The 72,089-nt window shown below is 36.3% G+C and overlaps 2 protein-coding genes across 2 annotated transcripts; one reads left to right on the top strand and one right to left on the bottom strand.

Annotated features, from left to right (window-relative positions):
- Nucleotides 1-35,281: 35,281 nt before the first annotated feature.
- LOC148788106 (uncharacterized) lies at nt 35,282-36,660 on the top strand. The gene is made up of 2 exons (XM_088880356.1): nt 35,282-35,749; nt 36,652-36,660. The coding sequence occupies exons 1-2, from the start codon at nt 35,282-35,284 to the stop codon at nt 36,658-36,660; spliced, it is 477 nt and encodes a 158-aa protein (XP_088736482.1).
- A 1,626-nt stretch (nt 36,661-38,286) lies between these two features.
- On the bottom strand, nt 38,287-59,796 carry LOC148788105 (uncharacterized). The gene is made up of 2 exons (XM_088880355.1): nt 59,329-59,796; nt 38,287-38,313 (listed from the first exon to the last, which is right to left on the bottom strand). Exons 1-2 carry the CDS (start codon nt 59,794-59,796, stop codon nt 38,287-38,289), a joined length of 495 nt encoding a protein of 164 aa, XP_088736481.1.
- Between the last annotated feature and the right edge of the window lie 12,293 nt (nt 59,797-72,089).

Below are 72,089 nucleotides of genomic sequence, written 5' to 3'. Positions count from 1 at the left end.
TTCCTTTTATACTAACTTGTAGTTATTATTAAGCATAGCAAATATACAACACAAATGCTTGGATATGGACCAATGTTTGGGACAAGTTTCGTCGAATTCGTAGAACGTTCAAAAGTTAGCTGTTTTGCACAATTTTATTAGAAGCAAATTTGTTTTCCTTTTACACTAACTTGTAGGTATTATTAACCACACAAATTCTTGGTTCTAGATCTACGATTGGGTTAAGTTTCGCCGAATTTTAAGAATGTTCAAAATTTAGCTGTTTTGCACGGTTTTATTAAAGCAAGTTTGTTTTCCTTTTATACTAACTTGTAGGTATTATTACGCTTAGAAAACTTACCACACAAATACTTCGGTCTAGACCTACGGTTGGGTCATTCCTCGAATTCTGTGAACGTTCAAAATTTAGCTGTTTTGCACGGTTTTATTATAGAAAGTTTGTTTCCCTTTTATACTAACTTGTAGGTAATATTACGCTTAGCAAATTTACCCCACAAATTCTTGGGTCTAGACTAACGGTTGGGTCATGTTTCGTCGAATTCTGACAACGTTCAAAACTTTTGCACGATTTTATTAAAGCAAGTTTATTTCCTTTTTATACTAACTTGTAGTTATTATTACGCTTAGCCAATTTATCACACAAATTCGCAACTCTGGACCAACATTTGTGTCAAGTTTCGTCGAATTCTGTGAACGTTAAAATTTAGCTGTTTTGCACGATTTTATTAAAGCAAGTTTGTTTCCCTTTTGTACTAACTTGTAGTTGTTATTATGCTTTCCAAAATTACCACACAAATTCTTTGGCGTAGACCAACGTTTGTGTCAAGTTTCGTCGAATTTTGAGAACGCTCAAAATTTAGTTTTTTTGCACGGTTTTATAAAGCAAATTCATTTTCCTTTTATACTAACTTGTAGTTATTATTGAGCTTAGCAAATATACAACACAAATGCTTGGATATAGACCAATGTTTGGGACAAGGTTCGTCGAATTCGTAGAATGTTCAAAAGTTAGCTGTTTTGCACAATTTTATTAAATCAAATTTGTTTTCCTTTTGCACTAACTTGTAGGTATTATTAACAACACAAATTCTTAGTTCTAGACCTACGGTTGGGTCAAGTTTCCTCGAATTCTATGAACGTTCAAAATTTAGCTGTTTTGCACGGTTTATTAAAGCAAGTTTGTTTCCCTTTTATACTAACTTGTAGGTAATATTACGCTTAGCAAATTTACCCCACAAATTCTTGGGTCTAGACCAACGGTTGGGTCAGGTTTCGTCGAATTCTGACAACGTTCAAAAGTAAGCTCTTTTGCACGATTTTATTAAAGCAAGTTTATTTCCCTTTTATACTAACTTGTAGTTATTATTACGCTTAGACAATTTACCACACGAATTCGCAGCTCTAGACCAACGTTTGTGTCAAGTTTCGTTGAATATTGTGAACGTTAAAATTTAACTGTTTTGCACGATTTTATTAAAGCAAGTTTGTTTCGCTTTTGTACTAACTTGTAGTTGTTATTATGCTTTCCAAAATTACAACACAAATTCTTGGGCGTAGACCAACCTTTGTGTCAATTTTCGTCGAATTTTGAGAACGCTCAAAATTTAGCTGTTTTGCACGGTTTTATTAAAGCAAATTCATTTCCCTTTTATACTAACTTGTAGTTATTATTAAGCATAGCAAATATACAACACAAATGCTTGGATATGGACCAATGTTTGGGACAAGTTTCGTCGAATTCGTAGAACGTTCAAAAGTTAGCTGTTTTGCACAATTTTATTAGAAGCAAATTTGTTTTCCTTTTACACTAACTTGTAGGTATTATTAACCACACAAATTCTTGGTTCTAGATCTACGATTGGGTTAAGTTTCGTCGAATTCTAAGAATGTTCAAAATTTAGCTGTTTTGCACGGTTTTATTAAAGCAAGTTTGTTTTCCTTTTATACTAACTTGTAGGTATTATTACGCTTAGAAAACTTACCACACAAATACTTCGGTCTAGACCTACGGTTGGGTCTTTCCTCGAATTCTGTGAACGTTCAAAATTTAGCTGTTTTGCACGGTTTTATTATAGCAAGTTTGTTTCCCTTTTATACTAACTTGTAGGTAATATTACGCTTAGCAAATTTACCCCACAAATTCTTGGGTCTAGACTAACGGTTGGGTCATTTTCGTCGAATTCTGACAACGTTCAAAACTTTTGCACGATTTTATTAAAGCAAGTTTATTTCCTTTTTATACTAACTTGTAGTTATTATTACGCTTAGCCAATTTATCACACAAATTCGCAGCTCTGGACCAACATTTGTGTCAAGTTTCGTCGAATTCTGTGAACGTTAAAATTTAGCTGTTTTGCACGATTTTATTAAAGCAAGTTTGTTTCCCTTTTGTACTAACTTGTAGTTGTTATTATGCTTTCCAAAATTACCACACAAATTCTTTGGCGTAGACCAACGTTTGTGTCAAGTTTCGTCGAATTTTGAGAACGCTCAAAATTTAGTTTTTTTGCACGGTTTTATAAAGCAAATTCATTTTCCTTTTATACTAACTTGTAGTTATTATTGAGCTTAGCAAATATACAACACAAATGCTTGGATATAGACCAATGTTTGGGACAAGGTTCGTCGAATTCGTAGAATGTTCAAAAGTTAGCTGTTTTGCATAATTTTATTAAATCAAATTTGTTTTCCTTTTGCACTAACTTGTAGGTATTATTAACAACACAAATTCTTAGTTCTAGACCTACGGTTGGGTCAAGTTTCCTCGAATTCTATGAACGTTCAAAATTTAGCTGTTTTGCACGGTTTATTAAAGCAAGTTTGTTTCCCTTTTATACTAACTTGTAGGTAATATTACGCTTAGCAAATTTACCCCACAAATTCTTGGGTCTAGACCAACGGTTGGGTCAGGTTTCGTCGAATTCTGACAACGTTCAAAAGTAAGCTCTTTTGCACGATTTTATTAAAGCAAGTTTATTTTCCTTTTATACTAACTTGTAGTTATTATTACGCTTAGACAATTTACCACACGAATTCGCAGCTCTAGACCAACGTTTGTGTCAAGTTTCGTTGAATATTGTGAACGTTAAAATTTAACTGTTTTGCACGATTTTATTAAAGCAAGTTTGTTTCGCTTTTGTACTAACTTGTAGTTGTTATTATGCTTTCCAAAATTACAACACAAATTCTTGGGCGTAGACCAACCTTTGTGTCATTTTTCGTCGAATTTTGAGAACGTTCAAAAGTTAGCTGTTTTGCACAATTTTATTAAAGCAAATTTGTTTTCCTTTTACACTAACTTGTAGGTATTATTAACCACACAAATTCTTGGTTCTAGACCTACGGTTGGGTTATGTTTCATGGAATTCTGAGAACGTTCAAAATTTAGCTGTTTTGCACGGCTTTATTAAAGCAAGATTGTTTCCCTTTTATACTAACTTGTAGGTATTATTACTCTTAGAAAATTTACCACACAAATGCTTCGGTCTAGACCTACGGTTGGGTCAAGTTTCCTCGAATTCTGTGAACGTTCAAAATATAGCTGTTTTGCACGGATTTATTAAAGCAAGTTTGTTTTCCTTTTATACTAACTTGTAGGTAATATTACGCTTAGCAAATTTACCCCACAAATTCTTGGGTCTAGACCAACGGTTGGGTCATGTTTCGTCGAATTCTGACAACGTTCAAAACTTTTACACGATTTTATTAAAGCAAGTTTATTTCCCTTTTATACTAACTTGTAGTTATTATTACGCTTAGCCAATTTACCATACAAATTCGCAGCTCTAGACCAACGTTTGTGTCAAGTTTCGTCGAATTTTGTGAACGTTAAAATTTAGCTGTTTTGCACGATTTTATTAATGAAAATTTGTTTCCCTTTTGTACTAACTTGTAGTTGTTATTATGGTTTCCAAAATTACCACACAAATACTTGGGCGTAGAACAACGTTTGTGTCAAGTTTCGTCGAATTTTGAGAACGCTCAAAATTTAGTTTTTTCGCACGGTTTTATAAAGCAAATTCATTTTCCTTTTATACTAACTTGTAGTTATTATTAAGCTTAGCAAATAGACAACACAAATGCTTGGATATAGACCAATGTTTGGACAAGTTTCGTCGAATTCGTAGAACGTTCAAAAGTTAGCTGTTTTTCACAATTTTATTAAAGCAAATTTGTTTTCCTTTTACACTAACTTGTAGGTATTATTAACCACACAAATTCTTGGTTCTAGACCTACGGTTGGATTATGTTTCGTGGAATTCTGAGAACGTTCAAAATTTAGCTGTTTTGCACGGTTTTATTAAAGCAAGTTTGTTTTCCTTTTATACTAACTTGTAGGTATTATTACTCTTAGAAAATTTACCACACAAATGCTTCGGTCTAGACCTACGATTGGGTCAAGTTTCCTCGAATTCTGTGAACGTTCAAAATATAGCTGTTTTGCACGGTTTTATTAAAGCAAGTTTGTTTTCCTTTTATACTAACTTGTAGGTAATATTACGCTTAGCAAATTTACCCCACAAATTCTTGGGTCTAGACCAACGGTTGGTCATGTTTCGTCGAATTCTGGCAATGTTCAAAAGTAAGCTCTTTTGCACGATTTTATTAAAGCAAGTTTATTTCCCTTTTATACTAACTTGTAGTTATTATTACGCTTAGCCAATTTACCACACAAATTCGCAGCTCTGGACCAACGTTTGTGTCAAGTTTCGTCGAATTCTGTGAACGTTAAAATTTAGCTGTTTTGCACGAGTTTAATAAAGCATGTTTGTTTCGCTTTTGTACTAACTTGTAGCTGTTATTATGCTTTCCAAAATTACCACACAAATTCTTGGGCGTAGACCAACGTTTGTGTCAAGTTTCGTCGAATTTTGAGAACGCTCAAAATTTAGTTTTTTTGCACGGTTTTATAAAGCAAATTTATTTTCCTTTTATACTAACTTGTAGTTATTATTAAGCATAGCAAATATACAACACAAATGCTTGGATATGGACCAATGTTTGGGACAAGTTTCGTCGAATTCGTAGAACGTTCAAAAGTTAGCTGTTTTGCACAATTTTATTAGAAGCAAATTTGTTTTCCTTTTACACTAACTTGTAGGTATTATTAACCACACAAATTCTTGGTTCTAGATCTACGATTGGGTTAAGTTTCGTCGAATTCTAAGAATGTTCAAAATTTAGCTGTTTTGCACGGTTTTATTAAAGCAAGTTTGTTTTCCTTTTATACTAACTTGTAGGTATTATTACGCTTAGAAAACTTACCACACAAATACTTCGGTCTAGACCTACGGTTGGGTCTTTCCTCGAATTCTGTGAACGTTCAAAATTTAGCTGTTTTGCACGGTTTTATTATAGCAAGTTTGTTTCCCTTTTATACTAACTTGTAGGTAATATTACGCTTAGCAAATTTACCCCACAAATTCTTGGGTCTAGACTAACGGTTGGGTCATTTTCGTCGAATTCTGACAACGTTCAAAACTTTTGCACGATTTTATTAAAGCAAGTTTATTTCCTTTTTATACTAACTTGTAGTTATTATTACGCTTAGCCAATTTACCACACAAATTCGCAGCTCTGGACCAACATTTGTGTCAAGTTTCGTCGAATTCTGTGAACGTTAAAATTTAGCTGTTTTGCACGATTTTATTAAAGCAAGTTTGTTTCCCTTTTGTACTAACTTGTAGTTATTATTAAGCTTAGCAAATATACAACACAAATGGTTGGATATAGACCAATGTTTGGAACAAGTTTCGTCGAATTCGTAGAATGTTCAAATGTTAGCTGTTTTGCACAATTTTATTAAAGCAAATTTGTTTTCCTTTTACACTAACTTGTAGGTATTATTAACCAGACAAATTCTTGGTTCTAGACCTACGGTTGGGTTATGTTTCATGGAATTCTGAAAACGCACAAAATTTAGCTGTTTTGTACGGCTTTATTTTTGTTTCCCTTTTATACTAACTTGTAGGTATTATTACTCTTAGAAAATTTACCACACAAATGTTTCGGTCTAGACCTACTGTTGGGTCAAGTTTCCTCGAATTCTGTGAACGTTCAAAATATAGCTGTTTTGCACGGATTTATTAAAGCAAGTTTGTTTTCCTTTTATACTAACTTGTAGGTAATATTACGCTTAGCAAATTTACCCCACAAATTCTTGGGTCTAGACCAACAGTTGGGTCATGTTTCGTCGAATTCTGACAACGTTCAAAACTTTTACACGATTTTATTAAAGCAAGTTTATTTCCCTTTTATACTAACTTGTAGTTATTATTACGCTTAGCCAATTTACCATACAAATTCGCAGCTCTAGACCAACGTTTGTGTCAAGTTTCGTCGAATTCTGTGAACGTTAAAATTTAGCTGTTTTGCACGATTTTATTAATGAAAATTTGTTTCCCTTTTGTACTAACTTGTAGTTGTTATTATGGTTTCCATAATTACCACACAAATACTTGGGCGTAGAACAACGTTTGTGTCAAGTTTCGTCGAATTTTGAGAACGCTCAAAATTTAGTTTTTTTGCACGGTTTTATAAAGCAAATTCATTTTCCTTTTATACTAACTTGTAGTTATTATTAAGCTTAGCAAATAGACAACACAAATGCTTGGATATAGACCAATGTTTGGGGCAAGTTTCGTCGAATTCGTAGAACGTTCAAAAGTTAGCTGTTTTGCACAATTTTATTAAAGCAAATTTGTTTTCCTTTTACACTAACTTGTAGGTATTATTAACCACACAAATTCTTGGTTCTAGACCTACGGTTGGGTTATGTTTCGTGGAATTCTGAGAACGTTCAAAATTTAGCTGTTTTGCACGGTTTTATTAAAGCAAGTTTGTTTTCCTTTTATACTAACTTGTAGGTATTATTACTCTTAGAAAATTTACCACACAAATGCTTCGGTCTAGACCTACGGTTGGGTCAAGTTTCCTCGAATTCTGTGAACGTTCAAAATATAGCTGTTTTGCACGGTTTTATTAAAGCATGTTTGTTTTCCTTTTATACTAACTTGTAGGTAATATTACGCTTAGCAAATTTACCCCACAAATTCTTGGGTCTAGACGGTCATGTTTCGTCGAATTCTGACAATGTTCAAAAGTAAGCTCTTTTGCACGATTTTATTAAAGCAAGTTTATTTCCCTTTTACACTAACTTGTAGTTATTATTACGCTTAGCCAATTTACCACACAAATTCGCAGCTCTGGACCAACGTTTGTGTCAAGTTTCGTCGAATTCTGTGAACGTTAAAATTTAGCTGTTTTGCACGAGTTTATTAAAGCATGTTTGTTTCGCTTTTGTACTAACTTGTAGTTGTTATTATGCTTTCCAAAATTACCACACAAATTCTTGGGCGTAGACCAACGTTTGTGTCAAGTTTCGTCGAATTTTGAGAACGCTCAAAATTTAGTTTTTTTGCACGGTTTCATAAAGCAAATTCATTTTCCTTTTATACTAACTTGTAGTTATTATTAAGCATAGCAAATATACAACACAAATGCTTGGATATGGACCAATGTTTGGGACAAGTTTCGTCGAATTCGTAGAACGTTCAAAAGTTAGCTGTTTTGCACAATTTTATTAGAAGCAAATTTGTTTTCCTTTTACACTAACTTGTAGGTAATATTAACCACACAAATTCTTGGTTCTAGATCTACGATTGGGTTAAGTTTCGTCGAATTCTAAGAATGTTCAGAATTTAGCTGTTTTGCACGGTTTTATTAAAGCAAGTTTGTTTTCCTTTTATACTAACTTGTAGGTATTATTACGCTTAGAAAACTTACCACACAAATACTTCGGTCTAGACCTACGGTTGGGTCTTTCCTCGAATTCTGTGAACGTTCAAAATTTAGCTGTTTTGCACGGTTTTATTATAGCAAGTTTGTTTCCCTTTTATACTAACTTGTAGGTAATATTACGCTTAGCAAATTTACACCACAAATTCTTGGGTCTAGACTAACGGTTGGGTCATGTTTCGTCGAATTCTGACAACGTTCAAAACTTTTGCACGATTTTATTAAAGTAAGTTTATTTCCTTTTTATACTAACTTGTAGTTATTATTACGCTTAGCCAATTTACCACACAAATTCGCAGCTCTGGACCAACATTTGTGTCAAGTTTCGTCGAATTCTGTGAACGTTAAAATTTAGCTGTTTTGCACGATTTTATTAAAGCAAGTTTGTTTCCCTTTTGTACTAACTTGTAGTTATTATTAAGCTTAGCAAATATACAACACAAATGGTTGGATATAGACCAATGTTTGGGACAAGTTTCGTCGAATTCGTAGAACGTTCAAATGTTAGCTGTTTTGCACAATTTTATTAAAGCAAATTTGTTTTCCTTTTACACTAACTCGTAGGTATTATTAACCAGACAAATTCTTGGTTCTAGACCTACGGTTGGGTTATGTTTCGTGGAATTCTGAGAACGTCCAAAATTTAGCTGTTTTGTACGGCTTTATTTTTGTTTCCCTTTTATACTAACTTGTAGGCATTATTACTCTTAGAAAATTTACCACACAAATGCTTCGGTCTAGACCAACGGTTGGGTGAAGTTTCCTCGAATTCTGTGAACGTTCAAAATATAGCTGTTTTGCACGGATTTATTAAAGCAAGTTTGTTTTCCTTTTATACTAACTTGTAGGTAATATTACGCTTAGCAAATATACCCCACAAATTCTTGGGTCTAGACCAACGGTTGGGTCATGTTTCGTCGAATTCTGACAACGTTCAAAACTTTTACACGATTTTATTAAAGCAAGTTTATTTCCCTTTTATACTAACTTGTAGTTATTATTACGCTTAGCCAATTTACCATACAAATTCGCAGCTCTAGACCAACGTTTGTGTCAAGTTTCGTCGAATTCTGTGAACGTTAAAATTTAGCTGTGTTGCACGATTTTATTAATGAAAATTTGTTTCCCTTTTGTACTAACTTGTAGTTGTTATTATGGTTTCTAAAATTACCACACAAATACTTGGGCGTAGAACAACGTTTGTGTCAAGTTTCGTCGAATTTTGAGAACGCTCAAAATTTAGTTTTTTTGCACGGTTTTATAAAGCAAATTCATTTTCCTTTTATACTAACTTGTAGTTATTATTAAGCTTAGCAAATAGACAACACAAATGCTTGGATATAGACCAATGTTTGGACAAGTTTCGTCGAATTCGTAGAACGTTCAAAAGTTAGCTGTTTTTCACAATTTTATTAAAGCAAATTTGTTTTCCTTTTACACTAACTTGTAGGTATTATTAACCACACAAATTCTTGGTTCTAGACCTACGGTTGGATTATGTTTCGTGGAATTCTGAGAACGTTCAAAATTTAGCTGTTTTGCACGGTTTTATTAAAGCAAGTTTGTTTTCCTTTTATACTAACTTGTAGGTATTATTACTCTTAGAAAATTTACCACACAAATGCTTCGGTCTAGACCTACGATTGGGTCAAGTTTCCTCGAATTCTGTGAACGTTCAAAATATAGCTGTTTTGCACGGTTTTATTAAAGCAAGTTTGTTTTCCTTTTATACTAACTTGTAGTTATTATTACGCTTAGACAATTTACCACACGAATTCGCAGCTCTAGACCAACGTTTGTGTCAAGTTTCGTCGAATTTTGTGAACGTTAAAATTTAACTGTTTTGCACGATTTTATTAAAGCAAGTTTGTTTCGCTTTTGTACTAACTTGTAGTTGTTATTATGCTTTCCAAAATTACAACACAAATTCTTGGGCGTAGACCAACGTTTGTGTCAATTTTCGTCGAATTTTGAGAACGCTCAAAATTTAGTTTTTTTGCACGGTTTTATAAAGCAAATTTATTTTCCTTTTATACTAACTTGTAGTTATTATTAAGCATAGCAAATATACAACACAAATGCTTGGATATGGACCAATGTTTGGGACAAGTTTCGTCGAATTCGTAGAACGTTCAAAAGTTAGCTGTTTTGCACAATTTTATTAGAAGCAAATTTGTTTTCCTTTTACACTAACTTGTAGGTATTATTAACCACACAAATTCTTGGTTCTAGATCTACGATTGGGTTAAGTTTCGTCGAATTCTAAGAATGTTCAAAATTTAGCTGTTTTGCACGGTTTTATTAAAGCAAGTTTGTTTTCCTTTTATACTAACTTGTAGGTATTATTACGCTTAGAAAACTTACCACACAAATACTTCGGTCTAGACCTACGGTTGGGTCTTTCCTCGAATTCTGTGAACGTTCAAAATTTAGCTGTTTTGCACGGTTTTATTATAGCAAGTTTGTTTCCCTTTTATACTAACTTGTAGGTAATATTACGCTTAGCAAATTTACCCCACAAATTCTTGGGTCTAGACTAACGGTTGGGTCATTTTCGTCGAATTCTGACAACGTTCAAAACTTTTGCACGATTTTATTAAAGCAAGTTTATTTCCTTTTTATACTAACTTGTAGTTATTATTACGCTTAGCCAATTTACCACACAAATTCGCAGCTCTGGACCAACATTTGTGTCAAGTTTCGTCGAATTCTGTGAACGTTAAAATTTAGCTGTTTTGCACGATTTTATTAAAGCAAGTTTGTTTCCCTTTTGTACTAACTTGTAGTTATTATTAAGCTTAGCAAATATACAACACAAATGGTTGGATATAGACCAATGTTTGGAACAAGTTTCGTCGAATTCGTAGAATGTTCAAATGTTAGCTGTTTTGCACAATTTTATTAAAGCAAATTTGTTTTCCTTTTACACTAACTTGTAGGTATTATTAACCAGACAAATTCTTGGTTCTAGACCTACGGTTGGGTTATGTTTCATGGAATTCTGAAAACGCACAAAATTTAGCTGTTTTGTACGGCTTTATTTTTGTTTCCCTTTTATACTAACTTGTAGGTATTATTACTCTTAGAAAATTTACCACACAAATGCTTCGGTCTAGACCTACTGTTGGGTCAAGTTTCCTCGAATTCTGTGAACGTTCAAAATATAGCTGTTTTGCACGGATTTATTAAAGCAAGTTTGTTTTCCTTTTATACTAACTTGTAGGTAATATTACGCTTAGCAAATTTACCCCACAAATTCTTGGGTCTAGACCAACAGTTGGGTCATGTTTCGTCGAATTCTGACAACGTTCAAAACTTTTACACGATTTTATTAAAGCAAGTTTATTTCCCTTTTATACTAACTTGTAGTTATTATTACGCTTAGCCAATTTACCATACAAATTCGCAGCTCTAGACCAACGTTTGTGTCAAGTTTCGTCGAATTCTGTGAACGTTAAAATTTAGCTGTTTTGCACGATTTTATTAATGAAAATTTGTTTCCCTTTTGTACTAACTTGTAGTTGTTATTATGGTTTCCATAATTACCACACAAATACTTGGGCGTAGAACAACGTTTGTGTCAAGTTTCGTCGAATTTTGAGAACGCTCAAAATTTAGTTTTTTTGCACGGTTTTATAAAGCAAATTCATTTTCCTTTTATACTAACTTGTAGTTATTATTAAGCTTAGCAAATAGACAACACAAATGCTTGGATATAGACCAATGTTTGGGGCAAGTTTCGTCGAATTCGTAGAACGTTCAAAAGTTAGCTGTTTTGCACAATTTTATTAAAGCAAATTTGTTTTCCTTTTACACTAACTTGTAGGTATTATTAACCACACAAATTCTTGGTTCTAGACCTACGGTTGGGTTATGTTTCGTGGAATTCTGAGAACGTTCAAAATTTAGCTGTTTTGCACGGTTTTATTAAAGCAAGTTTGTTTTCCTTTTATACTAACTTGTAGGTATTATTACTCTTAGAAAATTTACCACACAAATGCTTCGGTCTAGACCTACGGTTGGGTCAAGTTTCCTCGAATTCTGTGAACGTTCAAAATATAGCTGTTTTGCACGGTTTTATTAAAGCATGTTTGTTTTCCTTTTATACTAACTTGTAGGTAATATTACGCTTAGCAAATTTACCCCACAAATTCTTGGGTCTAGACGGTCATGTTTCGTCGAATTCTGACAATGTTCAAAAGTAAGCTCTTTTGCACGATTTTATTAAAGCAAGTTTATTTCCCTTTTACACTAACTTGTAGTTATTATTACGCTTAGCCAATTTACCACACAAATTCGCAGCTCTGGACCAACGTTTGTGTCAAGTTTCGTCGAATTCTGTGAACGTTAAAATTTAGCTGTTTTGCACGAGTTTATTAAAGCATGTTTGTTTCGCTTTTGTACTAACTTGTAGTTGTTATTATGCTTTCCAAAATTACCACACAAATTCTTGGGCGTAGACCAACGTTTGTGTCAAGTTTCGTCGAATTTTGAGAACGCTCAAAATTTAGTTTTTTTGCACGGTTTCATAAAGCAAATTCATTTTCCTTTTATACTAACTTGTAGTTATTATTAAGCATAGCAAATATACAACACAAATGCTTGGATATGGACCAATGTTTGGGACAAGTTTCGTCGAATTCGTAGAACGTTCAAAAGTTAGCTGTTTTGCACAATTTTATTAGAAGCAAATTTGTTTTCCTTTTACACTAACTTGTAGGTAATATTAACCACACAAATTCTTGGTTCTAGATCTACGATTGGGTTAAGTTTCGTCGAATTCTAAGAATGTTCAGAATTTAGCTGTTTTGCACGGTTTTATTAAAGCAAGTTTGTTTTCCTTTTATACTAACTTGTAGGTATTATTACGCTTAGAAAACTTACCACACAAATACTTCGGTCTAGACCTACGGTTGGGTCTTTCCTCGAATTCTGTGAACGTTCAAAATTTAGCTGTTTTGCACGGTTTTATTATAGCAAGTTTGTTTCCCTTTTATACTAACTTGTAGGTAATATTACGCTTAGCAAATTTACACCACAAATTCTTGGGTCTAGACTAACGGTTGGGTCATGTTTCGTCGAATTCTGACAACGTTCAAAACTTTTGCACGATTTTATTAAAGCAAGTTTATTTCCTTTTTATACTAACTTGTAGTTATTATTACGCTTAGCCAATTTACCACACAAATTCGCAGCTCTGGACCAACATTTGTGTCAAGTTTCGTCGAATTCTGTGAACGTTAAAATTTAGCTGTTTTGCACGATTTTATTAAAGCAAGTTTGTTTCCCTTTTGTACTAACTTGTAGTTATTATTAAGCTTAGCAAATATACAACACAAATGGTTGGATATAGACCAATGTTTGGGACAAGTTTCGTCGAATTCGTAGAACGTTCAAATGTTAGCTGTTTTGCACAATTTTATTAAAGCAAATTTGTTTTCCTTTTACACTAACTCGTAGGTATTATTAACCAGACAAATTCTTGGTTCTAGACCTACGGTTGGGTTATGTTTCGTGGAATTCTGAGAACGTCCAAAATTTAGCTGTTTTGTACGGCTTTATTTTTGTTTCCCTTTTATACTAACTTGTAGGCATTATTACTCTTAGAAAATTTACCACACAAATGCTTCGGTCTAGACCAACGGTTGGGTGAAGTTTCCTCGAATTCTGTGAACGTTCAAAATATAGCTGTTTTGCACGGATTTATTAAAGCAAGTTTGTTTTCCTTTTATACTAACTTGTAGGTAATATTACGCTTAGCAAATATACCCCACAAATTCTTGGGTCTAGACCAACGGTTGGGTCATGTTTCGTCGAATTCTGACAACGTTCAAAACTTTTACACGATTTTATTAAAGCAAGTTTATTTCCCTTTTATACTAACTTGTAGTTATTATTACGCTTAGCCAATTTACCATACAAATTCGCAGCTCTAGACCAACGTTTGTGTCAAGTTTCGTCGAATTCTGTGAACGTTAAAATTTAGCTGTGTTGCACGATTTTATTAATGAAAATTTGTTTCCCTTTTGTACTAACTTGTAGTTGTTATTATGGTTTCTAAAATTACCACACAAATACTTGGGCGTAGAACAACGTTTGTGTCAAGTTTCGTCGAATTTTGAGAACGCTCAAAATTTAGTTTTTTTGCACGGTTTTATAAAGCAAATTCATTTTCCTTTTATACTAACTTGTAGTTATTATTAAGCTTAGCAAATAGACAACACAAATGCTTGGATATAGACCAATGTTTGGACAAGTTTCGTCGAATTCGTAGAACGTTCAAAAGTTAGCTGTTTTTCACAATTTTATTAAAGCAAATTTGTTTTCCTTTTACACTAACTTGTAGGTATTATTAACCACACAAATTCTTGGTTCTAGACCTACGGTTGGATTATGTTTCGTGGAATTCTGAGAACGTTCAAAATTTAGCTGTTTTGCACGGTTTTATTAAAGCAAGTTTGTTTTCCTTTTATACTAACTTGTAGGTATTATTACTCTTAGAAAATTTACCACACAAATGCTTCGGTCTAGACCTACGATTGGGTCAAGTTTCCTCGAATTCTGTGAACGTTCAAAATATAGCTGTTTTGCACGGTTTTATTAAAGCAAGTTTGTTTTCCTTTTATACTAACTTGTAGTTATTATTACGCTTAGACAATTTACCACACGAATTCGCAGCTCTAGACCAACGTTTGTGTCAAGTTTCGTCGAATTTTGTGAACGTTAAAATTTAACTGTTTTGCACGATTTTATTAAAGCAAGTTTGTTTCGCTTTTGTACTAACTTGTAGTTGTTATTATGCTTTCCAAAATTACAACACAAATTCTTGGGCGTAGACCAACGTTTGTGTCAATTTTCGTCGAATTTTGAGAACGCTCAAAATTTAGCTGTTTTGCACGGTTTTATTAAAGCAAATTCATTTCCCTTTTATACTAACTTGTAGTTATTATTAAGCTTAGCAAATATACAACACATATGGTTGGATATAGACCAATGTTTGGGACAAGTTTCGTCGAATTCGTAAAACGTTCAAAAGTTAGCTGTTTTGCACAATTTTATTAAAGCAAATTTGTTTTCCTTTTACACTAACTTGTAGGTATTATTAACCACACAAATTCTTGGTTCTAGACCTACGGTTGGGTTATGTTTCGTGGAATTCTGAGAACGTTCAAAATTTAGCTGTTTTGCACGGATTTATTAAAGCAAGATTGTTTCCCTTTTATACTAACTTGTAGGTATTATTACTCTTAGAAAATTTACCCCACAAATGCTTCGGTCTAGACCTATGGTTGGATCAAGTTTCCTCGAATTTTGTGAACGTTCAAAATATAGCTGTTTTCCACGGTTTTATTAAAGCAAGTTTGTTTTCCTTTTATACTAACTTGTAGGTAATATTACGCTTAGCAAATTTACCCCACAAATTCTTGGGTCTAGACCAACGGTTGGGTCATGTTTCGTCGAATTCTGACAACGTTCAAAACTTTTGCACGATTTTATTAAAGCAAGTTTATTTCCCTTTTATACTAACTTGTAGTTATTATTACGCTTAGCCAATTTACCACACAAATTCGCAACTCTGGACCAACGTTTGTGTCAAGTTTCGTCGAATTCTGTGAACGTTAAAATTTAGCTGTTTTGCACGATTTTATTAAAGCAAGTTTGTTTCCCTTTTGTACTAACTTGTAGTTGTTATTATGGTTTCCAAAATTACCACACAAATTCTTGGGCGTGGACCAACGTTTGGGTCAAGATTCGTCGAATTTTGAGAACGCTCAAAATTTAGTTTTTTTGCACGGTTTTATAAAGCAAATTCATTTTCCTTTTATACTAACTTGTAGTTATTATTAAGCTTAGCAAATATACAACACAAATGCTTGGATATAGACCAATGTTTGGGACAAGTTTCGTCGAATTCGTAGAACGTTCAAAAGTTAGCTGTTTTGCACAATTTTATTAAAGCAAATTTGTTTTCCTTTTACACTAACTTGTAGGTATTATTAACCACACAAATTCTTAATTCTAGACCTACGGTTGGGTTATGTTTCGTGGAATTCTGAGAACGTTCAAAATTTAGCACGGTTTTATTAAAGCAAGTTTGTTTTCCTTTTATACTAACTTGTAGGTATTATTACTCTTAGAAAATTTACCACACAAATGCTTCGGTCTAGACCTCCGGTTGGGTCAAGTTACCTCGAATTCTGTGAACGTTCAAAATATAGCTGTTTTGCACGGTTTTATTAAAGCAAGTTTGTTTTCCTTTTATACTAACTTGTAGGTAATATTACGCTTAGCAAATTTACCCTACAAATTCTTGGGTCTAGACCAACGGTTGGTCATGTTTCGTCGAATTCTGACAATGTTCAAAAGTAAGCTCTTTTGCACTATTTTATTAAAGCAAGTTTATTTCCCTTTTATACTAACTTGTAGTTATTATTACGCTTAGCCAATTTACCACACAAATTCGCAGCTCTGGACCAACGTTTGTGTCAAGTTTCGTCGAATTTTGTGAACGTTAAAATTTAGCTGTTTTGCACGATTTTATTAAAGCAAGTTTGTTTCCCTTTTGTACTAACTTGTAGTTGTTATTATGCTTTCCAAAATTACCACACAAATTCTTGGGCGTAGAACAACGTTTGTGTCAAGTTTCGTCGAATTTTGAGAACGCTCAAAATTTAGTTTTTTTGCACGGTTTTATAAAGCAAATACATTTTCCTTTTATACTAACTTGTAGTTATTATTAAGCATAGCAAATATACAACACAAATGCTTGGATATGGACCAATGTTTGGGATAAGTTTCGTCGAATTCGTAGAACGTTCAAAAGTTAGCTGTTTTGCACAATTTTATTAGAAGCAAATTTGTTTTCCTTTTAGACTAACTTGTAGGCATTATTAACCACACAAATTCTTGGTTCTAGATCTACGATTGGGTTAAGTTTCGTCGAATTCTAAGAATGTTCAAAATTTAGCTGTTTTGCACGGTTTTATTAAAGCAAGTTTGTTTTCCTTTTATACTAACTTGTAGGTATTATTACGCTTAGAAAACTTAGCACACAAATACTTCGGTCTAGACCTACGGTTGGGTCTTTCCTCGAATTCTGTGAACGTTCAAAATTTAGCTGTTTTGCACGGTTTTATTATAGCAAGTTTGTTTCCCTTTTATACTAACTTGTACGTAATATTACGCTTAGCAAATTTACCCCACAAATTCTTGGGTCTAGACTAACGGTTGGGTCATGTTTCGTCGAATTCTGACAACGTTCAAAACTTTTGCACGATTTTATTAAAGCAAGTTTATTTCCTTTTTATACTAACTTGTAGTTATTATTACGCTTAGCCAATTTACCACACAAATACGCAGCTCTGGACCAACATTTGTGTCAAGTTTCGTCGAACTCTGTGAACGTTAAAATTTAGCTGTTTTGCACGATTTTATTAAAGCAAGTTTGTTTCCCTTTTGTACTAACTTGTAGTTGTTATTATGCTTTCCAAAATTACCACACAAATTCTTGGGTGTAGACCAACGTTTGTGTCAAGTTTCGTCGAATTTTGAGAACGCTCAAAATTTAGTTTTTTTGCACGGTTTTATAAAGCAAATTAATTTTCCTTTTATAATAACTTGTAGTTATTATTGACCTTAGCAAATATACAACACAAATGCTTGGATATAGACCAATGTTTGGGACAAGGTTCGTCGAATTCGTAGAATGTTCAAAAGTTAGCTGTTTTGCACAATTTTATTAAATCAAATTTGTTTTCCTTTTGCACTAACTTGTAGGTATTATTAACAACACAAATTCTTAGTTCTAGACCTACGGTTGGGTCAAGTTTCCTCGAATTCTATGAACGTTCAAAATTTAGCTGTTTTGCACGGTTTATTAAAGCAAGTTTGTTTCCCTTTTATACTAACTTGTAGGTAATATTACGCTTAGCAAATTTACCCCACAAATTCTTGGGTCTAGACCAACGGTTGGTCATGTTTCGTCGAATTCTGACAATGTTCAAAAGTAAGCTCTTTTGCACTATTTTATTAAAGCAAGTTTATTTCCCTTTATACTAACTTGTAGTTATTATTATGCTTAGACAATTTACCACACGAATTCGCAGCTCTAGACCAACGTTTGTGTCAAGTTTCGTTGAATTTTGTGAACGTTAAAATTTAACTGTTTTGCACGATTTTATTAAAGCAAGTTTGTTTCGCTTTTGTACTAACTTGTAGTTGTTATTATGCTTTCCAAAATTACAACACAAATTCTTGGGCGTAGACCAACGTTTGTGTCAATTTTCGTCGAATTTTAAGACCGCTCAAAATTTAGCTGTTTTGCACGGTTTTATTAAAGCAAATTCATTTTCCTTTTATACTAACTTGTAGTTATTATTAAGCTTAGCAAATATACAACACAAATGGTTGGATATAGACCAATGCTTGGGACAAGTTTCGTCGAATTCGTAGAACGTTCAAAAGTTAGCTGTTTTGCACAATTTTATTAAAGCAAATTTGTTTTCCTTTTACACTAACTTGTAGGTATTATTAACCACACAAATTCTTGGTTCTAGACCTACGGTTGGGTTATGTTTCGTGGAATTCTGAGAACTTTCAAAATTTAGCTGTATTGCACGGCTTTATTAAAGCAAGATTGTTTCCCTTTTATACTAACTTGTAGGTATTATTACTCTTAGAAAATTTACCACACAAATGCTTCGGTCTAGACCTACGGTTGGGTCAAGTTTCCTCGAATTTTGTGAACGTTCAAAATATAGCTGTTTTGCACGGTTTTATTAAAGCAAGTTTGTTTTCCTTTTATACTAACTTGTAGGTAATATTACGCTTAGCAAATTTACCCCACAAATTTTTGGGTCTAGACCAACGGTTCGTCATGTTTCGTCGAATTCTGACAATGTTCAAAAGTAAGCTCTTTTGCACGATTTTATTAAAGCAAGTTTATTTCCCTTTTATACTAACTTGTAGTTATTATTACGCTTAGCCAATTTACCACACAAATTCGCAGCTCTGGACCAACGTTTGTGTCAAGTTTCGTCGAACTCTGTGAACGTTAAAATTTAGCTGTTTTGCACGAGTTTATTAAAGCATGTTTGTTTCGCTTTTGTACTAACTTGTAGTTGTTATTATGCTTTCCAAAATTACCACACAAATTCTTGGGCGTAGACCAACGTTTGTGTCAAGTTTCGTCGAATTTTGAGAACGCTCAAAATTTAGTTTTTTTGCACGGTTTTATAAAGCAAATTCATTTTCCTTTTATACTAACTTGTAGTTATTATTGAGCTTAGCAAATATACAACACAAATGCTTGGATATAGACCAATGTTTGGGACAAGGTTCGTCGAATTCGTAGAATGTTCAAAAGTTAGCTGTTTTGCACAATTTTATTATATCAAATTTGTTTTCCTTTTGCACTAACTTGTAGGTATTATTAACAACACAAATTCTTAGTTCTAGACCTACGGTTGGGTCAAGTTTCCTCGAATTCTATGAACGTTCGAAATTTAGCTGTTTTGCACGGTTTATTAAAGCAAGTTTGTTTCCCTTTTATACTAACTTGTAGGTAATATTACGCTTAGCAAATTTACCCCACAAATTCTTGGGTCTAGACCAACGGTTGGGTCAGGTTTCGTCGAATTCTGACAACGTTCAAAAGTAAGCTCTTTTGCACGATTTTATTAAAGCAAGTTTATTTCCCTTTTATACTAACTTGTAGTTATTATTACGCTTAGACAATTTACCACACGAATTCGCAGCTCTAGACCAACGTTTGTGTCAAGTTTCGTCGAATTTTGTGAATGTTAAAATTTAACTGTTTTGCACGATTTTATTAAAGCAAGTTTGTTTCGCTTTTGTACTAACTTGTAGTTGTTATTATGCTTTCCAAAATTACAACACAAATTCTTGGGCGTAGACCAACGTTTGTGTCAATTTTCGTCGAATTTTGAGAACGCTCAAAATTTAGCTGTTTTGCACGGTTTTATTAAAGCAAATTCATTTCCCTTTTATACTAACTTGTAGTTATTATTAAGCTTAGCAAATATACAACACAAATGGTTGGATATAGACCAATGTTTGGGACAAGTTTCGTCGAATTCGTAAAACGTTCAAAAGTTAGCTGTTTTGCACAATTTTATTAAAGCAAATTTGTTTTCCTTTTACACTAACTTGTAGGTATTATTAACCACACAAATTCTTGGTTCTAGACCTACGGTTGGGTTATGTTTCGTGGAATTCTGAGAACGTTCAAAATTTAGCTGTTTTGCACGGCTTTATTAAAGCAAGATTGTTTCCCTTTTATACTAACTTGTAGGTATTATTACTCTTAGAAAATTTACCCCACAAATGCTTCGGTCTAGACCAACGGTTGGGTCAAGTTTCCTCGAATTTTGTGAACGTTCAAAATATAGCTGTTTTCCACGGTTTTATTAAAGCAAGTTTGTTTTCCTTTTATACTAACTTGTAGGTAATATTACGCTTAGCAAATTTACCCCACAAATTCTTGGGTCTAGACCAACGGTTGGGTCATGTTTCGTCGAATTCTGACAACGTTCAAAACTTTTTTTTTTCGGGGTAAATGTAATTTTCATTAATTTAAAATAATAGTACAACAATCATGTGGTTTCTCCCCCGACAGGCCAAGGGATTCGCCACAGTCTATATAGCGCATATGTACTAATTGACCATGGAAGATTAATACTAATTATCCTCTGTCTAATGTCATCTAAGATACACAAAGCTAATACATGTGCTGGCCGATGGGTCTGCTCAAATCGTCTTAGATTTCTCTCTTGCCAAATATGGTATATGCATGCACCAAGTAATGCTCGATATGCTACATTAACAATATGTTTTTCCCTCCACTTCCTCGATGCCCATTCCACGTCTCTTGCCCATTCGCGATTGGGCCAAGCAAATCGGATCTGTTGACGAACAGCTGTAAGGCATCTTCTACTGAATCGACATTGGAAGAACAAGTGAGTGTGTGTCTCCGCAGTATCATCGTCACAAAGGATGCATCCACCCAAATGATTTAACCATTGTTTGTCTGTCGTTGGTAGCTTTTCCTGAATGGCTAACCATAGGATGAAGGTATGTCGGGGGATCTTCAAAGAACCCGAAAGTAGTGAAGTCCAACCTACTTTCGGTCCAGGTGGGCAGAATAGCCGATACAGGGCTTGTGTGGTGGGTCGTCCCTCTGGAAACCGCCATTTGATCCTATCCTCCCCTCCATGGATCTGAGGTAGAGTATAAATGATCTCCATACATTCCATATCAGAGATAAAAGGCCACTGCCATTGCCCCTCATCAATGACTGCTTGGAGCTTAGCGGAAATCCCAATTCCAATAAGGTTTGGTGCCCGTGGTAATCTAGAGATAAGTGGGCCCAATTGGTGCCATGGATCCTTCCACAAATAAAAAGTCCTCCCATCTCCAATAATAAACTCCGTCATAGGTTGGATGGAGGTGCGAAGTCGGAGTAGCTTGCGCCATCCCCATGATCCTCCCTTCTCGTCAACTGTCCAAATAGAGGTATCTCGTAGTCGCCCATGCTGCAACCAGTCAACCCATATGGATGTTCGGTCACATCTGATAACATCACATAACTTCTTTGCCATTAATGCACGATTAAGGATTCCGATATCCTTAATTCCCTGGCCTCCTTCCATAATCGGTTTGCACACATCTTTCCATGCTACCTTGGCATAACCTGATGTAGAATTGCCTTTCCACAGAAACGTTCTAAGGCGTTTCTCAATTTGTTTAATAACAGCCTTTGGTAATATAAATGCAGATGCCCAGTACAAGCTCAGTGCTGATAATACAGACTTAATGATCTGTATGCGTCCAGCATAAGATAATGAAAGTCCCTCCCATCCATTAATGCGTGCATCAATTTTCAATAAAAGTGGTTGACAGTCTGATATGGATAATCTAGAAGAGAGTAACGGGAGACCCAAGTACCTCATTGGTAGTTCGCCCTCCTGGAAGCCCATAGCTTCTAATATCTGATTCTTCCATCCTTGCGCTGAACGGGAGATAATGACATGGCTCTTTTGAACATTCAACCGAAGCCCGGACCATTCTGCAAACCTGTCCAAACCCATCTTGAGGACATTGATTGATGCCAAGTCAGCTCTACTGAAGAGCAGGAGGTCATCTGCGAATCCCAATTGGAATACTTTAGCCGGCTCACATTTCCAATGATATTTGAATTGCCCATCTTGCTCAATGAGTTGTAAAAATCCCATATGTAGGATTTCCATTACAAGAACAAAGAGATAGGGAGAAAGAGGATCTCCTTGTCTTAAGCCTCGAGCTCCTATTATTTTATTAAAGCAAGTTTATTTCCCTTTTATACTAACTTGTAGTTATTATTACGCTTAGCCAATTTACCACACAAATTCGCAGCTCTGGACCAACGTTTGTGTCAAGTTTCGTCGAATTCTGTGAACGTTAAAATTTAGCTGTTTTGCACGATTTTATTAAAGCAAGTTTGTTTCCCTTTTGTACTAACTTGTAGTTGTTATTATGCTTTCCAAAATTACAACACAAATTCTTGGGCGTAGACCAACGTCTGTGTCAATTTTCGTCGAATTTTGAGAACGCTCAAAATTTAGCTGTTTTGCACGGTTTTATTAAAGCAAATTCATTTCCCTTTTATACTAACTTGTAGTTATTATTAAGCTTAGCAAATATACAACACAAATGGTTGGATATAGACCAATGTTTGGGACAAGTTTCGTCGAATTCGTAAAACGTTCAAAAGTTAGCTGTTTTGCACAATTTTATTAAAGCAAAATTGTTTTTCTTTTACACTAACTTGTAGGTATTATTAACCACACAAATTCTTGGTTCTAGACCTACGGTTGGGTTAAGTTTCGTCGAATTCTGAGAACGTTCAAAATTTAGCGGTTTTGCACGGTTTTATTAAAGCAAGTTTGTTTCCCTTTTATACTAATAGGTATTATTACTCTTAGAAAATTTACCACACAAATTCTTGGTTCTAGACATACGGTTGGGTTAAGTTTCGTCGAATTCTGAGAACGTTCAAAATTTAGCTGTTTTGCACGATTTTATTGAAGCAAGTTTGTTTCCCTTTTATACTAACTTGTAGGTAATATTACGCTTAGCAAATTTATCCCACAAATTCTTGGGTCTAGACCAACGGTTGGGTCATGTTTCGTCGAATTCTGACAACGTTCAAAAGTAAGCTCTTTTGCACGATTTTATTGAAGCAAGTTTATTTCCCTTTTATACTAACTTGTAGTTATTATTACGCTTAGCCAATTTACCACACAAATTCGCAGCTCTAGACCAACGTTTGTGTCAAGTTTCGTCGAATTCTGTGAACGTTAAAATTTAGCTGTTTTGCACGGTTTTATTAAAGCAAGTTTGTTTCCCTCTTGTACTAACTTGTAGTTATTATTACGCTTAGCCAATTTACCACACAAATTCGCAGCTCTAGACCGACGTTTGTGTCAAGTTTCGTCGAATTCTGTGAACGTTAAAATTTAGTTGTTTTGCACGGTTTTATTAAAGCAAGTTTGTTTCCCTTTTGTACTAACTTGTAGTTATTATTACGCTTAGCCAATTTACCACACAAATTCGCAGCTCTAGACCGACGTTTGTGTCAAGTTTCGTCGAATTCTGTGAACGTTAAAATTTAGTTGTTTTGCACGGTTTTATTAAAGCAAGTTTGTTTCCCTTTTGTACTAACTTGTAGTTGTTATTATGCTTTGCAAAATTACCACACAAATTCTTGGGCGTAGATCAACGTTTGTGTCAAATTTCGTCGAATTTTGAGAACGGTCAAAATTTAGCTGTTTTGCACAGTTTTATTAAAGCAAATTCATTTTCCTTTTATACTAACTTGTAGTTATTATTAAGATTAGCAAATATACAACACAAATGCTGGGATATAGACCAATGTTTGGGACAAGTTTCGTCGAATTCTGATAACGTTCAAAAGTTAGCTGTTTTGCACAATTTTATTAAAGCAAAATTGTTTTTCTTTTACACTAACTTGTAGGTATTATTAACCACACAAATTCTTGGTTCTAGACATACGGTTGGGTTAAGTTTCGTCGAATTCTGAGAACGTTCAAAATTTAGCGGTTTTGCACGGTTTTATTAAAGCAAGTTTGTTTCCCTTTTATACTAATAGGTATTATTACTCTTAGAAAATTTACCACACAAATTCTTGGTTCTAGACATACGGTTGGGTTAAGTTTCGTCGAATTCTGAGAACGTTCAAAATTTAGCTGTTTTGCACGGTTTTATTAAAGCAAGTTTGTTTCCCTTTTATACTAACTTGTAGGTAATATTACGCTTAGCAAATTTATCCCACAAATTCTTGGGTCTAGACCAACGGTTGGGTCATGTTTCGTCGAATTCTGACAACATTCAAAAGTAAGCTCTTTTGCACGATTTTATTAAAGCAAGTTTATTTTCCTTTTATACTAACTTGTAGTTATTATTACGCTTAGCCAATTTACCACACAAATTCGCAGCTCTAGACCAACGTTTGTGTCAAGTTTCGTCGAATTCTGTGAACGTTAAAATTTAGCTGTTTTGCACGGTTTTATTAAAGCAAGTTTGTTTCCCTTTTGTACTAACTTGTAGTTGTTATTATGCTTTCCAAAATTACCACACAAATTCTTGGGCGTAGATCAACGTTTGTGTCAAATTTCGTCGAATTTTGAGAACAGTCAAAATTTAGCTGTTTTGCACGGTTTTATTAAAGCAAATTCATTTTCCTTTTATACTAACTTGTAGTTATTATTAAGATTAGCAAATATACAACACAAATGCTGGGATATAGACCAATGTTTGGGACAAGTTTCGTCGAATTCTGATAACGTTTAAAAGTTAGCTGTTTTGCACAATTTTATGAAAGCAAAATTGTTTTTCTTTTACACTAACTTGTAGGTATTATTAACTACACAAATTCTTGGTTCTAGACCTACGGTTGGGTTAAGTTTCGTCGAATTCTGAGAACGTTCAAAATTTAGCTGTTTTGCACGGTTTTATTAAAGCAAGTTTGTTTCCCTTTTATACTAACTTATAGGTATTATTACTCTTAGAAAATTTACCACACAAATGCTTCGGTCTAGACCTACGGTTGGGTCAAGTTTCCTCGAATTCTGTGAACGTTCAAAATTTAGTTGTTTTGCACGATTTTATTAAAGAGTTTGTTTCCTTTTTATACTAACTTGTAGGTAATATTACGCTTAGCAAATTTATCCCACAAATTCTTGGGTCTAGACCAACGGTTGGGTCATGTTTCGTCGAATTCTGACAACGTTCAAAAGTAAGCTCTTTTGCACGATTTTATTGAAGCAAGTTTATTTCCCTTTTATACTAACTTGTAGTTATTATTACGCTTAGCCAATTTACCACACAAATTCGCAGCTCTAGACCAACGTTTGTGTCAAGTTTCGTCGAATTCTGTGAACGTTAAAATTTAGCTGTTTTGCACGGTTTTATTAAAGCAAGTTTGTTTCCCTTTTGTACTAACTTGTAGTTATTATTACGCTTAGCCAATTTACCACACAAATTCGCAGCTCTAGACCAACGTTTGTGTCAAGTTTCGTCGAATTCTGTGAACGTTAAAATTTAGCTGTTTTGTACGGTTTTATTAAAGCAAGTTTGTTTCCCTTTTGTACTAACTTGTAGTTGTTATTATGCTTTCCAAAATTACCACACAAATTCTTGGGCGTAGATCAACGTTTGTGTCAAATTTCGTCGAATTTTGAGAACGGTCAAAATTTAGCTGTTTTGCACGGTTTTATTAAAGCAAATTCATTTTCCTTTTATACTAACTTGTAGTTATTATTAAGATTAGCAAATATACAACACAAATGCTGGGATATAGACCAATGTTTGGGACAAGTTTCGTCGAATTCTGATAACGTTCAAAAGTTAGCTGTTTTGCACAATTTTATTAAAGCAAAATTGTTTTTCTTTTACACTAACTTGTAGGTATTATTAACCACACAAATTCTTGGTTCTAGACCTACGGTTGGGTTAAGTTTCGTCGAATTCTGAGAACGTTCAAAATTTAGATGTTTTGCACGGTTTTATTAAAGCAAGTTTGTTTCCCTTTTATACTAACTTATAGGTATTATTACTCTTAGAAAATTTACCACACAAATGCTTCGGTCTAGACCTACGGTTGGGTCATGTTTCCTCGAATTCTGTGAACGTTCAAAATTTAGCTGTTTTGAACGATTTTATTGAAGCAAGTTTGTTTCCCTTTTATACTAACTTGTAGGTAATATTACGCTTAGCAAATTTATCCCACAAATTCTTGGGTCTGGACCAACGGTTGGGTCATGTTTCGTCGAATTCTGACAACGTTCAAAAGTAAGCTCTTTTGCACGATTTTATTGAAGCAAGTTTATTTCCCTTTTATACTAACTTGTAGTTATTATTACGCTTAGCCAATTTACCACACAAATTCGCAGCTCTAGACCAACGTTTGTGTCAAGTTTCGTCGAATTCTGTGAACGTTAAAATTTAGCTGTTTTGCACGGTTTTATTAAAGCAAGTTTGTTTCCCTCTTGTACTAACTTGTAGTTATTATTACGCTTAGCCAATTTACCACACAAATTCGCAGCTCTAGACCGACGTTTGTGTCAAGTTTCGTCGAATTCTGTGAACGTTAAAATTTAGTTGTTTTGCACGGTTTTATTAAAGCAAGTTTGTTTCCCTTTTGTACTAACTTGTAGTTGTTATTATGCTTTCCAAAATTACGACACAAATTCTTGCGCGTAGATCAACGTTTGTGTCAAATTTCGTCGAATTTTGAGAACGGTCAAAATTTAGCTGTTTTGCACGGTTTTATTAAAGCAAATTCATTTTTCTTTTATACTAACTTGTAGTTATTATTAAGATTAGCAAATATACAACACAAATGCTGGGATGTAGACCAATGTTTGGGACAAGTTTCGTCGAATTCTGATAACGTTCAAAAGTTAGCTGTTTTGCACAATTTTATTAAAGCAAAATTGTTTTTCTTTTACGCTAACTTGTAGGTATTATTAACCACACAAATTCTTGGTTCTAGACCTACGGTTGGGTTAAGTTTCGTCGAATTCTGAGAACGTTCAAAATTTAGCTGTTTTGCACGATTTTATTAAAGCAAGTTTGTTTCCCTTTTATACTAACTTATAGGTATTATTACTCTTAGAAAGTTTACCACACAAATGCTTCGGTCTAGACCTACGGTTGGGTCAAGTTTCCTCGAATTCTGTGAACATTCAAAATTTAGCTGTTTTGCACGATTTTATTAAAGCAAGTTTGTTTCCCTTTTATACTAACTTGTAGGTAATATTACGCTTAGCAAATTTATCCCACAAATTCTTGGGTCTAGACCAACGGTTGGGTCATGTTTCGTCGAATTCTGACAACGTTCAAAAGTAAGCTCTTTTGCACGATTTTATTGAAGCAAGTTTATTTTCCTTTTATACTAACCTGTAGTTATTATTACGCTTAGCCAATTTACCACACAAATTCGCAGCTCTAGACCAACGTTTGTGTCAAGTTTCGTCGAATTCTGTGTACGTTAAAATTTAGCTGTTTTGCACGGTTTTATTAAAGCAAGTTTGTTTCCCTTTTGTACTAACTTGTAGTTATTATTACGCTTAGCCAATTTACCACACAAATTCGCAGCTCTAGACCGACGTTTGTGTCAAGTTTCGTCGAATTCTGTGAACGTTAAAATTTAGTTGTTTTGCACGGTTTTATTAAAGCAAGTTTGTTTTCCCTTTTGTACTAACTTGTAGTTGTTATTATGCTTTCCAAAATTACCACACAAATTCTTGCGCGTAGATCAACGTTTGTGTCAAATTTCGTCGAATTTTGAGAACGGTCAAAATTTAGCTGTTTTGCACGGTTTTATTAAAACAAATTCATTTTCCTTTTATACTAACTTGTAGTTATTATTAAGATTAGCAAATATACAACACAAATGCTGGGATATAGACCAATGTTTGGGACAAGTTTCGTCGAATTCTGATAACGTTCAAAAGTTAGCTGTTTTGCACAATTTTATTAAAGCAAAATTGTTTTTCTTTTACACTAACTTGTAGGTATTATTAACCACACAAATTCTTGGTTCTAGACATACGGTTGGGTTAAGTTTCGTCGAATTCTGAGAACGTTCAAAATTTAGATGTTTTGCACGGTTTTATTAAAGCAAGTTTGTTTCCCTTTTATACTAACTTATAGGTATTATTACTCTTAGAAAATTTACCACACAAATGCTTCGGTCTAGACCTACGGTTGGGTCATGTTTCCTCGAATTCTGTGAACGTTCAAAATTTAGCTGTTTTGCACGATTTTATTAAAGCAAGTTTGTTTCCCTTTTATACTAACTTGTAGGTAATATTACGCTTAGCAAATTTATCCCACAAATTCTTGGGTCTAGACCAACGGTTGGGTCATGTTTCGTCGAATTCTGACAACGTTCAAAAGTAAGCTCTTTTGCACGATTTTATTGAAGCAAGTTTATTTTCCTTTTATACTAACCTGTAGTTATTATTACGCTTAGCCAATTTACCACACAAATTCGCAGCTCTAGACCAACGTTTGTGTCAAGTTTCGTCGAATTCTGTGAACGTTAAAATTTAGCTGTTTTGCACGGTTTTATTAAAGCAAGTTTGTTTCCCTTTTGTACTAACTTGTAGTTATTATTACGCTTAGCCAATTTACCACACAAATTCGCAGCTCTAGACCAACGTTTGTGTCAAGTTTCGTCGAATTCTGTGAACGTTAAAATTTAGCTGTTTTGCACGGTTTTATTAAAGCAAGTTTGTTTCCCTTTTGTACTAACTTGTAGTTGTTATTATGCTTTCCAAAATTACCACACAAATTCTTGGGCGTAGATCAACGTTTGTGTCAAATTTCGTCGAATTTTGAGAACGGTCAAAATTTAGCTGTTTTGCACGGTTTTATTAAAGCAAATTCATTTTTCTTTTATACTAACTTGTAGTTATTATTAAGATTAGCAAATATACAACACAAATGCTGGGATGTAGACCAATGTTTGGGACAAGTTTCGTCGAATTCTGATAACGTTCAAAAGTTAGCTGTTTTGCACAATTTTATTAAAGCAAAATTGTTTTTCTTTTACGCTAACTTGTAGGTATTATTAACCACACAAATTCTTGGTTCTAGACCTACGGTTGGGTTAAGTTTCGTCGAATTCTGAGAACGTTCAAAATTTAGCTGTTTTGCACGGTTTTATTAAAGCAAGTTTGTTTCCCTTTTATACTAACTTATAGGTATTATTACTCTTAGAAAGTTTACCACACAAATGCTTCGGTCTAGACCTACGGTTGGGTCAAGTTTCCTCGAATTCTGTGAACGTTCAAAATTTAGCTGTTTTGAACGATTTTATTGAAGCAAGTTTGTTTCCCTTTTATACTAACTTGTAGGTAATATTACGCTTAGCAAATTTATCCCACAAATTCTTGGGTCTGGACCAACGGTTGGGTCATGTTTCGTCGAATTCTGACAACGTTCAAAAGTAAGCTCTTTTGCACGATTTTATTGAAGCAAGTTTATTTCCCTTTTATACTAACTTGTAGTTATTATTACGCTTAGCCAATTTACCACACAAATTCGCAGCTCTAGACCAACGTTTGTGTCAAGTTTCGTCGAATTCTGTGAACGTTAAAATTTAGCTGTTTTGCACGGTTTTATTAAAGCAAGTTTGTTTCCCTCTTGTACTAACTTGTAGTTATTATTACGCTTAGCCAATTTACCACACAAATTCGCAGCTCTAGACCGACGTTTGTGTCAAGTTTCGTCGAATTCTGTGAACGTTAAAATTTAGTTGTTTTGCACGGTTTTATTAAAGCAAGTTTGTTTCCCTTTGTACTAACTTGTAGTTGTTATTATGCTTTCCAAAATTACGACACAAATTCTTGCGCGTAGATCAACGTTTGTGTCAAATTTCGTCGAATTTTGAGAACGGTCAAAATTTAGCTGTTTTGCACGGTTTTATTAAAGCAAATTCATTTTCCTTTTATACTAACTTGTAGTTATTATTAAGATTAGCAAATATACAACACAAATGCTGGGATATAGACCAATGTTTGGGACAAGTTTCGTCGAATTCTGATAACGTTCAAAAGTTAGCTGTTTTGCACAATTTTATTAAAGCAAAATTGTTTTTCTTTTACACTAACTTGTAGGTATTATTAACCACACAAATTCTTGGTTCTAGACATACGGTTGGGTTAAGTTTCGTCGAATTCTGAGAACGTTCAAAATTTAGATGTTTTGCACGGTTTTATTAAAGCAAGTTTGTTTTCCTTTTATACTAACTTATAGGTATTATTACTCTTAGAAAATTTACCACACAAATGCTTCGGTCTAGACCTACGGTTGGGTCATGTTTCCTCGAATTCTGTGAACGTTCAAAATTTAGCTGTTTTGCACGATTTTATTAAAGCAAGTTTGTTTCCCTTTTATACTAACTTGTAGGTAATATTACGCTTAGCAAATTTATCCCACAAATTCTTGGGTCTAGACCAACGGTTGGGTCATGTTTCGTCGAATTCTGACAACGTTCAAAAGTAAGCTCTTTTGCACGATTTTATTGAAGCAAGTTTATTTTCCTTTTATACTAACCTGTAGTTATTATTACGCTTAGCCAATTTACCACACAAATTCGCAGCTCTAGACCAACGTTTGTGTCAAGTTTCGTCGAATTCTGTGAACGTTAAAATTTAGCTGTTTTGCACGGTTTTATTAAAGCAAGTTTGTTTCCCTTTTGTACTAACTTGTAGTTATTATTACGCTTAGCCAATTTACCACACAAATTCGCAGCTCTAGACCAACGTTTGTGTCAAGTTTCGTCGAATTCTGTGAACGTTAAAATTTAGCTGTTTTGCACGGTTTTATTAAAGCAAGTTTGTTTCCCTTTTGTACTAACTTGTAGTTGTTATTATGCTTTCCAAAATTACCACACAAATTCTTGGGCGTAGATCAACGTTTGTGTCAAATTTCGTCGAATTTTGAGAACGGTCAAAATTTAGCTGTTTTGCACGGTTTTATTAAAGCAAATTCATTTTTCTTTTATACTAACTTGTAGTTATTATTAAGATTAGCAAATATACAACACAAATGCTGGGATGTAGACCAATGTTTGGGACAAGTTTCGTCGAATTCTGATAACGTTCAAAAGTTAGCTGTTTTGCACAATTTTATTAAAGCAAAATTGTTTTTCTTTTACGCTAACTTGTAGGTATTATTAACCACACAAATTCTTGGTTCTAGACCTACGGTTGGGTTAAGTTTCGTCGAATTCTGAGAACGTTCAAAATTTAGCTGTTTTGCACGGTTTTATTAAAGCAAGTTTGTTTCCCTTTTATACTAACTTATAGGTATTATTACTCTTAGAAAGTTTACCACACAAATGCTTCGGTCTAGACCTACGGTTGGGTCAAGTTTCCTCGAATTCTGTGAACGTTCAAAATTTAGCTGTTTTGAACGATTTTATTGAAGCAAGTTTGTTTCCCTTTTATACTAACTTGTAGGTAATATTACGCTTAGCAAATTTATCCCACAAATTCTTGGGTCTGGACCAACGGTTGGGTCATGTTTCGTCGAATTCTGACAACGTTCAAAAGTAAGCTCTTTTGCACGATTTTATTGAAGCAAGTTTATTTCCCTTTTATACTAACTTGTAGTTATTATTACGCTTAGCCAATTTACCACACAAATTCGCAGCTCTAGACCAACGTTTGTGTCAAGTTTCGTCGAATTCTGTGAACGTTAAAATTTAGCTGTTTTGCACGGTTTTATTAAAGCAAGTTTGTTTCCCTCTTGTACTAACTTGTAGTTATTATTACGCTTAGCCAATTTACCACACAAATTCGCAGCTCTAGACCGACGTTTGTGTCAAGTTTCGTCGAATTCTGTGAACGTTAAAATTTAGTTGTTTTGCACGGTTTTATTAAAGCAAGTTTGTTTCCCTTTTGTACTAACTTGTAGTTGTTATTATGCTTTCCAAAATTACGACACAAATTCTTGCGCGTAGATCAACGTTTGTGTCAAATTTCGTCGAATTTTGAGAACGGTCAAAATTTAGCTGTTTTGCACGGTTTTATTAAAGCAAATTCATTTTCCTTTTATACTAACTTGTAGTTATTATTAAGATTAGCAAATATACAACACAAATGCTGGGATATAGACCAATGTTTGGGACAAGTTTCGTCGAATTCTGATAACGTTCAAAAGTTAGCTGTTTTGCACAATTTTATTAAAGCAAAATTGTTTTTCTTTTACACTAACTTGTAGGTATTATTAACCACACAAATTCTTGGTTCTAGACATACGGTTGGGTTAAGTTTCGTCGAATTCTGAGAACGTTCAAAATTTAGCTGTTTTGCACGGTTTTATTAAAGCAAGTTTGTTTTCCTTTTATACTAACTTATAGGTTTATTACTCTTAGAAAATTTACCACACAAATGCTTCGGTCTAGACCTACGGTTGGGTCAAGTTTACTCAAATTCTGTGAACGTTCAAAATTTAGCTGTTTTGCACGATTTTATTGAAGCAAGTTTGTTTCCCTTTTATACTAACTTGTAGGTAATATTACGCTTAGCAAATTTATCCCACAAATTCTTGGGTCTAGACCAACGGTTGGGTCATGTTTCGTCGAATTCTGACAACGTTCAAAAGTAAGCTCTTTTGCACGATTTTATTGAAGCAGGTTTTTTTTTTTTCGGTAAATGTAAATTTCATTAATAAAGAGTAATGGTACAGTGTTGCAAATTAGAATGGAGGCAAAAAAAAATTCTCTCTCTAGCTTTTCACTTGCAAATGCTTCTTCTTCCTCACTCCCGGCCGGCGACGGGGAGACCGCCGGCGAAGCTCCGGCGGACAGTGACGGTGACGGAACAGTGGTTGGCTGTCGAACGAACAACCATGGACGAAGGGTTGGAAACCAAGCTGTGCGTGGTGAAGATGAGAGGTCGGGTTTTCCGCTGCCGGCTGAAACGGCCGTTGTTCCGCCGGTTGAGGGTAGCCCAAGGGTTCCTATGGGCGTAGAAGGACCGACGACGGAGAAAGGAGGGCGTTTGAGAGCTGCAATCGTGATTTCAGATCCGACCGTTGGAGGCGACGCGAGCTCGAATAACGTCAATGGCGGACCGTCCTCCTCGTCGTTCAACCTGGACGAGTTCTTGAATCTGGCCTGCCGCGTCATTGACCATGGAGATGAGGCAGCCATGGATGCGCTGAACGAGCTCAAAAACCGATGGAAAAAACGACTCGGAGACAACACGAAGCCGCGGCTAACGACGACAATGGAGGGCGGCCGTGAACGACCTGTCACCGGTGGTCTGCGCAAGGCCTTGCGATGCCTTATCCCACCAGATCCAGCGCAAGCCACGGGCAGAAATTCTGGTAAGGCTCCGGCGTTGCTCCAACTCCCCGCGACCGTGACTGTGCGAGCTCCAACGACGGCGAGTGGCGGAAATGGAGTCTCTTCTTGTCGTCCGGCCAACCTCGAGGGTCGGAAAGCTGCAGAGAACGCGTCCGCAGCTGCGAGACCCCCAGGCGCGTTTTTCCGGCGGTCAGGTGAGCGGACAGAACCTCCTCCGGCGACCGGTGACGTGTGCCGGAAACCTGACGTGGATGCCGAGGTGGACACGCCTGGTGCTGATGTGGCGGCGGATGGGGGTGACAAGGAGGGTGAGGTGGAACATGAGAGGGCAGCTTACATCAGCCCTAGTAGGGCTGATGTCATCCTTGATGCATCCAGGGCTGATGTCACCCATGATGATAGGGCTGAGGTCATCCATAAGGCTAGGGCTGATGTCATCCATGACACTAGGGCTGATGTCATCATTGAAGCTAGGGCTGATGTCATCCATCCTAGGGCTGACATCACCAATTCTATGGGGGAAAAAAAGAGCAACCTGGGAAAAAAATCGACGCCAGTTCCCCTGTTTATTGGGAACATTCCGCTCCACACTGGTTCTAATGGGATTACTACTGACAAAATTGCTGATGCATTCAACAATTCGTCCCGGAAAACGCTATCTTTCATTGCCCCAACGATACAAAATGGGGAGGTTGTAGTTCGTCCTTCACTTGATACTGTTCGTGACGGAGCCAAACGATGGAAATCTACGGCAGTGGGATATTTTATGGGTAAGCGGCCGTTCTATCACCATTTAAAGGAGTTTGCCCATTCGATTTGGCCGGCGCTACAAGAAGTCACAGCAACTGCAAATGGATTCTTTTTCTTCCGATTCAAAACGGAAATCGATATGGAGGAGATCATAGAAGGGGGGCCATGGCTATTTCAGGGACAACCAATTGTGTTGCAAAAGTGGGAACCGGGTATGGCTATGAGAAAGTTGAAGCATACACAAGTGCCGGTCTGGATAAAAATGCGACACCTTCCGTTGGAATTCTGGACGACGGAAGGATTGAGCACTGTGGCTAGCGGTGTGGGTAAGCCTCTATACCCTGATGCGATAACAAGGGCATGCACGAGACTGGACTTCGCTCGTGTATGCGTGATGATTGATGTTACTCAGAAATTGGAAAAACATATTATTATAATGACGCCAGATGAAGATGGTGGGGAAACCCCATGCAAGGTTGATATTGAGTATGAATGGCTTCCCCCTAAATGCACAGGATGCATGACGTTGGGTCACTCGGTGAAGGAGTGTTCGTTAACAAATCCTCAGAAACAGACAAAGCCTCCAGTGAAAGTGTATGTACCGAAAGCCAACATCCCTCCCCCTCCACCAATTACCGAGGAGAGAGTAAAGAAACATAAGACCGTGGTTGTGGCGGAGGATAAAGAGAAAGGAGATGAAGGTACAAAACAGAATAAACGCTTCAACTCATCGCAGAAAGAGAAGGGAAAGGAAGTGGTTACTTTTAATCCTTTTGATGCTCTGAACTCACTGGACGACGCAGAAGAGAACACTAGGGGTCCTATCACATGCAGCCCCTCTAGTAGTGATCCATGTTGAATCTCGCAGTGTGGAATGTCCGGGGGCTGAATAAGAGAGACCATCAGCTCGCATTAAAGGACCTTATCTCGGAATACAGGTTAGACTTCATGGGCATCTTAGAAACTCGTGTGCGTTTTAACAACGTCATGCATATTCAGTCTGTTTTGCTTCCGCATTGGAAATGGTTTGTTGATTATGCAACTGTGGGCAATCGTATTTGGGTAGCGTGGGATGATAATGTTGTGGACGTTCATATTCTTGATTTGGGGAACCAATTTATGCACTGTCGTGTCACTCATAGGACAGATAGTGAATCCCTCATTATCACTATTGTTTATGGTGCCTCTGAGATGATAGATCGTAGAAATTTATGGAATACCTTGGAATCATTAGCTCGAGAGCACTCGGATGAGCCCTGGCTGGTGGGGGGGGACTTCAACGCGGTCCGAGACATGAATGAGGTGTGTGGAGCTTCTGGGGATATAAGGATGGCCATGGAAGAATTCAATGCTGGTATTCAGGAGGCCGGGCTAATACCCATGCCTATGCAGGGGGAATGGTATACTTGGCACAACTGCAGCACGAACTCGCGAAGTCTATGGAAGAAATTGGATCGTTTCCTTATTAATGATAGATGGCTTGCGAGGTTCCCCTCCTCATACTATCATAGCCTCCTACCGCGGACTTCTGACCACTCGCCGCTCCTTCTGCATAGGGACAGGCAAAATCAAACAGGAGGTATGTTTCGATTTGACAACTACCTAACACTCTCACCTGAATTCATCCCCAGTGTGCAAAATATCTGGCAGAATACAATCGTTGGGGTGCCTATGTTTGCGGTAACACGTAAACTCAAAGCACTGAAACCGGTCTTCAGAGAGCAAAGGAGGAAGAAGGGGGATTTGACCCTCAACGTGCAATTAGCTAAAGGCTTTCTAGATGAGGCACAACAACTGGTGAGTTCAGATAGACAAAATGAGGCCTTCCTACTATTAGAACACTGTTGCCGCCTGGTTTATGCTAAAGCGGCAAAACTGGAACAAATCATGCTGCAACAACGAGCCAAGATGCAATGGATGAAGGGGGGGGACCAATGCTCCCGAATTTTCTTTCGTAAAATTGCCAAGAGAAGGGTGGCAAGGAGGATACTGCAGATAAGTGATGACAACGGGACCATCCACACTGAACCAGAAGAGATCATCAATGAATTTGTCTGTTACTATCAAAATCTTCTGGGCGGTAACCGACGTCAGATAGCGCTTGATATTGGCTTTCTCAGACCGTGGGCAAGACATATTCTTTCTAATGAAGAGGCTGGCCATCTTATATTGGCGTTTACACCGGATGATGTGAAGCAAGCAGTATTTGACATTGCAGATGACAAGGCCCCGGGACCTGATGGATACTCATCAGGATTCTTTAAAGCAGCCTGGCCAGTGGTGGGACAGGAAGTTACAAAGGCGGTACTGGAATTCTTTAGTACCGGTAAGCTACTCAAACAAGTCAACTCCACACTTTTGGCACTAATCCCAAAGGTACACACTCCTATGACTGTTGGTGACTTTAGACCTATTTCATGCTGTAATGTGTTATACAAAATTATTGCAAAACTACTTGTCCAGCGGTTGAGTGTGGTTCTGGACAAGATTATTAGCCCCTGTCAGGGAGCATTTATCCCAGGGCGTAGCATTGGGGACAACATTTTGTTGGCACAGGAACTGCTCACGGGATACAACCAGGTGAGGCTCCCACCTCGTTGTACCCTAAAAGTTGATATCAGGAAGGCATATGATACTGTTGAGTGGGATTTCCTACTTGCGGTCTTGCAACTATTTGGATTCCCCCAAACATTCACCAGGTGGATTGAGGAGTGTGTAACGACGACGGCTTTTTCGATTGGTCTGAATGGAAACCCTCACGGTTTCTTTGCAGGAGCACGTGGACTAAGACAGGGAGACCCTCTATCGCCCTATCTCTTTGTTCTTGTTATGGAAGTTTTGCATTTGGGATTACTGCAACTTATTGAGCAGGATTCGCAATTCTCTTTTCACTGGAAATGTGAGCCGGCCAAAGTCTTCCAGCTGGGATTCGCAGACGACCTCCTGCTCTTTTGTAGAGCTGACTTGAATTCACTCAGGACCCTCAAGAGGGGGTTGGACCGATTTGCTGAATGGTCGGGACTTCGGCTGAATGTACAAAAAAGTCATGTCATTATCTCTCGATCGGCACAAGCCTGGAAGGATCAGATTTTAACTATCATGGGTTTCCAAGAGGGCCAACTACCAATGAGGTACTTGGGTCTCCCTCTACTGTCCTCTAGATTGTCTATATCCGATTGCCAACCACTTCTATTGAAAATTGATGCTCGCATTAATGGCTGGGAAGGAATTTCACTATCATATGCTGGACGTATTCAAATCATTAAATCGGTACTCTCAGCAATGAGCATCTATTGGGCGTCTGCATTCATCTTACCAAAGGCTATCATTAAACAAATTGAGAAACGGCTCAGAACTTTTCTTTGGAAAGGCACTTCTACATCGGGATACGCCAAGGTAGCGTGGAAGGATGTGTGTAAACCTATTAATGAAGGAGGCCAAGGAATTAAGGATATTGGAATCCTTAACCGCTCATTAATGGCAAAGAAGTTATGTGATGTTATTAGATGTGACCGAACATCTATATGGGTTGAATGGTTGAAGCAGACTCGATTGCACAACACCTCAATTTGGACAATTAATGAGAAGGGAGGATCATGGGGATGGCGAAAACTACTCCGACTTCGCAGCTCTATACGACCTATGACAGAGTTTCTTATTGGAGAGGGGAGGTCATTCTACTTGTGGAAGGACCCGTGGCACCACTTGGGCCCACTTATTACTAGATTCCCTAGGGGACCGAGCCTCTTAGGACTTGATGAATCCACCAAACTACAAGTGGTCATTAATGAGGGACAATGGCAGTGGCCCTTCATTACCGATTTGGAATGTATGGAGATTACTTACATATTACCCCAGATTCATGGAGGAGATGACAGGATAAACTGGCGGTTCTCAGAGGGACGACCCACCACACAATCCCTTTATAGATTTTTTTGCCCATCTGGACCGAAAGTAGGCTGGTCTTCACTACTTTCGGGTTCTTTGAAGATTCCCCGCCATAACTTCATTCTTTGGTTAGCAATTCAGGAGAAGCTACCGACAACTGATAAACCTTGGATGACACATCTAGGGGGATGTATACTCTGTGACGAGGGTGCAGCGGAGACACACAATCACATGTTCTTCAGATGTCGATATAGCAGAGGATGCCTTGCAGCTATACGACACCATATTCGATTTGCTTGGCCCAATCGTGAATGGACAAGAGACGTGGAATGGGCATCGAGGAAGTGGAGGGGGAAGCATATTGTTAATGTCGCTTATCGAGCATTACTTAGTGCATGCATTTACCATATTTGGCGAGAGAGGAATCTGCGACGTTTTGAGCACACTCATCGGCCGGAAGCTATATTAGCTACCTGCATCATTGAAGACGTCAGACAGAGGATAATTAGTATTAATCTTTCCAGTTCTATTAGTACATGTGCACTCTATAGACTTTGGCGTATCCCTTGGTCTGTTGGGGGTACCACCATGTAACCGTTTGATTGTTGTACTCTGTACTCTGTACTTGTACTCTGTACTCTTTACCTATTTTTTTAATGAAACTTACACTTACCCAAAAAAAAGAGTAATGGTACAGTACAACATGGTACAACATGGGATTATCAACTGGTTTCTCCCTCTACCCAAGGGATACGCCATAATCTATACAATGCTCGTGTACTGACTGACGATGCTAAGTCAACGCTAAGAATCCTCTGTCTGACGTCATTGATGATTAGTATGCTCAATGTGGCCGGTGTCCGCTCAGTATGATCAAATCTCCTCAAGTTCCTCTCCTTCCATATGTGGTAGACGCACGCCGCCAGTAGTGTACGGTAAGCTCTATTAATAATGTGCTCCCCTCTCCATTTCCGTGTCGCCCATTCAATATCTGTTGCCCAATCTCTATTGGGCCAGTGAAAGCGAATCCTTCTGCGAATCTCATAAAGGCACTGACGACTAAATCTGCATTGGAAGAATAAATGTGGATGAGATTCCGTAGCTCCCTCATCGCACAGTATGCACACCCCCAGGTGGGATAGCCACGATTTGTCTGTGGTAGGAAGTTTGCCAAGGATTGCTAGCCAATTTACCACACAAATTCGCAGCTCTAGACCAACGTTTGTGTCAAGTTTCGTCGAATTCTGTGAATGTTAAAATTTAGCTGTTTTGCACGGTTTTATTAAAGCAAGTTTGTTTCCCTTTTGTACTAACTTGTAGTTATTATTACGCTTAGCCAATTTACCACACAAATTCGCAGCTCTAGACCAACGTTTGTGTCAAGTTTCGTCGAATTCTATGAACGTTAAAATTTAGCTGTTTTGCACGGTTTTATTAAAGCAAGTTTGTTTCCCTTTTGTACTAACTTGTAGTTGTTATTATGCTTTCCAAAATTACCACACAAATTCTTGGGCGTAGATCAACGTTTGTGTCAAATTTCGTCGAATTTTGAGAACGGTCAAAATTTAGCTGTTTTGCACGGTTTTATTAAAGCAAATTCATTTTCCTTTTATACTAACTTGTAGTTATTATTAAGATTAGCAAATATACAACACAAATGCTGGGATGTAGACCAATGTTTGGGATAAGTTTCGTCGAATTCTGATAACGTTCAAAAGTTAGCTGTTTTGCACAATTTTATTAAAGCAAAATTGTTTTTCTTTTACGCTAACTTGTAGGTATTATTAACCACACAAATTCTTGGTTCTAGACCTACGGTTGGGTTAAGTTTCGTCGAATTCTGAGAACGTTCAAAATTTAGCTGTTTTGCACGGTTTTATTAAAGCAAGTTTGTTTCCCTTTTATACTAACTTATAGGTATTATTACTCTTAGAAAGTTTACCACACAAATGCTTCGGTCTAGACCTACGGTTGGGTCAAGTTTCCTCGAATTCTGTGAACGTTCAAAATTTAGCTGTTTTGAACGATTTTATTGAAGCAAGTTTGTTTCCCTTTTATACTAACTTGTAGGTAATATTACGCTTAGCAAATTTATCCCACAAATTCTTGGGTCTGGACCAACGGTTGGGTCATGTTTCGTCGAATTCTGACAACGTTCAAAAGTAAGCTCTTTTGCACGATTTTATTGAAGCAAGTTTATTTCCCTTTTATACTAACTTGTAGTTATTATTACGCTTAGCCAATTTACCACACAAATTCGCAGCTCTAGACCAACGTTTGTGTCAAGTTTCGTCGAATTCTGTGAACGTTAAAATTTAGCTGTTTTGCACGGTTTTATTAAAGCAAGTTTGTTTCCCTCTTGTACTAACTTGTAGTTATTATTACGCTTAGCCAATTTACCACACAAATTCGCAGCTCTAGACCGACGTTTGTGTCAAGTTTCGTCGAATTCTGTGAACGTTAAAATTTAGTTGTTTTGCACGGTTTTATTAAAGCAAGTTTGTTTCCCTTTTGTACTAACTTGTAGTTGTTATTATGCTTTCCAAAATTACGACACAAATTCTTGCGCGTAGATCAACGTTTGTGTCAAATTTCATCGAATTTTGAGAACGGTCAAAATTTAGCTGTTTTGCACGGTTTTATTAAAGCAAATTCATTTTCCTTTTATACTAACTTGTAGTTATTATTAAGATTAGCAAATATACAACACAAATGCTGGGATATAGACCAATGTTTGGGACAAGTTTCGTCGAATTGTGATAACGTTCAAAAGTTAGCTGTTTTGCACAATTTTATTAAAGCAAAATTGTTTTTCTTTTACACTAACTTGTAGGTATTATTAACCACACAAATTCTTGGTTCTAGACATACGGTTGGGTTAAGTTTCGTCGAATTCTGAGAACGTTCAAAATTTAGCTGTTTTGCACGGTTTTATTAAAGCAAGTTTGTTTTCCTTTTATACTAACTTATAGGTATTATTACTCTTAGAAAATTTACCACACAAATGCTTCGGTCTAGACCTACGGTTGGGTCAAGTTTCCTCAAATTCTGTGAACGTTCAAAATTTAGCTGTTTTGCACGATTTTATTGAAGCAAGTTTGTTTCCCTTTTATACTAACTTGTAGGTAATATTACGCTTAGCAAATTTATCCCACAAATTCTTGGGTCTAGACCAACGGTTGGGTCATGTTTCGTCGAATTCTGACAACGTTCAAAAGTAAGCTCTTTTGCACGATTTTATTGAAGCAAGTTTTTTTTTTTTCGGTAAATGTAAATTTCATTAATAAAGAGTAATGGTACAGTACAACATGGTACAACATGGGATTATCAACTGGTTTCTCCCTCTACCCAAGGGATACGCCATAATCTATACAATGCTCGTGTACTGACTGACGATGCTAAGTCAACGCTAAGAATCCTCTGTCTGACGTCATTGATGATTAGTATGCTCAATGTGGCCGGTGTCCGCTCAGTATGATCAAATCTCCTCAAGTTCCTCTCCTTCCATATGTGGTAGACGCACGCCGCCAGTAGTGTACGGTAAGCTCTATTAATAATGTGCTCCCCTCTCCATTTCCGTGTCGCCCATTCAATATCTGTTGCCCAATCTCTATTGGGCCAGTGAAAGCGAATCCTTCTGCGAATCTCATAAAGGCACTGACGACTAAATCTGCATTGGAAGAATAAATGTGGATGAGATTCCGTAGCTCCCTCATCGCACAGTATGCACACCCCCAGGTGGGATAGCCACGATTTGTCTGTGGTAGGAAGTTTGCCAAGGATTGCTAGCCAATTTACCACACAAATTCGCAGCTCTAGACCAACGTTTGTGTCAAGTTTCGTCGAATTCTGTGAACGTTAAAATTTAGCTGTTTTGCACGGTTTTATTAAAGCAAGTTTGTTTCCCTTTTGTACTAACTTGTAGTTATTATTACGCTTAGCCAATTTACCACACAAATTCGCAGCTCTAGACCAACGTTTGTGTCAAGTTTCGTCGAATTCTATGAACGTTAAAATTTAGCTGTTTTGCACGGTTTTATTAAAGCAAGTTTGTTTCCCTTTTGTACTAACTTGTAGTTGTTATTATGCTTTCCAAAATTACCACACAAATTCTTGGGCGTAGATCAACGTTTGTGTCAAATTTCGTCGAATTTTGAGAACGGTCAAAATTTAGCTGTTTTGCACGGTTTTATTAAAGCAAATTCATTTTCCTTTTATACTAACTTGTAGTTATTATTAAGATTAGCAAATATACAACACAAATGCTGGGATGTAGACCAATGTTTGGGACAAGTTTCGTCGAATTCTGATAACGTTCAAAAGTTAGCTGTTTTGCACAATTTTATTAAAGCAAAATTGTTTTTCTTTTACGCTAACTTGTAGGTATTATTAACCACACAAATTCTTGGTTCTAGACCTACGGTTGGGTTAAGTTTCGTCGAATTCTGAGAACGTTGAAAATTTAGCTGTTTTGCACGGTTTTATTAAAGCAAGTTTGTTTCCCTTTTATACTAACTTATAGATATTATTACTCTTAGAAAGTTTACCACACAAATGCTTCGGTCTAGACCTACGGTTGGGTCAAGTTTCCTCGAATTCTGTGAACGTTCAAAATTTAGCTGTTTTGAACGATTTTATTGAAGCAAGTTTGTTTCCCTTTTATACTAACTTGTAGGTAATATTACGCTTAGCAAATTTATCCCACAAATTCTTGGGTCTGGACCAACGGTTGGGTCATGTTTCGTCGAATTCTGACAACGTTCAAAAGTAAGCTCTTTTGCACGATTTTATTGAAGCAAGTTTATTTCCCTTTTATACTAACTTGTAGTTATTATTACGCTTAGCCAATTTACCACACAAATTCGCAGCTCTAGACCAACGTTTGTGTCAAGTTTCGTCGAATTCTGTGAACGTTAAAATTTAGCTGTTTTGCACGGTTTTATTAAAGCAAGTTTGTTTCCCTCTTGTACTAACTTGTAGTTATTATTACGCTTAGCCAATTTACCACACAAATTCGCAGCTCTAGACCGACGTTTGTGTCAAGTTTCGTCGAATTCTGTGAACGTTAAAATTTAGTTGTTTTGCACGGTTTTATTAAAGCAAGTTTGTTTCCCTTTTGTACTAACTTGTAGTTGTTATTATGCTTTCCAAAATTACGACACAAATTCTTGCGCGTAGATCAACGTTTGTGTCAAATTTCGTCGAATTTTGAGAACGGTCAAAATTTAGCTGTTTTGCACGGTTTTATTAAAGCAAATTCATTTTCCTTTTATACTAACTTGTAGTTATTATTAAGATTAGCAAATATACAACACAAATGCTGGGATGTAGACCAATGTTTGGGACAAGTTTCGTCGAATTCTGATAACGTTCAAAAGTTAGCTGTTTTGCACAATTTTATTAAAGCAAAATTGTTTTTCTTTTACACTAACTTGTAGGTATTATTAACCACACAAATTCTTGGTTCTAGACCTACGGTTGGGTTAAGTTTCGTCGAATTCTGAGAACGTTCAAAATTTAGCTGTTTTGCACGGTTTTATTAAAGCAAGTTTGTTTCCCTTTTATACTAACTTATAGGTATTATTACTCTTAGAAAATTTACCACACAAATGCTTCGGTCTAGACCTACGGTTGGGTCAAGTTTCCTCGAATTCTGTGAACGTTCAAAATTTAGCTGTTTTGAACGATTTTATTGAAGCAAGTTTGTTTCCCTTTTATACTAACTTGTAGGTAATATTACGCTTAGCAAATTTATCCCACAAATTCTTGGGTCTAGACCAACGGTTGGGTCATGTTTCGTCGAATTCTGACAACGTTCAAAAGTAAGCTCTTTTGCACGATTTTATTGAAGCAAGTTTATTTCCCTTTTATACTAACTTGTAGTTATTATTACGCTTAGCCAATTTACCACACAAATTCGCAGCTCTAGACCAACGTTTGTGTCAAGTTTCGTCGAATTCTGTGAACGTTAAAATTTAGCTGTTTTGCACGGTTCTATTAAAGCAAGTTTGTTTCCCTCTTGTACTAACTTGTAGTTATTATTACGCTTAGCCAATTTACCACACAAATTCGCAGCTCTAGACCGACGTTTGTGTCAAGTTTCGTCGAATTCTGTGAACGTTAAAATTTAGTTGTTTTGCACGGTTTTATTAAAGCAAGTTTGTTTCCCTTTTGTACTAACTTGTAGTTGTTATTATGCTTTCCAAAATTACCACACAAATTCTTGCGCGTAGATCAACGTTTGTGTCAAATTTCGTCGAATTTTGAGAACGGTCAAAATTTAGCTGTTTTGCACGGTTTTATTAAAGCAAATTCATTTTCCTTTTATACTAACTTGTAGTTATTATTAAGATTAGCAAATATACAACACAAATGCTGGGATATAGACCAATGTTTGGACAAGTTTCGTCGAATTCTGATAACGTTCAAAAGTTAGCTGTTTTGCACAATTTTATTAAAGCAAAATTGTTTTTCTTTTTACTAACTTGTAGGTTTTATTAACCACACAAATTCTTGGTTCTAGACATACGGTTGGGTTAAGTTTCGTCGAATTCTGAGAACGTTCAAAATTTAGCTGTTTTGCACGGTTTTATTAAAGCAAGTTTGTTTTCCTTTTATACTAACTTATAGGTATTATTACTCTTAGAAAATTTACCACACAAATGCTTCGGTCTAGACCTACGGTTGGGTCAAATTTCCTCAAATTCTGTGAACGTTCAAAATTTAGCTGTTTTGCACGATTTTATTGAAGCAAGTTTGTTTCCCTTTTATACTAACTTGTAGGTAATATTACGCTTAGCAAATTTATCCCACAAATTCTTGGGTCTAGTCAACGGTTGGGTCATGTTTCGTCGAATTCTGACAACGTTCAAAAGTAAGCTCTTTTGCACGATTTTATTGAAGCAAGTTTATTTCCCTTTTATACTAACTTGTAGTTATTATTACGCTTAGCCAATTTACCACACAAATTCGCAGCTTTAGACCAACGTTTGTGTCAAGTTTCGTCGAATTCTGTGAACGTTAAAATTTAGCTGTTTTGTACGGTTTTATTAAAGCAAGTTTGTTTCCCTTTTATACTAACTTGTAGTTATTATTACGCTTAGCCAATTTACCACACAAATTCGCAGCTCTAGACCAACGTTTGTGTCAAGTTTCGTCGAATTCTGTGAACGTTAAAATTTAGCTGTTTTGCACGGTTTTATTAAAGCAAGTTTGTTTCCCTTTTGTACTAACTTGTAGTTATTATTATGCTTAGCCAATTTACCACACAAATTCGCAGCTCTAGACCAACGTTTGTGTCAAGTTTCGTCGAATTCTGTGAACGTTAATATTTAGCTGTTTTGCACGGTTTTATTAAAGCAAGTTTGTTTCCCTTTTGTACTAACTTGTAGTTGTTATTATGCTTTCCAAAATTACCACACAAATTCTTGGGCGTAGATTAACGTTTGTGTCAAATTTCGTCGAATTTTGAGAACGGTTAAAATTTAGCTGTTTTGCACGGTTTTATTAAAGCAAATTCATTTTCCTTTTATACTAACTTGTAGTTATTATTAAGATTAGCAAATATACAACACAAATGCTGGGATATAGACCAATGTTTGGGACAAGTTTCGTCGAATTCTGATAACGTTCAAAAGTTAGCTCTTTTGCACAAATTTATTAAAGCAAAATTATTTTTCTTTTACACTAACTTGTAGGTATTATTAACCACACAAATTCTTGGTTCTAGACATACGGTTGGGTTAAGTTTCGTCGAATTCTGAGAACGTTCAAAATTTAGCTGTTTTGCACGATTTTATTAAAGCAAGTTTGTTTCCCTTTTATACTAACTTATAGGTATTATTACTCTTAGAAAATTTACCACACAAATGCTTCGGTCTAGACCTACGGTTGGGTCAAGTTTCCTCAAATTCTGTGAACGTTCAAAATTTAGCTGTTTTGCACGATTTTATTGAAGCAAGTTTGTTTCCCTTTTATACTAACTTGTAGGTAATATTACGCTTAGCAAATTTATCCCACAAATTCTTGGGTCTAGACCAACGGTTGGGTCATGTTTCGTCGAATTCTGACAACGTTCAAAAGTAAGCTCTTTTGCACGATTTTATTGAAGCAAGTTTATTTCCCTTTTATACTAACTTGTAGTTATTATTACGCTTAGCCAATTTACCACACAAATTCGCAGCTCTAGACCAACGTTTGTGTCAAGTTTCGTCGAATTCTGTGAACGTTAAAATTTAGCTGTTTTGTACGGTTTTATTAAAGCAAGTTTGTTTCCCTTTTATACTAACTTGTAGTTATTATTACGCTTAGCCAATTTACCACACAAATTCGCAGCTCTAGACCAACGTTTGTGTCAAGTTTCGTCGAATTCTGTGAACGTTAAAATTTAGCTGTTTTGCACGGTTTTATTAAAGCAAGTTTGTTTCCCTTTTGTACTAACTTGTAGTTGTTATTATGCTTTCCAAAATTACCACACAAATTCTTGGGCGTAGATCAACGTTTGTGTCAAATTTCGTCGAATTTTGAGAACGGTCAAAATTTAGCTGTTTTGCACGGTTTTATTAAAGCAAATTCATTTTCCTTTTATACTAACTTGTAGTTATTATTAAGATTAGCAAATATACAACACAAATGCTGGGATATAGACCAATGTTTGGGACAAGTTTCGTCGAATTCTGATAACGTTCAAAAGTTAGCTGTTTTGCACAATTTTATTAAAGCAAAATTGTTTTTCTTTTACACTAACTTGTAGGTATTATTAACCACACAAATTCTTGGTTCTAGACCTACGGTTGGGTTAAGTTTCGTCGAATTCTGAGAACGTTCAAAATTTAGCTGTTTTGCACGGTTTTATTAAAGCAAGTTTGTTTCCCTTTTATACTAACTTATAGGTATTATTACTCTTAGAAAATTTACCACACATATGCTTCGATCTAGACCTACGGTTGGGTCAAGTTTCCTCGAATTCTGTGAACGTTCAAAATTTAGCTGTTTTGCACGATTTTATTAAAGCAAGTTTGTTTCCCTTTTATACTAACTTGTAGGTAATATTACGCTTAGCAAATTTATCCCACAAATTCTTGGGTCTGGACCAACGGTTGGGTCATGTTTCGTCGAATTCTGACAACGTTCAAAAGTAAGCTCTTTTGCACGATTTTATTGAAGCAAGTTTATTTCCCTTTTATACTAACTTGTAGTTATTATTACGCTTAGCCAATTTACCACACAAATTCGCAGCTCTAGACCAACGTTTGTGTCAAGTTTCGTCGAATTCTGTGAACGTTAAAATTTAGCTGTTTTGCACGGTTTTATTAAAGCAAGTTTGTTTCCCTTTTGTACTAACTTGTAGTTATTATTATGCTTAGCCAATTTACCACACAAATTCGCAGCTCTAGACCAACGTTTGTGTCAAGTTTCGTCGAATTCTGTGAACGTTAAAATTTAGCTGTTTTGCACGGTTTTATTAAAGCAAGTTTGTTTCCCTTTTGTACTAACTTGTAGTTGTTATTATGCTTTCCAAAATTACCACACAAATTCTTGGGCGTAGATTAACGTTTGTGTCAAATTTCGTCGAATTTTGAGAACGGTTAAAATTTAGCTGTTTTGCACGGTTTTATTAAAGCAAATTCATTTTCCTTTTATACTAACTTGTAGTTATTATTAAGATTAGCAAATATACAACACAAATGCTGGGATATAGACCAATGTTTGGGACAAGTTTCGTCGAATTCTGATAACGTTCAAAAGTTAGCTCTTTTGCACAAATTTATTAAAGCAAAATTATTTTTCTTTTACACTAACTTGTAGGTATTATTAACCACACAAATTCTTGGTTCTAGACATACGGTTGGGTTAAGTTTCGTCGAATTCTGAGAACGTTCAAAATTTAGCTGTTTTGCACGATTTTATTAAAGCAAGTTTGTTTCCCTTTTATACTAACTTATAGGTATTATTACTCTTAGAAAATTTACCACACAAATGCTTCGGTCTAGACCTACGGTTGGGTCAAGTTTCCTCAAATTCTGTGAACGTTCAAAATTTAGCTGTTTTGCACGATTTTATTGAAGCAAGTTTGTTTCCCTTTTATACTAACTTGTAGGTAATATTACGCTTAGCAAATTTATCCCACAAATTCTTGGGTCTAGACCAACGGTTGGGTCATGTTTCGTCGAATTCTGACAACGTTCAAAAGTAAGCTCTTTTGCACGATTTTATTGAAGCAAGTTTATTTCCCTTTTATACTAACTTGTAGTTATTATTACGCTTAGCCAATTTACCACACAAATTCGCAGCTCTAGACCAACGTTTGTGTCAAGTTTCGTCGAATTCTGTGAACGTTAAAATTTAGCTGTTTTGTACGGTTTTATTAAAGCAAGTTTGTTTCCCTTTTATACTAACTTGTAGTTATTATTACGCTTAGCCAATTTACCACACAAATTCGCAGCTCTAGACCAACGTTTGTGTCAAGTTTCGTCGAATTCTGTGAACGTTAAAATTTAGCTGTTTTGCACGGTTTTATTAAAGCAAGTTTGTTTCCCTTTTGTACTAACTTGTAGTTGTTATTATGCTTTCCAAAATTACCACACAAATTATTGGGCGTAGATCAACGTTTGTGTCAAATTTCGTCGAATTTTGAGAACGGTCAAAATTTAGCTGTTTTGCACGGTTTTATTAAAGCAAATTCATTTTCCTTTTATACTAACTTGTAGTTATTATTAAGATTAGCAAATATACAACACAAATGCTGGGATATAGACCAATGTTTGGGACAAGTTTCGTCGAATTCTGATAACGTTCAAAAGTTAGCTGTTTTGCACAATTTTATTAAAGCAAAATTGTTTTTCTTTTACACTAACTTGTAGGTATTATTAACCACACAAATTCTTGGTTCTAGACCTACGGTTGGGTTAAGTTTCGTCGAATTCTGAGAACGTTCAAAATTTAGCTGTTTTGCACGGTTTTATTAAAGCAAGTTTGTTTCCCTTTTATACTAACTTATAGGTATTATTACTCTTAGAAAATTTACCACACATATGCTTCGATCTAGACCTACGGTTGGGTCAAGTTTCCTCGAATTCTGTGAACGTTCAAAATTTAGCTGTTTTGCACGATTTTATTAAAGCAAGTTTGTTTCCCTTTTATACTAACTTGTAGGTAATATTACGCTTAGCAAATTTATCCCACAAATTCTTGGGTCTAGACCAACGGTTGGGTCATGTTTCGTCGAATTCTGACAACGTTCAAAAGTAAGCTCTTTTGCACGATTTTATTGAAGCAAGTTTATTTCCCTTTTATACTAACTTGTAGTTATTATTACGCTTAGCCAATTTACCACACAAATTCGCAGCTCTAGACCAACGTTTGTGTCAAGTTTCGTCGAATTCTGTGAACGTTAAAATTTAGCTGTTTTGCACGGTTCTATTAAAGCAAGTTTGTTTCCCTCTTGTACTAACTTGTAGTTATTATTACGCTTAGCCAATTTACCACACAAATTCGCAGCTCTAGACCAACGTTTGTGTCAAGTTTCGTCGAATTCTGTGAACGTTAAAATTTAGCTGTTTTGCACGGTTTTATTAAAGCAAGTTTGTTTCCCTTTTGTACTAACTTGTAGTTGTTATTATGCTTTCCAAAATTACCACACAAATTCTTGGGCGTAGATCAACGTTTGTGTCAAATTTCGTCGAATTTTGAGAACGGTCAAAATTTAGCTGTTTTGCACGGTTTTATTAAAGCAAATTCATTTTCCTTTTATACTAACTTGTAGTTATTATTAAGATTAGCAAATATACAACACAAATGCTGGGATATAGACCAATGTTTGGGACAAGTTTCGTCGAATTCTGATAACGTTCAAAAGTTAGCTGTTTTGCACAATTTTATTAAAGCAAAATTGTTTTTCTTTTACACTAACTTGTAGGTATTATTAACCACACAAATTCTTGGTTCTAGACCTACGGTTGGGTTAAGTTTCGTCGAATTCTGAGAACGTTCAAAATTTAGCTGTTTTGCACGGTTTTATTAAAGCAAGTTTGTTTCCCTTTTATACTAACTTATAGGTATTATTACTCTTAGAAAATTTACCACACATATGCTTCGATCTAGACCTACGGTTGGGTCAAGTTTCCTCGAATTCTGTGAACGTTCAAAATTTAGCTGTTTTGCACGATTTTATTAAAGCAAGTTTGTTTCCCTTTTATACTAACTTGTAGGTAATATTACGCTTAGCAAATTTATCCCACAAATTCTTGGGTCTAGACCAACGGTTGGGTCATGTTTCGTCAAATTCTGACAACGTTCAAAAGTAAGATCTTTTGCACGATTTTATTGAAGCAAGTTTATTTCCCTTTTATACTAACTTGTAGTTATTATTACGCTTAGCCAATTTACCACACAAATTCGCAGCTCTAGACCAACGTTTGTGTCAAGTTTCATCGAATTCTGTGAACGTTAAAATTTAGCTGTTTTGCACGGTTTTATTAAAGCAAGTTTGTTTCCCTTTTGTACTAACTTGTAGTTATTATTACGCCTAGCCAATTTACCACACAAATTCGCAGCTCTAGACCAACGTTTGTGTCAAGTTTCGTCGAATTCTGTGAACGTTAAAATTTAGCTGTTTTGCACGGTTTTATTAAAGCAAGTTTGTTTCCCTTTTGTACTAACTTGTAGTTGTTATTATGCTTTCCAAAATTACCACACAAATTCTTGGGCGTAGATCAACGTTTGTGTCAAATTTCGTCGAATTTTGAGAACGGTCAAAATTTAGCTGTTTTGCACGGTTTTATTAAAGCAAATTCATTTTCCTTTTATACTAACTTGTAGTTATTATTAAGATTAGCAAATATACAACACAAATGCTGGGATATAGACCAATGTTTGGGACAAGTTTCGTCGAATTCTGATAACGTTCAAAAGTTAGCTGTTTTGCACAATTTTATTAAAGCAAAATTGTTTTTCTTTTACACTAACTTGTAGGTATTATTAACCACACAAATTCTTGGTTCTAGACCTACGGTTGGGTTAAGTTTCGTCGAATTCTGAGAACGTTCAAAATTTAGATGTTTTGCACGGTTTTATTAAAGCAAGTTTGTTTCCCTTTTATACTAACTTGTAGGTAGTATTACGTTTAGAATACTTTCCACACAAATGCTTCGGTCTAGACCTACGGTTGGGTCAAGTTTACTCGAATTCTGTGAACGTTCAAAATTTAGCTGTTTTGCACGGTTTTATTAAAGCAAGTTTGTTTCCCTTTTATACTAACTTGTAGGTAATATTGCGCTTAGCAAATTTATCCCACAAATTCTTGGGTCTAGACCAACGGTTGGGTCATGTTTCGTCGAATTCTGACAACGTTCAAAAGTAAGCTCTTTTGCACGATTTTATTAAAGCAAGTTTATTTCCCTTTTATACTAACTTGTAGTTATTATTACGCTTAACAATTTACCACACAAATTCGCAGCTCTAGACCAACGTTTGTGTCAAGTTTCGTCGAATTCTGTGAACTTTAAAATTTAGCTGTTTTGCATGATTTTATTAAAGCAAGTTTGTTTCCCTTTTGTACTAACTTGTAGTTGTTATTACGCTTAGCCAATTTACCACACAAATTCGCAGCTCTAGACCAACGTTTGTGTCAAGTTTCGTCGAATTCTGTGAACGTTAAAATTTAGCTGTTTTGCACGGTTTTATTAAAGCAAGTTTGTTTCCCTTTTGTACTAACTTGTAGTTGTTATTATGCTTTCCAAAATTACCACACAAATTCTTGGGCGTAGATCAACGTTTGTGTAAAATTTCGTCGAATTTTGAGAACGGTCAAAATTTAGCTGTTTTGCACGGTTTTATTAAAGCAAATTCATTTTTCTTTTATACTAACTTGTAGTTATTATTAAGATTAGCAAATATACAACACAAATGCTGGGATGTAAACCAATGTTTGGACAAGTTTCGTCGAATTCTGATAACGTTCAAAAGTTAGCTGTTTTGCACAATTTTATTAAAGCAAAATTGTTTTTCTTTTACACTAACTTGTAGGTTTTATTAACCACACAAATTCTTGGTTCTAGACATACGGTTGGGTTAAGTTTCGTCGAATTCTGAGAACGTTCAAAATTTAGCTGTTTTGCACGGTTTTATTAAAGCAAGTTTGTTTTCCTTTTATACTAACTTATAGGTATTATTACTCTTAGAAAATTTACCACACAAATGCTTCGGTCTAGACCTACGGTTGGGTCAAGTTTCCTCAAATTCTGTGAACGTTCAAAATTTAGCTGTTTTGCACGATTTTATTGAAGCAAGTTTGTTTCCCTTTTATACTAACTTGTAGGTAATATTACGCTTAGCAAATTTATCCCACAAATTCTTGGGTCTAGATCAACGGTTGGGTCATGTTTCGTCGAATTCTGACAACGTTCAAAAGTAAGCTCTTTTGCACGATTTTATTGAAGCAAGTTTATTTCCCTTTTATACTAACTTGTAGTTATTATTACGCTTAGCCAATTTACCACACAAATTCGCAGCTCTAGACCAACGTTTGTGTCATGTTTCGTCGAATTCTGTGAACGTTAAAATTTAGCTGTTTTGCACGGTTTTATTAAAGCAAGTTTGTTTCCCTTTTGTACTAACTTGTAGTTATTATTACGCTTAGCCAATTTACCACACAAATTCGCAGCTCTAGACCAACGTTTGTGTCAAGTTTCGTCGAATTCTGTGAACGTTAAAATTTAGCTGTTTTGCACGGTTTTATTAAAGCAAGTTTGTTTCCCTTTTGTACTAACTTGTAGTTGTTATTATGCTTTCCAAAATTACCACACAAATTCTTGGGCGTAGATCAACGTTTGTGTCAAATTTCGTCGAATTTTGAGAACGGTCAAAATTTAGCTGTTTTGCACGGTTTTATTAAAGCAAATTCATTTTCCTTTTATACTAACTTGTAGTTATTATTAAGATTAGCAAATATACAACACAAATGCTGGGATATAGACCAATGTTTGGGACAAGTTTCGTCGAATTCTGATAACGTTCAAAAGTTAGCTGTTTTGCACAATTTTATTAAAGCAAAATTGTTTTTCTTTTACACTAACTTGTAGGTATTATTAACCACACAAATTCTTGGTTCTAGACCTACGGTTGGGTTAAGTTTCGTCGAATTCTGAGAACGTTCAAAATTTAGCTGTTTTGCACGGTTTTATTAAAGCAAGTTTGTTTCCCTTTTATACTAACTTATAGGTATTATTACTCTTAGAAAATTTACCACACATATGCTTCGATCTAGACCTACGGTTGGGTCAAGTTTCCTCGAATTCTGTGAACGTTCAAAATTTAGCTGTTTTGCACGATTTTATTAAAGCAAGTTTGTTTCCCTTTTATACTAACTTGTAGGTAATATTACGCTTAGCAAATTTATCCCACAAATTCTTGGGTCTAGACCAACGGTTGGGTCATGTTTCGTCAAATTCTGACAACGTTCAAAAGTAAGATCTTTTGCACGATTTTATTGAAGCAAGTTTATTTCCCTTTTATACTAACTTGTAGTTATTATTACGCTTAGCCAATTTACCACACAAATTCGCAGCTCTAGACCAACGTTTGTGTCAAGTTTCATCGAATTCTGTGAACGTTAAAATTTAGCTGTTTTGCACGGTTTTATTAAAGCAAGTTTGTTTCCCTTTTGTACTAACTTGTAGTTATTATTACGCCTAGCCAATTTACCACACAAATTCGCAGCTCTAGACCAACGTTTGTGTCAAGTTTCGTCGAATTCTGTGAACGTTAAAATTTAGCTGTTTTGCACGGTTTTATTAAAGCAAGTTTGTTTCCCTTTTGTACTAACTTGTAGTTGTTATTATGCTTTCCAAAATTACCACACAAATTCTTGGGCGTAGATCAACGTTTGTGTCAAATTTCGTCGAATTTTGAGAACGGTCAAAATTTAGCTGTTTTGCACGGTTTTATTAAAGCAAATTCATTTTCCTTTTATACTAACTTGTAGTTATTATTAAGATTAGCAAATATACAACACAAATGCTGGGATATAGACCAATGTTTGGGACAAGTTTCGTCGAATTCTGATAACGTTCAAAAGTTAGCTGTTTTGCACAATTTTATTAAAGCAAAATTGTTTTTCTTTTACACTAACTTGTAGGTATTATTAACCACACAAATTCTTGGTTCTAGACCTACGGTTGGGTTAAGTTTCGTCGAATTCTGAGAACGTTCAAAATTTAGATGTTTTGCACGGTTTTATTAAAGCAAGTTTGTTTCCCTTTTATACTAACTTGTAGGTAGTATTACGTTTAGAATACTTTCCACACAAATGCTTCGGTCTAGACCTACGGTTGGGTCAAGTTTACTCGAATTCTGTGAACGTTCAAAATTTAGCTGTTTTGCACGGTTTTATTAAAGCAAGTTTGTTTCCCTTTTATACTAACTTGTAGGTAATATTGCGCTTAGCAAATTTATCCCACAAATTCTTGGGTCTAGACCAACGGTTGGGTCATGTTTCGTCGAATTCTGACAACGTTCAAAAGTAAGCTCTTTTGCACGATTTTATTAAAGCAAGTTTATTTCCCTTTTATACTAACTTGTAGTTATTATTACGCTTAACAATTTACCACACAAATTCGCAGCTCTAGACCAACGTTTGTGTCAAGTTTCGTCGAATTCTGTGAACTTTAAAATTTAGCTGTTTTGCATGATTTTATTAAAGCAAGTTTGTTTCCCTTTTGTACTAACTTGTAGTTGTTATTACGCTTAGCCAATTTACCACACAAATTCGCAGCTCTAGACCAACGTTTGTGTCAAGTTTCGTCGAATTCTGTGAACGTTAAAATTTAGCTGTTTTGCACGGTTTTATTAAAGCAAGTTTGTTTCCCTTTTGTACTAACTTGTAGTTGTTATTATGCTTTCCAAAATTACCACACAAATTCTTGGGCGTAGATCAACGTTTGTGTAAAATTTCGTCGAATTTTGAGAACGGTCAAAATTTAGCTGTTTTGCACGGTTTTATTAAAGCAAATTCATTTTTCTTTTATACTAACTTGTAGTTATTATTAAGATTAGCAAATATACAACACAAATGCTGGGATGTAAACCAATGTTTGGACAAGTTTCGTCGAATTCTGATAACGTTCAAAAGTTAGCTGTTTTGCACAATTTTATTAAAGCAAAATTGTTTTTCTTTTACACTAACTTGTAGGTTTTATTAACCACACAAATTCTTGGTTCTAGACATACGGTTGGGTTAAGTTTCGTCGAATTCTGAGAACGTTCAAAATTTAGCTGTTTTGCACGGTTTTATTAAAGCAAGTTTGTTTTCCTTTTATACTAACTTATAGGTATTATTACTCTTAGAAAATTTACCACACAAATGCTTCGGTCTAGACCTACGGTTGGGTCAAGTTTCCTCAAATTCTGTGAACGTTCAAAATTTAGCTGTTTTGCACGATTTTATTGAAGCAAGTTTGTTTCCCTTTTATACTAACTTGTAGGTAATATTACGCTTAGCAAATTTATCCCACAAATTCTTGGGTCTAGATCAACGGTTGGGTCATGTTTCGTCGAATTCTGACAACGTTCAAAAGTAAGCTCTTTTGCACGATTTTATTGAAGCAAGTTTATTTCCCTTTTATACTAACTTGTAGTTATTATTACGCTTAGCCAATTTACCACACAAATTCGCAGCTCTAGACCAACGTTTGTGTCAAGTTTCGTCGAATTCTGTGAACGTTAAAATTTAGCTGTTTTGCACGGTTTTATTAAAGCAAGTTTGTTTCCCTTTTGTACTAACTTGTAGTTATTATTACGCTTAGCCAATTTACCACACAAATTCGCAGCTCTAGACCAACGTTTGTGTCAAGTTTCGTCGAATTCTGTGAACGTTAAAATTTAGCTGTTTTGCACGGTTTTATTAAAGCAAGTTTGTTTCCCTTTTGTACTAACTTGTAGTTGTTATTATGCTTTCCAAAATTACCACACAAATTCTTGGGCGTAGATTAACGTTTGTGTCAAATTTCGTCGAATTTTGAGAACGGTTAAAATTTAGCTGTTTTGCACGGTTTTATTAAAGCAAATTCATTTTCCTTTTATACTAACTTGTAGTTATTATTAAGATTAGCAAATATACAACACAAATGCTGGGATATAGACCAATGTTTGGGACAAGTTTCGTCGAATTCTGATAACGTTCAAAAGTTAGCTCTTTTGCACAATTTTATTAAAGCAAAATTATTTTTCTTTTACACTAACTTGTAGGTATTATTAACCACACAAATTCTTGGTTCTAGACATACGGTTGGGTTAAGTTTCGTCGAATTCTGAGAACGTTCAAAATTTAGCTGTTTTGCACGATTTTATTAAAGCAAGTTTGTTTCCCTTTTATACTAACTTATAGGTATTATTACTCTTAGAAAATTTACCACACAAATGCTTCGGTCTAGACCTACGGTTGGGTCAAGTTTCCTCAAATTCTGTGAACGTTCAAAATTTAGCTGTTTTGCACGATTTTATTGAAGCAAGTTTGTTTCCCTTTTATACTAACTTGTAGGTAATATTACGCTTAGCAAATTTATCCCACAAATTCTTGGGTCTAGACCAACGGTTGGGTCATGTTTCGTCGAATTCTGACAACGTTCAAAAGTAAGCTCTTTTGCACGATTTTATTGAAGCAAGTTTATTTCCCTTTTATACTAACTTGTAGTTATTATTACGCTTAGCCAATTTTTTTTTTTTTTGGGTAAGTGTAAGTTTCATTAAAAAAATAGGTAAAGAGTACAGAGTACAAGTACAGAGTACAGAGTACAACAATCAAACGGTTACATGGTGGTACCCCCAACAGACCAAGGGATACGCCAAAGTCTATAGAGTGCACATGTACTAATAGAACTGGAAAGATTAATACTAATTATCCTCTGTCTGACGTCTTCAATGATGCAGGTGGCTAATATAGCTTCCGGCCGATGAGTGTGCTCAAAACGTCGCAGATTCCTCTCTCGCCAAATATGGTAAATGCATGCACTAAGTAATGCTCGATAAGCGACATTAACAATATGCTTCCCCCTCCACTTCCTCGATGCCCATTCCACGTCTCTTGTCCATTCACGATTGGGCCAAGCAAATCGAATATGGTGTCGTATAGCTGCAAGGCATCCTCTGCTATATCGACATCTGAAGAACATGTGATTGTGTGTCTCCGCTGCACCCTCGTCACAGAGTATACATCCCCCTAGATGTGTCATCCAAGGTTTATCAGTTGTCGGTAGCTTCTCCTGAATTGCTAACCAAAGAATGAAGTTATGGCGGGGAATCTTCAAAGAACCCGAAAGTAGTGAAGACCAGCCTACTTTCGGTCCAGGTGGGCAAAAAAATCTATAAAGGGATTGTGTGGTGGGTCGTCCCTCTGAGAACCGCCAGTTTATCCTGTCATCTCCTCCATGAATCTGGGGTAATATGTAAGTAATCTCCATACATTCCAAATCGGTAATGAAGGGCCACTGCCATTGTCCCTCATTAATGACCACTTGTAGTTTGGTGGATTCATCAAGTCCTAAGAGGCTCGGTCCCCTAGGGAATCTAGTAATAAGTGGGCCCAAGTGGTGCCACGGGTCCTTCCACAAGTAGAATGACCTCCCCTCTCCAATAAGAAACTCTGTCATAGGTCGTATAGAGCTGCGAAGTCGGAGTAGTTTTCGCCATCCCCATGATCCTCCCTTCTCATTAATTGTCCAAATTGAGGTGTTGTGCAATCGAGTCTGCTTCAACCATTCAACCCATATAGATGTTCGGTCACATCTAATAACATCACATAACTTCTTTGCCATTAATGAGCGGTTAAGGATTCCAATATCCTTAATTCCTTGGCCTCCTTCATTAATAGGTTTACACACATCCTTCCACGCTACCTTGGCGTATCCCGATGTAGAAGTGCCTTTCCAAAGAAAAGTTCTGAGCCGTTTCTCAATTTGTTTAATGATAGCCTTTGGTAAGATGAATGCAGACGCCCAATAGATGCTCATTGCTGAGAGTACCGATTTAATGATTTGAATACGTCCAGCATATGATAGTGAAATTCCTTCCCAGCCATTAATGCGAGCATCAATTTTCAATAGAAGTGGTTGGCAATCGGATATAGACAATCTAGAGGACAGTAGAGGGAGACCCAAGTACCTCATTGGTAGTTGGCCCTCTTGGAAACCCATGATAGTTAAAATCTGATCCTTCCAGGCTTGTGCCGATCGAGAGATAATGACATGACTTTTTTGTACATTCAGCCGAAGTCCCGACCATTCAGCAAATCGGTCCAACCCCCTCTTGAGGGTCCCGAGTGAATTCAAGTCAGCTCTACAAAAGAGCAGGAGGTCGTCTGCGAATCCCAGCTGGAAGACTTTGGCCGGCTCACATTTCCAGTGAAAAGAGAATTGCGAATCCTGCTCAATAAGTTGCAGTAATCCCAAATGCAAAACTTCCATAACAAGAACAAAGAGATAGGGCGATAGAGGGTCTCCCTGTCTTAGTCCACGTGCTCCTGCAAAGAAACCGTGAGGGTTTCCATTCAGACCAATCGAAAAAGCCGTCGTCGTTACACACTCCTCAATCCACCTGGTGAACGTTTGGGGGAATCCAAATAGTTGCAAGACCGCAAGTAGGAAATCCCACTCAACAGTATCATATGCCTTCCTGATATCAACTTTTAGGGTACAACGAGGTGGGAGCCTCACCTGGTTGTATCCCGTGAGCAGTTCCTGTGCCAACAAAATGTTGTCCCCAATGCTACGCCCTGGGATAAATGCTCCCTGACAGGGGCTAATAATCTTGTCCAGAACCACACTCAACCGCTGGACAAGTAGTTTTGCAATAATTTTGTATAACACATTACAGCATGAAATAGGTCTAAAGTCACCAACAGTCATAGGAGTGTGTACCTTTGGGATTAGTGCCAAAAGTGTGGAGTTGACTTGTTTGAGTAGCTTACCGGTACTAAAGAATTCCAGTACCGCCTTTGTAACTTCCTGTCCCACCACTGGCCAGGCTGCTTTAAAGAATCCTGATGAGTATCCATCAGGTCCCGGGGCCTTGTCATCTGCAATGTCAAATACTGCTTGCTTCACATCATCCGGTGTAAACGCCAATATAAGATGGCCAGCCTCTTCATTAGAAAGAATATGTCTTGCCCACGGTCTGAGAAAGCCAATATCAAGCGCTATCTGACGTCGGTTACCGCCCAGAAGATTTTGATAGTAACAGACAAATTCATTGATGATCTCTTCTGGTTCAGTGTGGATGGTCCCGTTGTCATCACTTATCTGCAGTATCCTCCTTGCCACCCTTCTCTTGGCAATTTTACGAAAGAAAATTCGGGAGCATTGGTCCCCCCCCTTCATCCATTGCATCTTGGCTCGCTGTTGCAGCATGATTTGTTCCAGTTTTGCCGCTTTAGCATAAACCAGGCGGCAACAGTGTTCTAATAGTAGGAAGGCCTCATTTTGTCTATCTGAACTCACCAGTTGTTGTGCCTCATCTAGAAAGCCTTTAGCTAATTGCACGTTGAGGGTCAAATCCCCCTTCTTCCTCCTTTGCTCTCTGAAGACCGGTTTCAGTGCTTTGAGTTTACGTGTTACCGCAAACATAGGCACCCCAACGATTGTATTCTGCCAGATATTTTGCACACTGGGGATGAATTCAGGTGAGAGTGTTAGGTAGTTGTCAAATCGAAACATACCTCCTGTTTGATTTTGCCTGTCCCTATGCAGAAGGAGCGGCGAGTGGTCAGAAGTCCGCGGTAGGAGGCTATGATAGTATGAGGAGGGGAACCTCGCAAGCCATCTATCATTAATAAGGAAACGATCCAATTTCTTCCATAGACTTCGCGAGTTCGTGCTGCAGTTGTGCCAAGTATACCATTCCCCCTGCATAGGCATGGGTATTAGCCCGGCCTCCTGAATACCAGCATTGAATTCTTCCATGGCCATCCTTATATCCCCAGAAGCTCCACACACCTCATTCATGTCTCGGACCGCGTTGAAGTCCCCCCCCACCAGCCAGGGCTCATCCGAGTGCTCTCGAGCTAATGATTCCAAGGTATTCCATAAATTTCTACGATCTATCATCTCAGAGGCACCATAAACAATAGTGATAATGAGGGATTCACTATCTGTCCTATGAGTGACACGACAGTGCATAAATTGGTTCCCCAAATCAAGAATATGAACGTCCACAACATTATCATCCCACGCTACCCAAATACGATTGCCCACAGTTGCATAATCAACAAACCATTTCCAATGCGGAAGCAAAACAGACTGAATATGCATGACGTTGTTAAAACGCACACGAGTTTCTAAGATGCCCATGAAGTCTAACCTGTATTCCGAGATAAGGTCCTTTAATGCGAGCTGATGGTCTCTCTTATTCAGCCCCCGGACGTTCCACACTGCGAGATTCAACATGGATCACTACTAGAGGGGCTGCATGTGATAGGACCCCTAGTGTTCTCTTCTGCGTCGTCCAGTGAGTTCAGAGCATCAAAAGGATTAAAAGTAACCACTTCCTTTCCCTTCTCTTTCTGCGATGAGTTGAAGCGTTTATTCTGTTTTGTACCTTCATCTCCTTTCTCTTTATCCTCCACCACAACCACGGTCTTATGTTTCTTTACTCTCTCCTCGGTAATTGGTGGAGGGGGAGGGACGTTGGCTTTCGGTACATACACTTTCACTGGAGGCTTTGTCTGTTTCTGAGGATTTGTTAACGAACACTCCTTCACCGAGTGACCCAACGTCATGCATCCTGTGCATTTAGGGGGAAGCCATTCATACTCAATATCAACCTTGCATGGGGTTTTTTTTTTTTTTTTTTTTGGTAAATGTAAGTATCATTAAGTAAAATGAAATAGTAGTACAGTACAACAGTGTGGTTATCAGTTGGTTTCTCCCTCGACAGGCCAAGGGATACGCCACAGTCTATATAAAGCTCTTGTACTGACTGATCTAGGTAGAGAGATACTAAGGATCCGCTGCTTGATATCCTCAACTATCAATAAAGCCATGGTGCTAGGTGTCCTCTCGGTGTGCTCGAATCTTCTCAAGTTTCTCTCCCTCCAAATGTGGTAAACACATGATGCTAGCAGTGCTCGATAAGATATGTTGACAATGTGTTTACCTCTCCATTTTTGGGAAGCCCATTCAATATCCGTTTTCCAGTCTCTATTGGGCCAAGAATATCGTACCATTCTCCGGATAGCTGTGAGACACTGTCGACTAAATCTGCACTGAAAGAATAAGTGGCCATGTGTCTCTGTCGCACCCTCATTACATAGAATACATGGGCCAAGGTGCGCTAACCATGATTTGTCCGTTGTAGCCAATTTGCCTAGAATAGCAAGCCACAGGATGAACAAATGACGTGGAATCTTCAGTGATCCCGAAAGTAGTGAAGCCCAGCCTACTTTCGGTCCTGGGGGATCAAAAAGCCTATATAGAGCCTGGGTTGTAGGTTTACCCTGATCAAATCTCCAAATAATTCGGTCCTCCCCTCCATGAATTGTGGGTAAACCATGTGTGATCTCCAGACACTCAAAATCTGTGATAGGAGGCCACTGCCACTCTCCTTCACTAATAACCGTGCTCAATCTGGCTGATTCCTCTATTCTGAGTAGTCTCGGTCCCCGTGGGAATGTGACACTGAGTGGTCCGAGATAATGCCACGGGTCCTGCCAAAGGTAAAAAGTTCGCCCATCGCCAATCTGATAGTCCACCATAGGGCGGAGGAAAGCCCGTAGACGTAGAATTTTCCGCCAACCCCATGATCCTCCATGTTCCCTAATCGTCCAAATGGAGGTGTCTCGTAACCGACCCTGGTAAAGCCATTCAACCCAAACTGAGGTCCTATCGCATTTGATGATATCACAGAGTTTCTTCGTCATTAATGCACGATTCAAGATGGAAATATCCTTGAATCCTAGTCCTCCCTCATCCTTCGGCCGACATAAATCTTTCCATGCTACCTTCGCATAACCACTGTTTGTTGTCCCCTTCCACAAGAAAGTTCGCAGTCTCTTCTCAATTTCGTTTATAACTTTCTTTGGCAGGATGAACGCTGATGCCCAATATAAACTCAGCGACAAGAGTACAGATTTAATAATCTGCACCCTACCAGCATAAGAAAGAGCCATACCCTCCCAACCCGCAATGCGTTTATCAATTTTCAGCAATAGAGGGTTACAATCAGCAACTGTTAAACGAGAAGATAAAAGAGGTAGCCCTAAATACCTCATCGGTAGGACTCCCTCTTGGAATCCAAGTGCTTCCAACATCTCCTCTCGTAGTCCTTGTGCTGAACGTGAGATAATGAGGTGGCTTTTCTGCACATTTAGTCTGAGCCCCGACCATTCAGCAAAGCGATCCAATCCTGTCTTAAATACTCCAATAGAGTTCAAATCAGCACGGCAGAATAGTAACAAATCATCAGCAAAACCCAGCTGAAAAATCCTGGCTGCATCACACTTCCAATGAAAAGAAAATAATTCATCCTGGTCAATCAGCTGTAGGAAACCCAATTGTAGGACTTCCATCACAAGCACGAATAAGTATGGTGATAGAGGGTCTCCCTGCCGAAGCCCTCTGGCCCCCGTAAAGAAGCCGTGAGGTTTCCCGTTAAGCCCAACAGAAAATGAGGGTGTTGTGACACACTCCTCAATCCATTTCACGAATATATGAGGGAACCCAAATAACTCCATCACAGCAATTAGGAAATCCCACTCCACCGTATCATATGCCTTTCGAATGTCCACTTTTAGAGCGCACCGGGGTGGTAGATGGGTCTGGTTATATCCCGTAAACAGTTCCTGTGCCAACATGATATTGTCTCCTATGCTTCGTCCGGGCACGAACGCCGCTTGGCACGGACTAATAAGTTTGTCCAGTATCACACTCAATCGTTGGACAAGGAGCTTGGCAATAATCTTGTACAGTACATTGCAGCAAGATATAGGACGGAAATCACCAACATTCATAGGAGAATGTACCTTTGGTATGAGCGCCAAAAGTGTAGTATTTATCTGCTTCAGAATTCGGCCTGTATGAAAGAAATCCAAGACTGCCGAAGACACCTCCTGCCCTATTATAGGCCATGCAGCTTTGAAGAAGCCCGATGAATACCCGTCCGGCCCAGGTGCCTTATCTTCAGCAATGTCAAAAATCGCTTGCTTGACATCCATATGAGTAAATGGCAAGACTAAGGAGTTGGCATCATCTTCACTCAATAAATGTCTAGCCCATGGTCGCAGGAATCGAAGATCTATCATGTCTCTTCGTCGTTCCCCACCAAGTAAATTTTGATAGTACATGACAAACTCATTAATTACTGCTCCTGGATCTGTGTGAGTGGCTCCATGATCATCATTGATTTGTAAGATTCTTCTCGCCGATCTCCTTTGAGCAATCTTACGAAAGAATACCCGGGAGCACTGGTCACCCCCCTTCATCCACTGCATTTTTGATCTCTGTTGTAGCATAATCTGTTCAAGTTTAGCTGCTTTAGCTAGTACTACCCGGCAGCAGTGTTCCAACTGTAGGAATAGTTCATCCTGCCTGTTTGAAGTAACAAGTACTTGCGCCATCTCAAGAAACCCTTTTGCCAGTTGGACATTGTGAGATAAGTCCCCCTTTTTCCTCCTCTGCTCTCTAAATATCGGTTTAAGTGCTTTGAGTTTCCTTGTTACGGCATACATGGGTGTCCCTATTATGTTATGTTGCCATACCTGTTGTACACTGGGAATAAATTCTGGAGATAGGGCGAGGTAATTATCGAATCGAAACATACCTCCTAATTGTTGTTGTATATCCCCACTTAACACCATTGGGGAGTGATCTGAAGTGCGTGCTGTGAGGGTAGAATAATATGATGTCGGGAACTGAGCCATCCATCTATCATTGATCAGCATGCGATCCAGTCTTTTCCAGAGGTTTCGTGGCCCGGCACTGCAATTGTGCCATGTGTACCATTCGCCCTGCATGGGTAATGGTAATAATCCTGTATTCTGGATGCAAGTATTAAAGTCTTCCATGGCCATTCGATTATCTCCTGATACACCACAGATTTCACTAAGGTCTCGCACTGTATTGAAATCCCCTCCAACAAGCCACGGAATATCAGCACTCTGTATAGCAATAGTCTCCATGGAGTCCCATAACGCCCTCCTCTCTACCAACTCATTTGCCCCATAGATAACAGTAATAGCAATGGATTCATGAAGTGCACGGATATTAACATGACAGTGGATAAACTGTGTGCTACATTCAACCACATCAACATCAATAAAATTTTCATCCCACGCTATCCAAATCCGATTACCAGACGATCCATAATCCACAAACCATTTCCATTGAGGTAGTAAACACACAAATTCTTGGTTCTAGACCTACGGTTGGGTTAAGTTTCGTCGAATTCTGAGAACGTTCAAAATTTAGCTGTTTTGCACGGTTTTATTAAAGCAAGTTTGTTTTCCTTTTATACTAACTTATAGGTATTATTACTCTTAGAAAATTTACCACACAAATGCTTCGGTCTAGACCTACGGTTGGGTCAAGTTTCCTCAAATTCTGTGAACGTTCAAAATTTAGCTGTTTTGCACGATTTTATTGAAGCAAGTTTGTTTCCCTTTTATACTAACTTGTAGGTAATATTACGCTTAGCAAATTTATCCCACAAATTCTTGGGTCTAGACCAACGGTTGGGTCATGTTTCGTCGAATTCTGACAACGTTCAAAAGTAAGCTCTTTTGCACGATTTTATTGAAGCAAGTTTATTTCCCTTTTATACTAACTTGTAGTTATTATTACGCTTAGCCAATTTACCACACAAATTCGCAGCTCTAGACCAACGTTTGTGTCAAGTTTCGTCGAATTCTGTGAACGTTAAAATTTAGCTGTTTTGCACGGTTTTATTAAAGCAAGTTTGTTTCCCTTTTGTACTAACTTGTAGTTATTATTACGCTTAGCCAATTTACCACACAAATTCGCAACTCTAGACCAACGTTTGTGTCAAGTTTCGTCGAATTCTGTGAACGTTAAAATTTAGCTGTTTTGCACGGTTTTATTAAAGCAAGTTTGTTTCCCTTTTGTACTAACTTGTAGTTGTTATTATGCTTTCCAAAATTACCACACAAATTCTTGGGCGTAGATTAACGTTTGTGTCAAATTTCGTCGAATTTTGAGAACGGTTAAAATTTAGCTGTTTTGCACGGTTTTATTAAAGCAAATTCATTTTCCTTTTATACTAACTTGTAGTTATTATTAAGATTAGCAAATATACAACACAAATGCTGGGATATAGACCAAAGTTTGGGACAAGTTTCGTCGAATTCTGAGAACGTTCAAAAGTTAGCTGTTTTGCACAATTTTATTAAAGCAAATTTGTTTTCCTTTTACACTAACTTGTAGGTATTATTAACCACACAAATTCTTGGTTCTAGACCTACGGTTGGGTTAAGTTTCGTCGAATTCTGAGAACGTTCAAAATTTAGCTGTTTTGCACGGTTTTATTAAAGCAAGTTTGTTTTCCTTTTATACTAACTTATAGGTATTATTACTCTTAGAAAATTTACCACACAAATGCTTCGGTCTAGACCTACGGTTGGGTCAAGTTTCCTCAAATTCTATGAACGTTCAAAATTTAGCTGTTTTGCACGATTTTATTGAAGCAAGTTTGTTTCCCTTTTATACTAACTTGTAGGTAATATTACGCTTAGCAAATTTATCCCACAAATTCTTGGGTCTAGACCAACGGTTGGGTCATGTTTCGTCGAATTCTGACAACGTTCAAAAGTAAGCTCTTTTGCACGATTTTATTGAAGCAAGTTTATTTCCCTTTTATACTAACTTGTAGTTATTATTACGCTTAGCCAATTTACCACACAAATTCGCAGCTCTAGACCAACGTTTGTGTCAAGTTTCGTCGAATTCTGTGAACGTTAAAATTTAGCTGTTTTGCACGGTTTTATTAAAGCAAGTTTGTTTCCCTTTTGTACTAACTTGTAGTTATTATTACGCTTAGCCAATTTACCACACAAATTCGCAACTCTAGACCAACGTTTGTGTCAAGTTTCGTCGAATTCTGTGAACGTTAAAATTTAGCTGTTTTGCACGGTTTTATTAAAGCAAGTTTGTTTCCCTTTTGTACTAACTTGTAGTTGTTATTATGCTTTCCAAAATTACCACACAAATTCTTGGGCGTAGATTAACGTTTGTGTCAAATTTCGTCGAATTTTGAGAACGGTTAAAATTTAGCTGTTTTGCACGGTTTTATTAAAGCAAATTCATTTTCCTTTTATACTAACTTGTAGTTATTATTAAGATTAGCAAATATACAACACAAATGCTGGGATATAGACCAATGTTTGGAACAAGTTTCGTCGAATTCTGATAACGTTCAAAAGTTAGCTCTTTTGCACAATTTTATTAAAGCAAAATTATTTTTCTTTTACACTAACTTGTAGGTATTATTAACCACACAAATTCTTGGTTCTAGACATACGGTTGGGTTAAGTTTCGTCGAATTCTGAGAACGTTCAAAATTTAGCTGTTTTGCACGATTTTATTAAAGCAAGTTTGTTTTCCTTTTATACTAACTTATAGGTATTATTACTCTTAGAAAATTTACCACACAAATGCTTCGGTCTAGACCTACGGTTGGGTCAAGTTTCCTCAAATTCTGTGAACGTTCAAAATTTAGCTGTTTTGCACGATTTTATTGAAGCAAGTTTGTTTCCCTTTTATACTAACTTGTAGGTAATATTACGCTTAGCAAATTTATCCCACAAATTCTTGGGTCTAGACCAACGGTTGGGTCATGTTTCGTCGAATTCTGACAACGTTCAAAAGTAAGCTCTTTTGCACGATTTTATTGAAGCAAGTTTATTTCCCTTTTATACTAACTTGTAGTTATTATTATGCTTAGCCAATTTACCACACAAATTCGCAGCTCTAGACCAACGTTTGTGTCAAGTTTCGTCGAATTCTGTGAACGTTAAAATTTAGCTGTTTTGCACGGTTTTATTAAAGCAAGTTTGTTTCCCTCTTGTACTAACTTGTAGTTATTATTACGCTTAGCCAATTTACCACACAAATTCGTAGCTCTAGACCGACGTTTGTGTCAAGTTTCGTCGAATTCTGTGAACGTTAAAATTTAGTTGTTTTGCACGGTTTTATTAAAGCAAGTTTGTTTCCCTTTTGTACTAACTTGTACTTGTTATTATGCTTTCCAAAATTAGCACACAAATTCTTGCGCGTAGATCAACGTTTGTGTCAAATTTCGTCGAATTTTGAGAACGGTCAAAATTTAGCTGTTTTGCACGGTTTTATTAAAGCAAGTTTGTTTCCCTTTTATACTAACTTGTAGGTAATATTGCGCTTAGCAAATTTATCCCACAAATTCTTGGGTCTAGACCAACGGTTGGGTCATGTTTCGTCGAATTCTGACAACGTTCAAAAGTAAGCTCTTTTGCACGATTTTATTAAAGCAAGTTTATTTCCCTTTTATACTAACTTGTAGTTATTATTACGCTTAACAATTTACCACACAAATTCGCAGCTCTAGACCAACGTTTGTGTCAAGTTTCGTCGAATTCTGTGAACTTTAAAATTTAGCTGTTTTGCATGATTTTATTAAAGCAAGTTTGTTTCCCTTTTGTACTAACTTGTAGTTGTTATTACGCTTAGCCAATTTACCACACAAATTCGCAGCTCTAGACCAACGTTTGTGTCAAGTTTCGTCGAATTCTGTGAACGTTAAAATTTAGCTGTTTTGCACGGTTTTATTAAAGCAAGTTTGTTTCCCTTTTGTACTAACTTGTAGTTGTTATTATGCTTTCCAAAATTACCACACAAATTCTTGGGCGTAGATCAACGTTTGTGTAAAATTTCGTCGAATTTTGAGAACGGTCAAAATTTAGCTGTTTTGCACGGTTTTATTAAAGCAAATTCATTTTTCTTTTATACTAACTTGTAGTTATTATTAAGATTAGCAAATATACAACACAAATGCTGGGATGTAAACCAATGTTTGGGACAAGTTTCGTCGAATTCTGATAACGTTCAAAAGTTAGCTGTTTTGCACAATTTTATTAAAGCAAAATTGTTTTTCTTTTACACTAACTTGTAGGTATTATTAACCACACAAATTCTTGGTTCTAGACCTACGGTTGGGTTAAGTTTCGTCGAATTCTGAGAACGTTCAAAATTTAGATGTTTTGCACGGTTTTATTAAAGCAAGTTTGTTTTTCTTTTATACTAACTTGTAGGTATTATTACGCTTAGAATACTTTCCACACAAATACTTCGGTCTAGACCTACGGTTGGGTCAAGTTTCCTCGAATTCTGTGAACGTTCAAAATTTAGCTGTTTTGCACGGTTTTATTAAAGCAAGTTTGTTTCCCTTTTATACTAACTTGTAGGTAATATTACGCTTAGCAAATTTATCCCACAAATTCTTGGGTCTAGACCAACGGTTGGGTCATGTTTCGTCGAATTCTGACAACTTTCAAAAGTAAGCTCTTTTGCACGATTTTATTAAAGCATGTTTATTTTCCTTTTATACTAACTTGTAGTTATTATTACGCTTAGCCAATTTACCACACAAATTCGCAGCTCTAGACCAACGTTTGTGTCAAGTTTCGTCGAATTCTGTGAACGTTAAAATTTAGCTGTTTTGCACGGTTTTATTAAAGCAAGTTTGTTTCCCTTTTGTACTAACTTGTAGTTGTTATTATGCTTTCCAAAATTACCACACAAATTCTTGGGCGTAGATTAACGTTTGTGTCAAATTTCGTCGAATTTTGAGAACGGTTAAAATTTAGCTGTTTTGCACGGTTTTATTAAAGCAAATTCATTTTCCTTTTATACTAACTTGTAGTTATTATTAAGATTAGCAAATATACAACACAAATGCTGGGATATAGACCAATGTTTGGGACAAGTTTCGTCGAATTCTGATAACGTTCAAAAGTTAGCTGTTTTGCACAATTTTATTAAAGCAAAATTGTTTTTCTTTTACACTAACTTGTAGGTATTATTAACCACACAAATTCTTGGTTCTAGACATACGGTTGGGTTAAGTTTCGTCGAATTCTGAGAACGTTCAAAATTTAGATGTTTTGCATGGTTTTATTAAAGCAAGTTTGTTTCCCTTTTATACTAACTTGTAGGTAGTATTACGCTTAGAATACTTACCACACAAATGCTTCGGTCTAGACCTACGGTTGGGTCAAGTTTCCTCGAATTCTGTGAACGTTCAAAATTTAGCTGTTTTGCACGGTTTTATTAAAGCAAGTTTGTTTCCCTTTTATACTAACTTGTAGGTAATATTACGCTTAGTAAATTTATCCCACAAATTCTTGGGTCTAGACCAACGGTTGGGTCATGTTTCGTCGAATTCTGACAACTTTCAAAAGTAAGCTCTTTTGCACGATTTTATTAAAGCAAGTTTATTTTCCTTTTATACTAACTTGTAGTTATTATTACGCTTAGCCAATTTACCACACAAATTCGCAGCTCTAGACCAACGTTTGTGTCAAGTTTCGTCGAATTCTGTGAACGTTAAAATTTAGCTGTTTTGCACGGTTTTATTAAAGCAAGTTTGTTTCCCTTTTGTACTAACTTGTAGTTGTTATTATGCTTTCCAAAATTACCACACAAATTCTTGGGCGTAGATTAACGTTTGTGTCAAATTTCGTCGAATTTTGAGAACGGTTAAAATTTAGCTGTTTTGCACGGTTTTATTAAAGCAAATTCATTTTCCTTTTATACTAACTTGTAGTTATTATTAAGATTAGCAAATATACAACACAAATGCTGGGATATAGACCAATGTTTGGAACAAGTTTCGTCGAATTCTGATAACGTTCAAAAGTTAGCTCTTTTGCACAATTTTATTAAAGCAAAATTATTTTTCTTTTACACTAACTTGTAGGTATTATTAACCACACAAATTCTTGGTTCTAGACATACGGTTGGGTTAAGTTTCGTCGAATTCTGAGAACGTTCAAAATTTAGCTGTTTTGCACGATTTTATTAAAGCAAGTTTGTTTTCCTTTTATACTAACTTATAGGTATTATTACTCTTAGAAAATTTACCACACAAATGCTTCGGTCTAGACCTACGGTTGGGTCAAGTTTCCTCAAATTCTGTGAACGTTCAAAATTTAGCTGTTTTGCACGATTTTATTGAAGCAAGTTTGTTTCCCTTTTATACTAACTTGTAGGTAATATTACGCTTAGCAAATTTATCCCACAAATTCTTGGGTCTAGACCAACGGTTGGGTCATGTTTCGTCGAATTCTGACAACGTTCAAAAGTAAGCTCTTTTGCACGATTTTATTGAAGCAAGTTTATTTCCCTTTTATACTAACTTGTAGTTATTATTATGCTTAGCCAATTTACCACACAAATTCGCAGCTCTAGACCAACGTTTGTGTCAAGTTTCGTCGAATTCTGTGAACGTTAAAATTTAGCTGTTTTGCACGGTTTTATTAAAGCAAGTTTGTTTCCCTCTTGTACTAACTTGTAGTTATTATTACGCTTAGCCAATTTACCACACAAATTCGTAGCTCTAGACCGACGTTTGTGTCAAGTTTCGTCGAATTCTGTGAACGTTAAAATTTAGTTGTTTTGCACGGTTTTATTAAAGCAAGTTTGTTTCCCTTTTGTACTAACTTGTACTTGTTATTATGCTTTCCAAAATTAGCACACAAATTCTTGCGCGTAGATCAACGTTTGTGTCAAATTTCGTCGAATTTTGAGAACGGTCAAAATTTAGCTGTTTTGCACGGTTTTATTAAAGCAAGTTTGTTTCCCTTTTATACTAACTTGTAGGTAATATTGCGCTTAGCAAATTTATCCCACAAATTCTTGGGTCTAGACCAACGGTTGGGTCATGTTTCGTCGAATTCTGACAACGTTCAAAAGTAAGCTCTTTTGCACGATTTTATTAAAGCAAGTTTATTTCCCTTTTATACTAACTTGTAGTTATTATTACGCTTAACAATTTACCACACAAATTCGCAGCTCTAGACCAACGTTTGTGTCAAGTTTCGTCGAATTCTGTGAACTTTAAAATTTAGCTGTTTTGCATGATTTTATTAAAGCAAGTTTGTTTCCCTTTTGTACTAACTTGTAGTTGTTATTACGCTTAGCCAATTTACCACACAAATTCGCAGCTCTAGACCAACGTTTGTGTCAAGTTTCGTCGAATTCTGTGAACGTTAAAATTTAGCTGTTTTGCACGGTTTTATTAAAGCAAGTTTGTTTCCCTTTTGTACTAACTTGTAGTTGTTATTATGCTTTCCAAAATTACCACACAAATTCTTGGGCGTAGATCAACGTTTGTGTAAAATTTCGTCGAATTTTGAGAACGGTCAAAATTTAGCTGTTTTGCACGGTTTTATTAAAGCAAATTCATTTTTCTTTTATACTAACTTGTAGTTATTATTAAGATTAGCAAATATACAACACAAATGCTGGGATGTAAACCAATGTTTGGGACAAGTTTCGTCGAATTCTGATAACGTTCAAAAGTTAGCTGTTTTGCACAATTTTATTAAAGCAAAATTGTTTTTCTTTTACACTAACTTGTAGGTATTATTAACCACACAAATTCTTGGTTCTAGACCTACGGTTGGGTTAAGTTTCGTCGAATTCTGAGAACGTTCAAAATTTAGATGTTTTGCACGGTTTTATTAAAGCAAGTTTGTTTTTCTTTTATACTAACTTGTAGGTATTATTACGCTTAGAATACTTTCCACACAAATACTTCGGTCTAGACCTACGGTTGGGTCAAGTTTCCTCGAATTCTGTGAACGTTCAAAATTTAGCTGTTTTGCACGGTTTTATTAAAGCAAGTTTGTTTCCCTTTTATACTAACTTGTAGGTAATATTACGCTTAGCAAATTTATCCCACAAATTCTTGGGTCTAGACCAACGGTTGGGTCATGTTTCGTCGAATTCTGACAACTTTCAAAAGTAAGCTCTTTTGCACGATTTTATTAAAGCATGTTTATTTTCCTTTTATACTAACTTGTAGTTATTATTACGCTTAGCCAATTTACCACACAAATTCGCAGCTCTAGACCAACGTTTGTGTCAAGTTTCGTCGAATTCTGTGAACGTTAAAATTTAGCTGTTTTGCACGGTTTTATTAAAGCAAGTTTGTTTCCCTTTTGTACTAACTTGTAGTTGTTATTATGCTTTCCAAAATTACCACACAAATTCTTGGG

The sequence above is a fragment of the Sesamum indicum genome, linkage group LG5, assembly GCF_026168435.1.
Source record: "Sesamum indicum cultivar Baizhima isolate 11 linkage group LG5, ASM2616843v1, whole genome shotgun sequence".
Lineage (NCBI taxonomy): Eukaryota > Viridiplantae > Streptophyta > Magnoliopsida > Lamiales > Pedaliaceae > Sesamum > Sesamum indicum.
The sequence above is the reverse complement of the archived record's forward strand: the minus strand, read 5'-3'. Positions and strand labels throughout refer to the sequence as shown.

Excerpts from the sequence above, each read along its gene's own strand:
- LOC148788106 (XM_088880356.1), top strand. The coding sequence starts at position 35,282 with ATGGCCATGGAAGAATTCAATGCTGGTATTCAGGAGGCCGGGCTAATA.
- LOC148788105 (XM_088880355.1), bottom strand. The coding sequence starts at position 59,796 with ATGGCCATGGAAGAATTCAATGCTGGTATTCAGGAGGCCGGGCTAATA. Across the intron at positions 38,314-59,328 it reads TAGATGAGGCACAACAACTG|GTAGCTAATATAGCTTCCGG; the intron begins GTGAGTTCAGAT and ends TCAATGATGCAG.